Genomic DNA, 72,089 nt, shown 5'->3' with positions numbered 1-72,089 from the left:
TTCATATTGTATTTCATTTAAAGCATGGTTTATTGCTCATTATATATTCTGCAAGCTCCGAAAACAAGCTTCTAAACCAGAATTTAAGTAAATTATTTAAAAAAACTTAAAAACTGGTCTCCATCACACCCTTCTGATGACCAGATTGTAGGTAAGGGAGACGAAAAGAAAGTAGGACGAGTGGTTATTTAAAAACATGAGGCTTCAGGGTGCTTGGCAGAGGCAGTGTTGTTATGTGAAGGGAAATTTATCTTGGTACAGGGAAACCTATGAGTCATTCCATGCGAAATCAACACAGCCTTTGACCTGACCATCTCCGATTTTAATGAAATTTGGGGAATTGAAACTATGCATGGAACTTAGTAAGAATAATTTTTTTTAGTTTCGTGCGTCTTGTAATTGTTAAATTATTCTAGGTCAAAGTTTGCAGAAATTTCCCTTTTTGAGCCCGCTTAGCTATACTAAATCTGCTGTAACTCCGCTCCTATTTCGCCTAGGAAGCTCAAATAAAGCTTATTGTACAGGGAATTGAACAAGCTTTCCAGTGATATATAACAAGCCTATCTTTGGATAAAAATATAATTTTGTCACGTGACCTTGACATTTGACCTTGAATATCTCAAAACATGTCATCACCAAAATTCGTGAAAAAAATATATTTGGTCCCTCATGCCATACTCTAAAACATATCAAAAAATCATCCTGGGACTGCAATGGGATCAGAAGATACAAAATAATATGTGTAACTATGTGACTGATAAAAGCCCAATTATATGAACTATGAAGAGTCAAATGTCCCTTAACACTCCCTACAAAATGTGAAGGAGTTATCCTGGGTATAATTGGTCATGAAACAAATAGGTTAGGCACAGGGAGATCCCTAGCAGTGTGTGTCAAGCGCAGATCCGGCATATTGTTGACCGCCATACTGAATTCAACGCAAAAATATCAAAGGAAAGGGGGTGATGTGATATATCAAATGAGGCTAGAATTTCACGAGAAATGAAGTGACGAAGGATTTTCCAACGTATCTTACGCCAGCAAAAAGTTATACACATATCTTTCACTTACGATATATGCACATTATAATGTTGTCAATGTTCCTGTGAGCACACTCGTTGACGTCTCTCACACTCGCATAGAACATTTGGTAATGTAGCATGTGCAACAACATCGCAAGCAGCAACTATGCCTTCTCTCAGATGGTCAATATCAGGGACTTTTAGTGCATGCACCATTCTCTTCAAATGTTTCTGAAGGTAAAAGTCCTCCTAAGATGTTAGATCTGGGGAATGTGCAGGCCTTTTAATAGATCCCCGTGTGCCCATCAATCTACCTAGAAATTTACCATGAAGAAATTGCGAAAATGTCTATATAGTGTGGTCACACTCTGTCCTGTTTCAAAACTCTCGAAAAGTGCCATATCCCGTAAGCAAGTGTGAAAAAACCTGTTCACTTAACACATCCAAGAAGCCCTCACCATTTAAGGTTCCGTTGTTGAATATGGACCAACCATTTCCGTTCGCCATACATTATACCACATAATTAGCTTACCAGCAACAACCATTCGACTGAGCAAATCACAGGTATTGCATATTATTTTTATTAACTTCACCGTGAACATAAAAATTTGCCTTGTCACTGAAGAATTTTTCATTCCAAAGGAAGTGTCACGTAATTGTTTGAGATACTTTTCCCAATATTCTTCACTATTCAACTATTTGGTGAATGTAGCTGATTAAAATCATATGCAATGGTGCGTATACTTCTTTCTCTCCCAAGATGTCAGCGTGATCTCGATGAGTTCCTAACACATTAGGAGCATTCCAATGCTTTGTTTTTAACACCTCGAAAAGGAGAAAATGGTTACAAGCATGCAGTAATAAATTTTTGCTGGTTAAATATATGTTGGATAAACCTTCGTCACTTCATTTCTCGTGAAATTCTAGCCTCATTTGATATAGCACATAACCCCGTTTCCTTTGAAATTTTTGCTTTGAATTCAATATGGCAGTCAACAATATGCCGGATCTGCGCTTGACACACACGGCTAGGGATCTCCCTGTGCCTAACCTATTTATTTTATGACCAATTATACCCAGATAACTCCTTCACATTTTGTAGGGGGTGTTAAGGGACATTTGACTCTTCATAGTTCATGTAATCGGGTTTTTATCAGTCACATAGTTACACATATTATTTTGTATCTTCTGATCCCATTGCAGTCCCAGGATGATTTTTTGATATGTTTTAGAGTATGGTATGAGGGACCAAATATATTTTTTTCACTATTTTTGGTGATGACATGTTTTGATATATTCAAGGTCAAATGTCAAGGTCACGTGACAAAATTATATTTTTATCCAAAGGTAGGCTTGTTATATATCACTGGAAAGCTTATTCAATTCCCTGTACAATAAGCTTTATTTGAGCTTCCTAGGCGAAATAGGGGCAAAGTTACAGCACATTTAGTATAGCTAAGCGGGCTCAAAAAAGGCAATTTCTGCAAACTTTGACCTTGAATAATTTAACAATTACAAGATGCACGAGACTAAAAATTTTCATAGTTACTAAGTTCTATGCATAGTTTCAACTCCCCAAATTTCATGAAAATCGGAGATGGTCAGGTTAAAAATTGCACATGTCTGTGTTGATTTGGCATGGAATGACTCCTATGTCCAATTGTAGGCAAAATCAAAGAGGGAATTTTATGAAAAATTAAAAAAAGCAGAAAATTTAAAGTTGTTGGATTTCCATTTTCTTTTATTTACTAGCATGCCTTCATTAGTGTTTTTCTTCTATTACATATATTACATAGGCCTATATCTGGTACACCAGATCAAATTTTCAGAAACCTGTGTGTTACTGTATAAAAAGCAGGGTACCAGTTAGATATAGTGAAAACACATTTAACTCGTTTATTTCCGAATTATTTACATTTGTACTTACCTTATATGCATAGCAGAACATTTTTCAACTTGGGATTATGTTTTTTTCACTGAAAAAAGTGTAATTTTTCACATTACAAGTATTTATTGGTCGTTGCTAATTCGCTTTCGTGACACACAATATGGCGGGCAAATCTTGACTCACGTTGTCTATCGTCAACTGATATGCAGTGTTTCCAAACTTATGAAATGAAAAATGCCGCACAAACTATTCACAAAAGGTTTTTAAGCGAAAATTGATCCACAAACCATTCATGGAAGGTTAGGTTAGGTTCAGTTAGGTTAGGCAAACATAGAAAATTAAATTGGGAGAAAAACCACCCACACGTCATCTTGTAAAACTACCGTGTGGTTGCTACACTAACACTTATTAACCAAAAAAAGATAGTTTTTAGGCTAACATTGATCCACAAACCATTCACAGAAGGTTAGGTTAGGTTAGGCAAAAATAGAAAATTAAATTGGAAAAAAAAAAACTCGCTCATATGTCATCTTGTAAAACGACTGCATGGTTGCTACACTGACAGGGGGTTACATATTCGAATGCACGGAACATTTGATTCACATAGTCGACGGTAATGGTGGCACGAGCTATCGTGCAACGGAGATACATTAATGTCGAAAATGACATTATTTACCGGCCGAATAAGTTGCACGAATCGAAAGAACACTATTCCCAGCTTCCAAAAGTCCACAGGAACTCAATTTCGTAAGTACTTTCCCATCATTTCTCCTGTAAATTTGAAGAACTGTTACCAAAAGCAGAATTGGTAAATATGTGATATCGCCCGGACGGATTTCTTCAAATTTACAGGAGAAAGTACTTACTGAAATGAATTTCTTTAGCATTCTGGACGTTCTTGGAGGTATTTTCTTTCACGGCAAGTAAAAACTTCGTAGTTTAATGCTGCCTAACAAGAATTAATCACTTTTTACGTAAGAAATTGGCATTGCCTGCCACATTATGCCGTTGTTTCCATTGTGTGCGTGCAGATGGCGAGAGCGTTGAAAGTCACGCGATCTCTGCAGTGTTTCCAAACGTGCCTTCTTTTTACGAAAATTTCTATTTTTATCTATGTTCGACGTGCGTTCTTTTTTCGATGAATTTAGGGGTGAAATGAGGGCTAATGGAACCTAACCTAACAGGCCTAACCTAACCTTGTGTGAATGGTTTGTGGGGCTATCCGTGGATGTTTTTTGGGGCTAATGTCAATGGTTTGTGGGGCTACCCATGGTTGGATTTTGGGGCTAACGTCAATGGTTTGTGGGGCTACCCGTGGATGGTTTTTGGGGCTAACGTGCATGGTTTGTGAAGGTAAACATGAAAAAAAATCGAAATAGTACGTAATTTTCCGTCATGAAGGTTTGAAACACTGCTTGCGCACTGAAAATCGACAAAACACAAGCTGGCGCGTCATGACACGCAATGATCCATTACGAGTGCACGCCATATTGTCTATTACAGAAGCGGAAAAAGTAAGACAAATAATCAATCGTAATATGAAAAGTTGACAGTATTTTATGGAAAAAGGCATAACTTCACTTTAAAGAATGTTCCGCAAGGCAAAATAGGTAAGTACCAGTGGTACAATTAAGGAAATAAATGAGTGAAAAGTGTCCGGGCATTATCACATATTTAGTGCAGAATTTATACTAGCATTAACATGAACTCATTTCCTGAAGTATATATTTTGGTCCTTTTCATCATGGACATAATGGCATTTTAACTTTGTGTTCTGTAATTTATCATCAAATTCTAAACAGGGTCATTCCATGTGAAAATGCTAAAAGAACTAAACCTGACCCACTTAACTACGAAAGTATGAGTGCAAAATGTGCAATTTTTTCAACACCTTTAAATTGCAGTATTTTGGCAATCATGGCACCTGCAGAAGGGTATTGAACAAAATCTTCAAACATTTTGATACACAAATGACTGGTGTCAAGCACATGGGGCCGTTTATACCCACCATACCCCTCCAGAATTACATTGAAATTTATATTAATCGACAGATTTTGATGTTTTGCATAATATAAAATTAGTTGCAGCGTGTGGAAAACAGAAATAACTGAGATATTCGATCATAAAGTATGACCAGCAAAAGCACAAACCTGCCATTTTGGAGTGCTTCCGCCGCTTATTATTAAAACCCTTTGTATGCACACTCAAATAGCAAAAGAACAAGTCGATAATAACTATTGGTACCAAACCTAACCTAACTGTGTAAAATTATACTTGCTGTTGTAGAATGTCGTTTTTGGGTGCTAGATTCAATTGCACGAAGCTTTCAGGCTCTTATTGGTAAAGAAACACTTTATTTCACAGTGGCACATTTTCGCGAGCTAAAATCAAGGTAACAGTTTCATGCATCGGAGACACATTTCTTCAATTTTACACAAGAAACTACTTATGGAAATGAGTTTCTCCAAGGTTTATAACCTCCGTCGATATATATTCTTCCTAAAACTTCATCCTACAATGCAGCAGAACAATAAATAATCACTTTTCATGTAATAATATTGCGAATTTTGTGAAAATCGACAACATTATGCCGTTGTTTCCAAGATGTACCTGCAGATGGCTCTAGCGTCGGAAGTCACGCGATCTCGCTAGTGGAATCAGGGTTTCCAAACGTGCGATTTTTTTCGAGAAACGAGAGTTTTTTTTCTTCGAGAAACGCGCGGTTTTTTGTCGAGAAAGGAAAATGGTTTTTCGATGAATTTAGGGGTGAAATGGGTGCTAATGGAACCTAACCTAACAGGCCTAACCTAACCTCGTGTGAATGGTTCGTGGGGCTACCCGTGGATGGTTTTTGGGGCTAACGTCAATGGTTTGTGGGGCTACCCGTGGATGGTTTTTGGGGCTAACGTCAATGGTTTGTGGGGCTACCCGTGGATGGTTTGTGGGGCTACCCGTGCATGGTTTTTGGGGCTAACGTCAATGGTTTGTGGGGCTACCCGTGGATGGTTTTTGGGGCTTTTTTACAACTTTCATGCACAATAGAGTTGGAAACATTGATATTCGAAAACAAAAGAAGCGTTACAATTCGCAAAGCAAGCGATATCGCACCGTGACGTGCTTTCCGTAGCATTAAGGAAAATGGTTTATTTTAGCAGAAAAAGTGTTTGTTTTCGTGCAAAAAGCATATTGGCACCTTCCACTATGTTCCGCAATACATAATTGGTAAGTACAAACCACGAGAAAGATAAAATATCGGATTTAAATGTGTCTCCGATGCATGAAACTGTTAATAAAATCAACTGAAAACGTTCACAAACAACAAAATATTCATATACCATGCAAAACCTTTCACATTCTATAGAGGGTGTACACAGGGTCAAGGGTACCAAACTCCACAGTATGTGTTAACAGACGTAAATCGAAATCGAACCATGTAAAAATTACGTACGTAGCGTGATGAAATCGCAATAAAACAAAAGGAACTTGGGCCCCAAAATCACTCTAAATTGTGCATTTATGAAAAAATGTGGGGGTTGTACGGATATATCACTGCCTCACATAACACACTCATATCAACATATTTCAAGAAGCTTGCACTAAAATATCATTAACTATTTAATGTAAAACAAACAGTGCATTACAACCCCTCACAGAAGAGGTTTATTCGGAAATATTAATCTGGCTAGGTCTAACATTGCATTTAGAGGGGTGTAGGGGTAAATTTAGAGCCAAAATAACTGTAAATTGGACATTTGTGAAAAAATGTGGGGTTTGTGCTGATAAATCACCGCCTCGCAGTATATACCCATATCAACATGTTGCATATTGCTGGAATCGTGCACTAAACGATCATTACGCCAATGCTAAGGTTTCTCTTACAGACATTTCTTTCGTCACAGCTCCTCTTGCAGTTTTCAATATCATAATTTTATACTCCAGTTATTGCATTATCGATTCAACTGTCTACTCACTTTCGGGAGTTTGTAATAGGATTTCACCTGAAAATGATATCAATCCGACAAATTATTCACACTCTTCTTTATAATTAACATATATTCAATTAATATACCGAATAGGACAACAAACAACACGGCTTCGGTAACTGATCTTCATTTGTTTACATGACGATTGCGCGAGGCCCCTTAATCAGGATTTCATCATCACTTCCGGTGCTAGTCCTGTCCTATGTGGAAAAAGAAATTTCGCGAGCGGGCATTGGAAAAATAAATGGGTGGGGGTTTGTTTATGTTCTCCGCAGGTCAGGCGCGGCTCGTGCATAATTTTCCTGGGGGTTCACCAAAATTATGCAAAGTGGACTTATCTAAACCTTTTGAGACACTACTAGCCTACACGCTTTGGTTCGTAGAGATAGTACTGGGAAAGTTATCAAATTTTGGCCGGTAGATTACTGACAAAGTTAATTTGCTTTATGTTCAGAAAACAGTGACAGCAGCAAGGAGTGTGTGTGTAGGGGCGATCATTTTAATTTAAGATTTTCGTATGGTATTGTATTTAGGGGTATCTCAATTCAGAAAATATTCTCGCCTCAATTTTGCCTTTTCCACTCTTGCCAACTCTTTTCTGGTCCCACCACTGTCAAATAGACTATATTATTGGAACTGGATCCTGAACCTACAGTTAAAAATACAAATCTCTGCCTGCTAAAATGAGTATGTATCAGTAATCGAACCCAAGACCCCTTCATTACAAGATAATTCTTATATAACTATTCGAAAGTATATCTCTAAATCAAAGCGATTCGATTCTATTCTATGAAATATGTTAACTTCGCACACAGCAACAACTACACTCCTTCCAATACACAATCCACCTCCCTCCACTCAACGTATCACCACGCCAAATATATTTCAATCACCAGCCACGCACTTCAAAACAAACTAACAAGTATGGAGGCAATGACACGTAACAAAGTCAATCGCGCGCGTCCCCTCGAACACCCTCTCCTTACAGCTGTACTCTCGTTCTAGAGTATAACTGATCGCACGAAACCCAAAAAACTTTTTGGTCGTCTTCTGACGTAAGTGCGAAATGCCTTCATTGTTAGGTTAGGCTTGAATAAATAGTAAATACTACATTTTTGGTCAAGCACGGTAAAGAAACCGAAAATGGCAGTGTATATATTCTAAGACAACTAATAAACCTAAAAAGCCTAACATGTCAACGAAAGCATTTAGTCTGGCGTAAGAAGACCAAAAGGTTGTTTAAGTCTTGTCCGATAAGCGACCACTCGCCCACGCGCTATTTTTGCCTTTTCGGCTCCTTCCACCTGAAGTGTTTCCATCTTAACGAAGAAAACTCTGAATGTGTAGGCAAGTTGTTTTCCATCATATTTATCTTATTTGTCCCATCATCTTTACATCCAGCTTTCGTTTGGGGCCACCTCTACATTTATATTACACCCTCTTCATCAATCTATTAATAATAAGTCTTGTAAAATATAAATAATGCAAAGAGAATGCCAAATAAATTCAAATTGAAACACACAGTGCAACACTGGAAGAGAGAAGAGGGTGGTTCACTCCAGCTCGCTGGTGATCCTACGAACTGCGCATGTCCGTTTTGACGAGACGACCTTCCTGAAGTATCAGACTGCATGTATTTTCGCCATATGTACGCGTCGAGCTTCTGCTAGCCGTCCTATTGTTTTAGCATGGTAGGGATTGCCTTGCGGAGGTTCAGCGGAGACTTTGCACGAAACGGAACTAGAGGGGAGCTGCGTGGCTCTGGCCGCGGTTTCTTCTTCTCACTAAGAGAATTTGCCACTCTACGCTTATGAACATCTCAGTTATTGTTTATTTTGTATATTACTGGGGGTTCACTGCACATTTGCGCTATACAGCCAACCGCGCCTGCCGCAGGTACAATTGGGAGAAGGAGTTTGATGAATTCGTGCCAGATGCTCGTTTGTGGTCACGTGTCCCGTTCGAAGGCGTAGGATACAGGTGATCACTTCACGAGGCATTTTTAAATGATGAAACCAGGGTTGAAGAGGGAGTTTATCATAGAACCATTTGTAAGTACTGTCTGGCTGCCTTACCCGAGACCATGGACGGAAGTGCGCATGCGCCAACCGGACGCGTTCAGTGGCTAAATAGGGGTGACGGAGCTTTGGACAGGAAGCGGATTCCTTGAAAATAGTCTGCTAGAAACAGCAATCAAGTTTCAACGTAGTAACATCGCCGCCAAAATACATACAGAGATGTTTACGAATTATGTAAGGGTTAGGTAAGCCAGTCATATACTATATCAGCAAACAGAACATATCAGGAAAGTATTCATATCGTCACATTAGTAGATAAACTTGCTTGTAAAGCAGTAGCTTCATTTTGGATCATTCAATTAAATTGATCTTCTTAGTAAATATTATAATTAGCACAAATGTACACAACATTGATCAGGATAGTATTTAATAATAATAATATTGTGGTATGTAATAAGTATAAATGTAGTAACTAAATGGCTTGTGACATTTTCTAGCAAAACGAGTGTGTTTTGTAGAAGGTGCAACAGGGGCAAAAACGTCCCAATTTTCCTCATTCTACTTCGAAACGGTTTGTTGCCAATTGTAAGAGCCATCACAAATACAACACAGAAAGCGGTAATAAACACAACAAGCAAACCCACACAAGCGAAATACCATAGGGTAGTTCGGCGAGTGCTTCTCCATGCTTCCCCTCTCGCGTTTGGAATCGTCCTTTCCAGGTAGTTCCGTCTTCCTTGGCCGGAGTATAGTGGTTTTTGCCACTGCGTCATGAACCCAATTTTCCCACTGAGAGTGAATTTTTTTTTGACCCGTGGGAGGAGATCAGTATAGGCAAGTCGGATAGGAGAGGGGAAAGGAACGTCCACAGCTGTTTTGGCATAATGATCCACAAGGTCTTGATGTGGATTAAGATTGCTATGCGCTTTGACATAGGTAAACTGTACGCATTGGGCTTTGTTTTGGAGGTGAAAATACTCTTGTAAAATTAAGATGGGAAAGAGTTGCAACCGATAAGCATCCTTACCACAACGAGCAATCGTGGATAATACGCTGAGGGCATCTGTGAGGATTAAAGTTTGCGGGTATTGTGCTTCCCGAGCATGGATCAAGGCCTGATAAATAGCATAGCGCTCTGCCGAGTAAATAGATGCTTCTGACGTTAAGGAAAATTGTCGTACAACATTGTATTGGGGGACATAAAAGGCACATCCTACGCGGTCGGCATCTTTGGAACCGTCCGTGTAGATAAAAGTATAGTCGGGCCAGAGTTCTTTGTAATATTCGTGTCGACCGAAATCAGTAAAGTTAATATTAGGGAGAGGGGCAGTGAAGATTGGTAAAGTGTATATCAAAGGGGATGTAAATGTAAAGCTGAGATGGTAGGCGTCGCGATCAATATTATAACAAGATAAAAAGAAAAGCCGAGGGCGAGAGCGATCGAGAGTTAGAGTGGCATTCAGTTGGCGTTGAATAGCGAATACGGTATTGAAGGGGTGAGGGTGTCGTTCCCATGTTTTCAATATGTATTTCGTGGTAGAGTATTGGTATCGGAAGGAGAGAGGTGGTTCAGTACTTTCTCCATAAACGCTCACATTGGGGCTAGATGCCATTAATCCGAGGCAAAGGCGTAGTGCCTGACGTTGTAAGATATCCATTTTTTGGAGCCAGCGATCAGACATCCCGCCCAATACGGGCGCCGAATAGTCAAAAAGTGAGCGAAAGCAATTCTTATAGAATAATAGCATAATGGAGGGGTGGCCCCCCCATTTGGTAGTGGCAAGCCCTTTCAAAATGTTGATCAATTTTTTCCCTCTTGTGAGCAAATATGTAAGATGTGGTTGCCAAGTTAATTTACGGTCGAAATGAATACCTAGGTATTTACAGGTTTGGACCACCGGAATGTGATGTAAATGAGTTAATGTATTAGGATAGCGAGTAAGCATATACGGATTGAAAATAATAATCTGTGATTTCTCCGGGGAAAATGATAAGCCGCGGAGCGCTAATTGATCACGTAATTGAATGATAAATTTGCGTAGGTCTAAGATGCCTCGAGTGGCATCTGATGTGCTATTGTAGAAACAAAAATCGTCGGCATATTGAAGGATATGGTGATTAGAATTTAATATTTGATGCAAGTATTGTGTATATATATTGAAAAGAATTGGGCTGAGTGGGGAGCCTTGGGGGACACCACTCCGGATTAATCGTGGTCCCGTAACGTTATGGGGGAACCAGAAAACCAATATTCGTTCGTGATATAAATGCCATATTAAGTGAGCTACTACCGGATGAATGTGAAGAGTAGCAAGAATTTGGTATAGTATGGGAATTTGGACCGAATCGTAGGCGTGAGCTACATCTATGAATAAACTGAAGCAATATTGTCGCAAGAGTTGGCTGTTCTGAAGTGCCACTGGGAGGGTACATATGGCGTCTTGGCTGCCAAGCCCGGTACGGAAACCCATTTGAGAGGAAGGAAAAAATTTCGTTTCTCTAAATTCCAAGTTATGCGGTGTTGTAAAGTTTTTTCGAATAATTTAGCCATTACTGGTATAAGAACAATAGGGCGGTAAGACGTGGCTTGGGTAGCTGGTTTAGTCGGTTTTAATATTGGGATGACAACATGTTGAGTCCAACCTCGCGGGATTTTACCCCTACGATAAACGGAGTTGAAGATTGCCGTGAGGATATTAAGTCCTTGTTCTGGGAGGTGTTTGAGGGTGTCGTACGTGATGCCATCATATCCTGGGGCAGTGGAGGGGGTATTCTCTAGGATATGTTGAAGTTCCGATATTGTAACAGCAGGGAAATCTGCTGTGAATGAAATGTTTGTCTGGGCTAGGGGTGGGGGAGGTAGGGTAACCGTAGGAGGTGTGAGGAGATCCATAAATTCAACTTCCCAGGCATTATTAATCGGTTGGGAACGAGGAACATGGGGGTGTGGTAAAGAGTTGAATTTGCGCCAAATGACTCCGATGGGGAGAGTCACATCAAGGGACTGACAGAAAAGTTTCCATGCCAGTCGTTTGGCTTTGGTATATGTATTTTTTGCGAGCGTCTGAAGTTTGTGGAGCTCCAGCCATGTTTCGGGCGTGGGGTGTTTGGCATAGCGTTTTGTGAGTGCTGTTTTTTTTTTGTTTTTTTTTTTGATGGCTGCACACTGATTGGTCCACCAATAAATCTTAGGAAATCGGTCGTTGGAAAAGAATTTTTGGCGCGTACCGCTCCGATCGAGAGCTAGCGTAATCATGTGGAGGAATTTGGTATATGTCGTAGTCCGTTGGGAGGGTATATCATCCGTATAGTATAATTTAAGAAAATAAGAGCGAAAGGTATTCCAATTAATAGACTCACGTTTCCATCGACGGACAGGAATGTCAGTCACGCCTGTTTTCGAAAAGGTATTGGGTAAACTAATAAATATCGGCGTGTTGTCACTCCCTCGTAAGTCTAAATCATTGGTCCAGTTGATATGAGAAAAAAGGTTTGGAGACACTAATGTTAAATCAATAGCAGTCGGACGGGAACCGTTGTGTGGATAGTGGGTGGGGGTACCGTCATTCATTATAATAAAGTCATTCTCAAGAATCCAATTTTCAATGATGTAACCTAATTTATCGGTCAGGACATTGCCCCACAACTGGTGATGGCTATTGAAATCTCCGGTTATGAGATAGGGTCCTGGGAGTAAGGCGAGGAGGTCAGTGAGGGTGGATAAAGGAATGTTCTGCGAAATGTGATGGGGAGGTATATGAAGGGAGAGGAGTGTGAATAGGTGTTGATGAAAATGAATGCGGACAGCAGCAATTTCGACGTTGTACTGGTGGATTAAAGGAAGAGAGGAGGGGAGAGAGAGGGGGGAATGTGGAAGATTTTCATGTATGTAAATAGCAACACCTCGTTGTGTTGCGGGGAAAGGGGGACCATAAGAGATGTAATGTGGTAATCTGTAGTTCTCATATCGAGTTCCTTTCACCTCTTGTAAACTAAGGAGATGCGGTTTATAATCCGCCACAAGTTTCTGTAATTCACATTTTCTGTCCGAAAATCTGCGGACGTTCCATTGAATAAGGACAGGAAATGCCATGGAGGGGGAGGAAAATAAACAGGTAAAATAAACAAAGGAGAAAGATTCATGGGGCGGTCTATGCCGGAATAGGCGAGCTTCCGTTGTAATATCTTCATTTTGTCGAGAGGATAAGAAAACGAAAAAAAAGGGGGAGAAAAAACGAAGAGGAAAGAGAAACAAAAATGGATAGGTAATCAGCCTGCTATTATTGATAACAGTTGGGTCGTGAGGGCTTGTATTTGCTGGATGAGAATCTTTTGTTCGCGTATGTTTGATATTTGGAGCACTGATGCCCATAAGGTTGTTATGAGGTCCAAGAGTGATTTGTAGATCGTTTGTTGGTCGGAATGGTGAACTTGCAGTGGTTCCGAAGGCGGCGATGATGCCGGGTCCGGGGGGGCCCTCCGGGCCGGATGAGCGTTACGCCCGATGGGGGGAGAGGGGGTAAATTCATCTTCCGATGTCGATGAACTAGAAATTGTTCTTGTTTTTTCAACGTTGGTGCTGGATGCCTTGACTTGTAGATCTGCATGTTGTTCCTTCGAGGAGGAATGGGGCACGGGATTATTAGGCTTGCCAGTCCAGCGGCGGGGAGGAATTTTATTTTTTGAGCGAACTGTCTCCGCTGCCTGCGGCGTGGCGGTCTGTCGACCACTTGAGATGGAAGGGTCGGTAACCAAATGCTTCTGTAATGTATGAAAGGGGTTATCCCAAGCGCCGAGTTGGCGTGTTCCGTTCGAGGGGGTCGAGGTGGGTGTGGGAGACAATTTGGGAAAGTCACGCTTGTTTAGCATGGGATTCAAAATATCTTCCCGAGTTAGGGGTGGGTGGAAGGTGCCAAAAAGTTTGGCCTTTGCTTCATAATAGGAAATATTTTCTTCCGCCATACGAGTTTGTATAGTTTGTTCTCTTTGCCAGAAATCGCATTGGCGGTCGCGTGCCCCATGTGGGCCCTTGCAATTGCTACATTGAGGGGGGTTGGAGCATCCTTCCCCGTGTCGTTCTTGGCCACAGTTAGCACATTGTGGTTTAGACCGGCATTGAACCTGGGAATGATTATATCGGAAACAGCCAGAGCATTGCAAAACCGATCGAACTAGCGGTTTGACTGTGAAGATTTCCTTATTTATCAGCACTTTTTCGGGCAGGTGTTTGCCGTGGAAGGTGAGACAGATCAATTTTGTGTCCACGAGTTGGAAAGTGCCATCCTCTCGCCAGATTTTTTTCTTTAAGCGTTTAGCGCAAGTAACCCGAAAGGGAGAATCGGTGCCATCAAGGATGTCCTGTTCTGTCACGTCAAATTCTATCCCATACACTAGCCCTTCCCGTTGAATAAAGCTATGTGGTATTTTGACTCGGACCCCCAGGGAGTCCAAAAAGGTCCCGTTCCTGACGAAAGCGTTTGCTTGTTCTGCTGTTTTGAAAGTGGCCCGTACTCTGTTTTTGCCACATTGTTCCACTAGGCACACTGGAATGTTGGCCTTCCGGAATTTGTTACCTAGGCTGCCACTAGAAAGTTTACCAATGTTTTGGTTCTGTCCTTCTAAGAGGACCACAAATGGGCCGGTGGTGTCGGCCGAATACCAGAGAGTTGGGGGTCGGTGGGCCGGTTGAGTGGGGCGAAACATTTTCTCTTGATTGCGATCGGCTTCACTCACCTCGTCCAGTGTCCTTTTACCTGAGCGTTGTACAGAGTCCGTCATGGAAACGTCATCATCATGTTGTGGTAATGTAAACTCCGTTGTGGCCAGGTTGACTAGTCCTTCCGCTGCCGTCTGTTCCCTCGAGTCCAACATTTCGGCATCCTGGGTGGGAACCGGCTGCCCGCCGGAAGCCACGGTGATCTAATGGGGCGCTGTCTAGTTTGAACACCAAAGGAAAAAAATACACTGAATCGGTGCACTACACACTATGAGCAATTAACGTTGACAGTAAAGTCGACGGAATTGATCCAATCACTCGCGAATTGCTGCTCCTTCGGATATGTACCGCTTTTTGCTAGTGAACCTATCACCACGAGCGCTCGTACGCGAATCGTGTGCATTGTGTGCAACTTGTAACCTCAAATTTTGGCTTCTTTGAAGATATGCTTGACCACTGGACTGGCCAGTGTTCCCGCATCACAGAATATCAATTTCAACGAATTTCCGGGAACCAACAGAGCCAAAATCGACTAATATTTATATTTCATCTGCGTCTTGTGCGAAATTTCGCAAACTTCGGAAAGAAAGTTTTCGTTCCCAGTCTGACTTTGGGAAATGATTTCCCGACCATTTGGGGATACCTAGCAATCGGGAATATCAAATTATCATTTATGACAGTGGTTAATTCTCGATATTTTCTGCACTGTAAGGGTCTGGGTAGAGAGTATCTATGGTACTACTCGGGAATTGTTATTTTTTCTTTTTTCTTCAGAAATTCAGAAAACAATAACTTGAAGGTAAAAATGCCTCCAGAATTCGAGTATTCCACACTGTCGGGAAATTGCGAATCTTTCCCGTTCCAAACGTTGGATTTTAAAAAATTTCCGTCCCGATCAAGAAATTTCTGCCCCGCACCGCACATCCCCATTGATAGGGTCAAGAAAAAAATATGAATAACTACTTGGCAACACTGACGGCCTGGCGCGTTGGGTCCTTTGAAATTCTGTTTGTTTAGAGTTTGTCTTTGTTTTGATCACAGTTCCAATCAGAGGAAAATGGGTAATTCGTGTATGAACCGATGTGTGATATTTACTTAACATAAAAAAAGACTCCGTAGAAGGTAATTTTAACGTTACAACTATTTAGGCATATACAAATTTGTCTGTGGTTTAGGTTAGAGCAGCCTGGGTGTGCCTATGTTCAGAAAATAAGTAAACACTTTTCTAGGCATAAGTCTCGTATTATTTTATGTTAATGTTTATATATTGTCAGTAAGTGATGATAAGGGTTGAGTGCCTTCATTTTCTGTGTGTGTAAAATTGTTCCTTGTAATACTTGAGAGAGTAGCGACTTACAAACTTGGTCATGTGCACAAGCTATGGATCCTGTAGCTGGAAAGGTAACTGTTCCGATTGTTTCCTAGGAAAAATACTAGTCATCGCAGAATTGTGGTCGAAACAAAACTTTAAAATTACCCTACGCTGTTCTACTATAGTATGGGGGTGACACCTATAAATCACATATTTCGCACTTTTTTACATTGCTAACGTACTATTTTGGGTACTTATCCGATAAGGCCCGAACACCTCTCACTCGTTTATTTCCTTAATTTTACCTATTCTGCATTACGGAAGATTCTTTAAAGTGAAGTTATGCCTTTTTCATAAAATATAGTCAACTTTTCATATTACGGGTCATTATTTGTCTTCTTTTGTTATGCTTGGGTAACAGACAATGTGGCGTGCGCTGGTCATGGATCATCGCGCGTTGTGCTTGTGGTTTGTCGATTTGGAGTGCGTATGCAGTGTTTCAACCTTCTTAATCAAAAAATAGCTACTTTCGTGTTCATTATGTCATCAACTCATCATAAACCATTGACGGGTTGCCCCACGAACCATTGACGGATAGCACCAAAAACCATTCACGATAGCCCCATGGACCATTTCCGGCAAGGTTAGGTTAGGTGAGCATAGTTAAATAAAATTCTCGTAAAAAAAAAGGCACGTATGGAAACACTGCCAAGATTGCGTGACTTTCAACGCCCGCGCCATCTGCACGTACATAATGGAAACAACGGCCTAATGTTACAGAGGATGCAAGTTCCTTACGTAACAACTGATAATTTATTGCTCTGCAGCATTCTATGGTGAAGTTTTTAGTTTCCACGAAAGAAAATACCTCGACAATGATACAGAAAGTGATTTCAGTAAGTAGTTTCTCCTGTAGATTTGAAGAAATCCGTTTGGGCAATATCAGATAGTTACCCTATTTTGGAATGCGGAACATTTCCTAAAGTGGAATAATGCATTTCTAACTATGATGATGTATATTTCTTACATGAGTACTTACTGTTACTTGTTATTTCGATTCTGTAACACACATTATGGCGACAGTGTACTGGTTCTAAGCGCTTTGTGCGAGTGTTTTGTCGATTTATGCAGTGTTGCAACCTCGTTCATCGGAAAATACCTACTTTCGTGCCCAGATTTGAAATTATGCTAATGCCTCTCAAACCATTGACGTTAGCCCCAAAAACCATTTTCCATAAGGTTAGGTTAGGCAAGCATAGAAAAAAATACTCGACACGTCATGTTCTTGTGAAAACACCGCGAGTTTCAAACACTGACTACGGGGCTACGGCATCTAGCACATGGAACATTGTGCTCTCTTACAGAAAACAACATGTATTTGCATTAAAATGGATCAAAACTACGTTCACGAACTTCCACAACGCTACAGAAAATGATTTCCGCAAGTACTTTCTCCTGTAAATTTGAAGAAATCTGTCACCCCTATACTATAGTGTTACCCTAGTAGGAATGATTGTGACAGTAAATTGTTGATTTTAATGAGCATCGTTTGCTGGCCAAAAAAATGGCCCAAGGGTAACGGTTCCGATTGTTTTATGATTTCTCCTACCACAAAGGCTAATTATCGTACAATTTTGGAAATCATTGTCACACGAAATTTGAACCTTCCTGAAAGTAATGAGTCCTGTTTGGACTCGAAACAAGTTATTTATGTTGAAAAAAATAACTTGAAAATTACCTTACGCACTTCTCATGGACAAGATATTCTCCGTGACAACCGACAGTAAATATCGTAGAAGCGTTCGAATGAATGTGGAAGTAAATCGGAACCTTAGTAGAATGCATTTAGGGACTTTATTTTAATGCTAAGGGAACCAAATCTAACCTGCCTAACATAACCACGGTAGCATATATTTAACAAAATATTAAGTGATCGTTAAAACTCTGCAGTATGTGTTAACAGACATAAATCGAAATCGAACCATGTAAAAATTGCATTCATAGCATGATGAAATCGCAATAAAACAAAAGGAACTTGAGCCTATTCGGGTAAACACATACTGGAGTTTTAGCAATTACTTAAGATTTTGTTCAATATAGGATTTCGTCGTTAGGGTAGGCAGGCCAGGTTTGGTTCTCTTAGCATTAAAATAAAGCTGTGACTATATTCACCAGGTGGTGAGAATAGCATGAAGAACATTTTGACCTGGTGCTAGGAAAAGTAATTGGTACTTGTTTACTATCCTTCGGACACATTTATTTATTTTTACAGAAGAAACTACTTACCGTAATAAGTTCCTGTAGCATTGTCGAACATCGGGAAGGTGTTTTGTGTGATGTGGGAATGTTTTATAGCTGAAATTCATGTTGTTTGTTGAAATTAATTCTCCGCCGGAGAATAGCTAGCCCCACGAACCATTGACATGTGGATAGGTTAGTTCTGTTAGGTTAGGAAACATAGTTAAAATTTGGTGTCGTGTTAGTATCAGGATCTAGAAATTGGAAATAATTGCGAACCATTGGTGCTAGCCCCACGAACCATTGGTGCGTGGTTAGGTTAGGAAACATAGTTAAAATTTGGTGTCGTGTTAGTATCAGGATCTAGAAATTGGAAATAATTGCGAACCATTGGCGCTAGCCCCACGAACCATTGGCGCATGGTTAGGTTAGTTCATCTCAGGCAAGTGAAAAGGCCTATCAGAAAGATGTACTGGTAATGTGAAAAATTGCAATTAATTTCACCAAAACAACGTTGATACACCTTCAGGAATGTTCCGCGAAGCAGATACGTAAGTACGAATGTCAAAAATTGACGAAACGAAAAAATTAGAGGTGTCCGAAGGATAGTAAATTTTTACCGAAGTTATTTTAAATGAAAAGTGGCCACCAGGTGTTGAGAATAGCAGAAAGGGCTGAAGACCAGAAACTACATGATCAGGTGTTGGCAAGTATTTACAGAAGTATTGTTGATGCTAATAACATTTGTTTGTCAACGGAAAATACATTGTGCATGAGAAGTGCACATGCTCGCGTAAAGGTGTTTTTTTTTTTCAACATAAATAACTTTTTTCAAAATCCAAACAGTGCTCATTAGTTTAAGGCAGGTTCAAATTATGTGTGACAATTAATGCCAAAATTCTACAATAATTAGTCTTCCTGCTAGGAGAATTTTAAAAAGAATCATAAAACAATCGAAACCGTTACCCGAAACAGTCCAATTTATAGGCTGAAAGAAGGTGTAAGAGGTACCTTGAGCGAACATCCCTGTTTCGCACCACTGAGACTTTTCAGACCACTACCATTATTCACTCGTTCCTGGGGAGTCGCACGAAAGTCAACACCATCTTCTTCAAGCACCGTATTGTCTTGTGATGCCAGGTTAACACTGTAAGGACTGACTCATCATTTTGACTTGTGACCCCTATTTATATTATAATTTTGAAAATGTTAAATTTACTCCACAGCTTCCATGTTCTGTTACTCTTAATAAATATTAGTGCTCTAGTATCTCACCTCTGAAGGATACTACAATGGGTTACTACTATAAGTACGATCACCTATCATTTTGACGGTACAGTTTACACGTAGATACGTCTGTAAGCAATAGCAGAATCAAAGTGCAAGTGAACCTTTGTTCAACTTTGTTCATTGGTGTTCATCTAACAGACGTATTTTCAATTGGAATGTTAGTTCAGATGGGTCAATGAATTATCTATAGTAAAACATTGGTAACCTCTATTCGCTTATTGTGTTTGGCTCAGTTCAGTGTCCCATATGTTGCCTGAACATGGCTTACCGCATTGTGATGGGCAATATATCTCTGTGATTTGTCAGATGTTGAATCTGAGGGGGGAGGACAATATTTATGAACATGATGAGTTCAGAGCAGATAATGACAATATATGTGAGTGTCGGCAGATTGATGTTTTCTCCTTTCCAAGTGAATGGTCATGTATGTCTAATATTTGTGATGGAATATATTTTTCAAAAGTTCCCACCAATGAGAAAAACATACGTAATCTAAGTGGTCAGGAGAAACTGTTCTAGAAACACAAAAATAAATAAAAATACACTTTATGTAAATAAATGGAACACACCTATAAATAAATACATAATATACACATTCACACCATCATGTTGACGGGTGAATTATTTGTATGTATGTATGTTAATTATAATTTTGACAATGTTAAGTTTACAGTTTCCATTATTTAACTGAATATGAATAACTCTGTCCTTCTGCTGAGACTATTTGCTCATTACGTGCCCCTCTATTAGCCACTGTAGGAGGTACTATATGTAACAAATGGTTATAATGTTGAAAAATAAAAGAAACACAGGAGTTGTTTGAAGCTCGGGATAAAAGCAGTGAACAATATTGCAAGGAAAAACCGTAGCCGTCAAAACAACAGGTTAGTCCTGATTGGTAGTTAGGAAATCACCGTCCTCCTAGTGTTAAATGGTTTTGTTGTTGGTTAAATGTAGTGTATTTATGGTAAGAGATTTAAACCTGAGAAGCCTAAAATAACCACGAATGCATTCCGCACTTCTGTCAGAAGATGAAATATGGTGCTGTTCTGAGAAGGTGTCTGACTTGCATGCTATGAGTCATACGACAGTAAACAAATGGCTGGTGGCAAGTAAAGAATTCTATAGGAGTACATGGAAGTGAAAAATCATTCTCAAGGAAACGCACAGTAAGTAATCGCTAAAACTCCACAGTATGTGTTAGCAGGCATAAATCAAGCCATGTAAAAAAAAACATGAAATTATCAAACTTGTAAATTTGGATCGGTCCCATCTTCCGGGAGTGGTTGGCAAGTCAGGGAATACCAGGAAAGCTGTTTTTGACATTTCCGCTAAAATAAACTATCTGGGGTATTCCAAAATCTGGAGAGAAAAAAAAATACATCCTAGAATTCCTTCTAGAGCATTCACGTGAATTTTCTTATGGTTTGTTTTCAGTGTTTTCTGAATGTCTTCAAAAATGTAATAGGCTTAATAACCACAAAACTATTGCTAATATCTAGGCAACAGCAAAAGCAAAACACATGATGATTCCTGTGAATTCTCTTGAAACATATGTAATTTTTTAGTTTTTGGGATATCATAGTGGTTTTTCGAGAGAGGAAAATTCGAAAACAGCTACCCTAACATCAGCCAAAGGTTCAGCCAAGCTTATGGATGTCAGGGTAGAATGTTTGCTGCAACAGAAAATGTTGTTTTCTGTAACTTTGAATTGCTCCCTTGCATGAGACACCTGATTAAAAATTAGTGGGGAGGGAATGTTATCTGGGGGTGCAGGTGGTCATTTTTGTGCCTAATTGCTGCCATCATTACTGCCCCTTTCCAACATCTACACTCATTGACAAAATAAATTGATGACACAGATATACCAACGAGATGTTCACCAATCCCACTTAAAACAATATGTCTCCATTGCTGTCAGATTTCACAACGAGCTAGTCTTGATTGGCTGAAATATTGGCCACGGGGTAGCACATAATTTGGTTCAAAACTTCAGGCACTATGTTCACAGGTGTGTAGTTTCATTCCTCAGTCCATGTAGATCGTATACGTTTGATTTGTTTGTGGTCCTGTTTGCAGATTTCCCAGATGTAGAAAAGTGACAACTGGCAGGGTTTCCATTTACTTGAACATCCTAGAAAAGTCAGGTAGGGCTGAGCCTGTACTGATTATGTTGTCACAAAATTCAGTTTTGTTCATGCAAAACTGGTGTAAATTATTAAGAAACTTCGAATATTGCATAACTTCCAGGATAATATATATATACACAGTATGTAACATTCTTATTCGTACACACAGATTTTAAAGGAAAATGCTTTAATATCTGAAAGGAAATACACTCTTTTGAAATTATTTCTTTACAATTCAATAACTAATATCATTAGGAACATAAAATCTTACCCAAATTCTGTATAACCAATGACAATAATAAATTAAATGAAACTGAAAGAGAAACATGCCACTTTTTGTACAACTTTTCTATTCGTACACTTAATAATATAAAAGAAAAAGTATATTCAGAGCAAATTGACTGACAGTTCTAATACTTTGATGCGTATCCTTTGGCTTTAATTACTGCTTGACACCTGTTCTTCATAGAATTAACCAGTTTCAGAGCTTATTTTATTCCACTCGGCTTGCACAACAGTTTTCAACTCTTGTTTGGACTTGGCGCCTGCTTTTTGAACTCGCTTCTTCAAAATTACCCATAAATGAGCTGGTGTTTGTAGTAGTTTGGACACATTCCATATTAGCCAATTCATGTTAACTCGCGCCTTATGCTTACTGTCATTGTCTTGTTGGAATCTGTAAGCGTCATGTCCATTTTTTGGGCACTCTGCTTTACATTGTTCTTCAATATGTCCAAATAGACAAATGCATCCATGATACCATCAAGAAACTGGATGGTACCAACACTTTTGGACGACATACAGCCCCAAATCATTAATGACCCACCACCATGTTTAACTGTTGGAACTGTGTTAATGTGATCATTGTCTTTATTTGATTTTCTCCAGACCCTATTTATTCCATCTGACCCGTATATATTAATCTTGGACTCGTCTGACCATATGACACAATCCCAAAATTCCTGGTCCTTGTGGATATGCTCTTTCGCAATTGAAAGTCTATTCCTGCGATTCACCTTATTTACATACGGCCTCTTTCATGTTGTTCTGCCATGATGTCCATGCTTCCACAAGGCACGTCGGGACAGTTTGATCGGACATCATCTTGCCAGCAACATTTTCTACTAACGGTCGTAACTGGGAAACACTTAGTCGGGGGTTTTCTCGCACTCTTTTTAAAATAAAGCGTTCATCACTTTTATTCAACCGTCTCTCTTTTGGTTTTCTCGGCACATTCTGTGTTGAACCTTCCTCTCTAAATTTGTTTACTATGTATTGAACTGTGGAGTGTTATTTATTGACTGTTTGTCCAATTTTTCTTAACGAATAACCTCTAAGGGCCAAATTTATAAAAAATATCCTTCAGATCGGAACTAAGTTCCTTCACCTTGCCCATTTCGAACACGCTGATAGATAGACGATAGGCCTACAACAATAGCTACGCCAGCATTCCGCTTGACGGGGAGCGCATCTGCATGTTCAAACTTGTTACGAGGTTGCAAACTGAACGAAATCGCCCGAATAACGGTGACGCTCTATGCAAGGAAGATTGAAACTCTTGCCTGTACGAATAACACTGTTGCATGAAACAGCGTGTTTTTCTCTTTTCACACAAATTATATGCTCTGTTTATACACTTTGAACATACATTTTTATTGACATTTGTTGGTGAAACCTTCATTAACATTAATTTCCAGATACAGATGAAAATGATTATATTTGCTAGTAGATATGACATTTTTTCCTCGGAAATTCTATGTGTACGAATAACAATGTTACATACTGTATATATACACACACGCGCGCGCATATATATACTACGCATATACTACTTCAAAGGTAGTACCTATAGGTATAATGTGAAGGCATCGGAAATATTCCATTTTAGAACAGCACACGAATTTCCTGTTTTTTTAATTAAAAATTGGCATAAATAATTTTTATTTCTTTGTTTTCCTTAGTATTTATGGTCATTTTAGAAACAGATTTTTAACCAAATAACATCCCAAAAAATATAAAGCTCTGGACCTTGTTCATGGGCTCGTTTTGAATTTAACGAAACGGAATATCAGGAGTTCGAAATGTGAAAATTGCGAACAAAGATACAGCTATTGATTTTTAATGCAGTGTGAGATTAAAGGGGCTGAGGAGGATTCCCCCCTCTCCTCTATCTTCAGCCATCCCAACCAGGAATAATCGTCTCTCACCAACTGGATATAGAAACCATATTATTGAATATATCATACTTATAGAGTCCACATCAGTTCAGTTCTTTTTAATTTTAAAGTCCCATAGCTAAGCATAAAAATATCTTTAAACAATTTATGGCAGATGTGTACCACATCCAATGCATTTTAGAAGCCATGTATTCTGTATTTCCTCAGACATCAATAGGGTGTTGTATTTTTTTAAAAAAATATTGAGTTAAGATGGTTCCCGACCAACTCGTAAGAGGTCTAAGTTTGGAATGTTTGTAAAACATTTGACAAAGTATTTATTTGTAACATAATTATGTGTACCTAACGACGTTCTTCAAGCACTGAAAATACTATCATTATATATACAAAACCGAAATCCTTCAGATCTCAGAGCAAGCAAGGAAAAGCCAAACACTCGAAAGTTGTTTTATTTCTCTTTTCAATCTTCGGTGGATAATTTGAAGAGCCGGCCAAGGTTTCTTTTCGTATTTAGTAGTATTAAATGCATATACATGCATGTTTTAAGGTGACTTGTCAATCTACCAACCGATGTCATAAACCTAACCTTAACTGATTAGAGAAATAATTTAGAAGTTTTAAACATACTTTTACTTTCCTTATACCCCAGTGCATTGCTTTCATGCAGAAAAATTTGCAAGAAATTGGGTGAAGATAACACAGTGGCCTTGACAAGCCAACTGGCAAACCATAGACCTGCAGCGAGTCTCATTTATCTCGTGCATTGATTTGACTAATGTAATTTTCTTCCAGTTTGACTTTAGGGTTTAACTTCAAATGGCGTTGTGTTTGTGTTGCATTCGATAACAAAATTAGGTTTTAAGCGATTAATGTCCAATTCTAAGTACTATATCTAATACTTAGGTAAAATAAGTTGTCGTCCTCTGATAAAATCACAAACTGCACCCTGTTCTAATGTCTAGGAAAGGGTAACCCTTCCTTTGACCTAGGAATGACATCGAGATGGGACGAGAGGAGAATTGTCACAGCCTCATCTCGTCTCCTGTGTGGTGAGTTTGAGTTTGTTTGAGTTGGTGTATTAAGTCCACTTTATGCACAGTTATGTTAATCGGGATCCGAACCACTGTGCCACGTGCCTCCACCGGGTATCGAACCCGGGACCCCTTGATTACAAGGCGACGACGATACCACTGCGCCATCGGGGAGGCCCTCCGGTCTGCTGAGGTCCTTCTCGTTCTTGTTTGTGCTTTTCTTTTGTTTCGGTGTCCACTCAGAAGCAGTTAAAACTTATTCTATGTACTTTATATCCACTTCATGGGCTAATCGGGACTGAATCTGCAGTTTAAAGTGGAATCCAAAGCTCAGTGCACGTTGGACAAGGCGAGATATCTCGTCCTGACCCTCGAAAGCAACACGTACATTGTGTCACCACTCAAAGTTTCACAACGTATATGTCATTAAAGCAAAACTTTTCTTAATAGGCTAACGTTTTTCTGCTTTATATCTTGTTTCGATACTGTGAACCTTTGAAATACGGAATTATATTATAAATAGATTAAACCGGGCAGCTCGCAATTATTACTAATGCATTAACTTTGCAATTACAGTAAACAAAATACACGACATTTTGAAAAAAAGAAGTCAATAAATTTAAGCGCTTGGTGTGTGTGATAAGACACACAGTAACTTAAATTTATTTTTACCAATTTCTTCAAATATGATACCAGAGTTTCGAACGAGATCATCTCGGACATCAAGTATCGCCTCGCTTTGATTTTGCAGAGATTTATTTCAGTCTCATTTCAAAATTTGAGAGGAAACAGACTTTTCTTGTGTCACTATCATCTCTATTTTCAAAAATACCCGACCCTGTGGCCGAGTGGTTAGCACATCGCGCTGCTACGCCAAGGGTCCCGGGTTCGAATCCCGGTCGGGCTTGGTTGTTTGTGAATGTCCATTCATCAATTTCATCATTTCATCACTCATCCCCATCTTCGCAAATTAGCCAAGAGGCACAAAACGCGAAGTAAAATAAACTAATTCAATCAATCTATGTTCAAAAATCTCTTAATATATAGGTTTAAGTATAGTTTTCCCTCTTACAAAGTTATGAAGTACAGGAGTACATTCTACCCCCAATGTCTCGTCTCATTTGTGTAAGTATTTTGTTTCGGAAAATTCCATTTGAAAAATTCAAAAGAAAAGGTCAGTCATATACTCTTCTGATGAAGATTTATATATTATCTTTGAATTGACGCGACCACTTCTTTAGAAAAGTATACCCCCCCTTACGCAAAGGAGCATTCATCTGGAGCGTGATTTTCTGAGAGTAAACTTTATCTGATTCCATCGTTTCACAGAAAGTTTACACCATTTTCATCTCCTTAAAAAGGTTTCCAAGAACAGGTCAATGAACTAACTACATAGTAGCAAGCACAATGTACAGTAGTAGAATAAGTTTACAATAGTTTGAATTTCTTTGGTAGCTAAGTAAGATAAATTAGATAATGCTTGTAAGTTATAAGTCCTCCTCCGTAGCGTAGGTTAAGGCGTTCACTCGTCTTGAGATCGTTCGCTACGGGGCGACGTAGGTTCGAATCCGGCTCTGGTCGGAATTTATTCGGCCTACGTATAGGGCCGGTGGCAACCCACCATCGTGAGGAAATTGGGGAGCTCCGAGTGAGTGAGTGAACGTAATCCGGTCGCGAAGTCCTACCATGGCTGGGGGTCAGTCGGCCTGACCACCCGTCCCCCTAGTCTGGCTGCAGATCTCCACGCCCCGTTGGTGGCTCGCGTGGGAGGGATGCCAGCAGTCGGTAGGTGAGCCTTGGTCCAACATTGGGTTGTTGCGCTATTGGATTTTGTAAGTTATAAACAATATACCTAAACCTTTTTTTATTGAGCGAATTGAAAATATGTTCCTTTAACAGTTCCTTGCGTCTGTCAAATTATCTAAGGGGGGTACAGGGGGTACAACAGGATTTTCGGATTTAGGGGGTACAGTACCCCCCTTCAAAAATTTGAGGGGGTACAATGTACCCCTGTACCCCCCAGTTCCTGCGCCACTGTCGATCAGTATCAGTAAATAAATTCCAACTGATACTTTACAATATCATACCACTAATATCGGCTGAGCCCTAAAGGCAGGGAATTTTCTACTAACATTCGAAAGTAAATTTCTTCCCTCTTTTTTCATGTTTGCTTGATTGAAAGCTGAAATCATGTTTCACTCGTTCCTCTAAATTGCTTTCTTTTTCATGCTAATTTCATTTTTTAGCAGTATTGAATGAATTTGGTTTGTTGATTAACATTCAAAATTGACATAACAGTTATATCTCACTGTTTTAAATAATTATGGAATTTTCTGGAAAGTTATTTAAAATATCTGGAAAATTCAGGAAATTTCATTTTTGCAAAATTAGTGACAACCTTGACTGAGTACTGAACACATGTATTACAATGGACCTTATTACTGGTGACGTCACCAGTTAGACAACTGAGCAAGACTGAGTCCAAACAAACTTGTCACGTAGTGTTTCCCTATTTGATATCATTGAATTTTCCATAGTAAGGAGGTAACTTTTAAAATTTTGACAGCAGTTATGAAACAAATTTACAATGTGTAAAGATGAAATTTTGTAGAATATGTTTATATATTACACATACTTTACAGAGCGTAAGGCAATCATGCATTTTTAGAGAAAGTCAAGCCATTCGAGTTTCGAAGCTGCGTTAATGTGGTGGATGCTAGTTCAGCAACTACACGAGGCTGTAAGGTATGTGTAATATTTCGACATATTCTCTGAAATCTCTTCTTTACATTGATATACAAGACACATCACAATTCTAATGCTTATCCCTTTACAATGGAAAATTCAATATGAATTGGGGAACACCACGTGGGATGTTTGTTCAGGTTCAGTTTTTCTCAGTGCTGTCACACTAATATGGTCCATTGCTAACAAAGGCCATTAAAATGTTTATTATTGTACAATATTGTCACTTATATGTATATATTTTTTTACATGCAACTAATTAATCTTTATTGTCTTTTCTTGTAGATTTAATTGAATCGTGAGAAGCTCTCTCAAGAGAAAATGGTCCTCGTTGCCTTTAATAGAAAGTGATGGGTCGAGTGAAAAGGATAGCAAGTGGTCAAGAAAGGACAGGAACTGCTTCTAAAAGTGAAAAAAGTTTCAGCAGTAGGCAACAGCATACAAGATTGTATATTGAGGATGTCACCGAGAAGACAATGTTGTCTTTGAACAAAACAAATAGTAATCGACTGAGGGAGCGTAAAATCTTGAGAGATGCAACAAACGTGTGCTCACAGAAGACATCTAGTGCGAAAGATGTGCAGCTGAAGAGAGACATCAAATACCGAAAAGATATATTGGCACCTAAAACTGAAAATTGCCCACAAATGTCATCTCTTAATGACAGTATTAGCTTATCTTTGAGATCAAAAACGAGGATCTGTGCTTTGGCACCTTCAAGATTAAAAGCACCATCAATATCTAAGGCAGAAAGTTATACTTCAAGGTTGAGGAACAGCACACAAGGAAGAATACGAATTCCAAAACACTTAATAAATGCACCTAAACAAACAGTAGAGAAGGGTTCCGCCCTATTGAAGTCAAAGGCAAGAGAGGCTGTTGTCTCCTCTACAAGGACAAGGAAGGAAGTAAAGTGTTTCACACCTTCAAAAGTAAAAAAAAGTACCGTCACTCGTGCAAGTTCAAGGTCAAAACATGGAAGTGTCACACCTTCACCCTCACAGGTGAAAGGGAATGGCATACCTAAGAAAAAGTCAAAAGATCATGTGAAACCTGAAACTCAAAAAGTATATAATAGTAGGTCTTCAAACTCATTTTCATTTGTAAAGAGAAACTCTCTCAAAGAGAATGTAATTGTGGGTGAAAAAGGATGTGGCAAAATATCACCTTCGAACAAAGAACGGAAAAGCATCCCTATCTACAGAAGCCTTCAAATAGAAGAAGCTAATAAGAGGCATTCAACCAAGAAGAATGAGGCAGTATATGAATTTGAAATAGATCCATCAGAAGAACCTAAGGTGGATGTAAAAAAGAAAAAGTTAGTTAGAACAAGAAGACAGAAGGAGCCAACAGATCCTGGAAGTACTATAAAACCGAGACAAAAGCAAAGGAAAAAGGTGGCACCTGCTAAACAAACTGTTGAGGAATCATTGTCGTTAAATGTAAGCTCTGTCTGTGGCAAGTTGCAAAACAGTGTTTGTGAAGTTAATGACTTAAATAAAGAAAGTATGGAACTTCCAGCAGAAATGGCAATTTCTGTGGAGGGAGACTGCACCAGGAACGAAGAAAGTGTCTTACCTTGTCAAGCTAAAAGTCTCGAGAAAGAAATGGCTGTCTCTAATGCCGAACAGCCAGTGACAGATGACAACTGTGTGAAAGAAGCACCTGAAAAAGTGTTGAGAGAAAAGGCTTCAACAGAAAATCAGCAACCTGTACAGACTGTTCTTTCACAAAAGCAGGTGACTTTGTTGCAATTCTTCAGCCCAACTATGAGGAAAAGGCAGTTCACAAAATTCACCCGTATGTCTGAAGAGAATGGAGTTGGAAATATCGCACCCAAAATGACAATGCACAGGTACTCCAATAATTTCAGCAATCCTGCCATAGTATGTTCTACCCCGGATTCGTGTGATGATAGATTTAAGGGCCCCATAAAGAACCATTCCACTCCATGTGACACTGGTAGTGAAACTAGAACTGATGCCGAATTGGGTGTTGATAAGTGCTTTGGATTTACTGATGAAGAAGAAGAAACTAGAGAATCCTTTCTTTCACCTGTGAAAGCATCGGGATTTTGTGGTAGAATCTTCATCGACTCAAGTCCAATGAAGCAGAAGGAACTTGTAGTTCCAGCACCTTCCAGATTTTCTTTTGGTAAACTGAAACCCTCTCTGGCCAATTTAAGAGCAAGGAATGCAGCAAGTACAACAACAGCAATTCCAAAGAAACTCAAGAATTCCTGTTCCACCCTTCCACTTGTTCGACAAGAGAGAACAACAACTGCTGCTTCAGTGCTTCAAAAAACTCCAGATTCACCACCAGTAACATTTAGAAAGGTAAGTTTAGATTAAGGTTATGAGGGACAGTTTCGCACCAGGTGGGCATTTATTAAAATAAGGTCAAAATGTGAACTGATTCTAAAAAAAAAACGACAGGAGCAAAAGAAAACTTGAATTTCCACCACTTTGGAAGTTTTTATTGTACAGTTGTTATTAAGCCAGATACAATCTGCGAAAAATGTGATGAATAATTATTTACTGGATTCCATGTATTCTTTATGGAGAAATAACTTCAAGTTACGTCTCATCAAATAGAGATTTTGAATTTTCGAACTGCAGATGAAATCTTGAGCCTGTTTTCTTTCCATTCATGTTTTTCTACACCATCAGAAGTTTGATATTCCCAAGAGAACGAATAAAATAATACTCCCATAAGCGTAATGTAAAATTGTCTGTCCCCTACAGTCATCTTGGAAAGGTTTGCTGGGGGGAAGGGGGAAAAGAGGTCTATCTGCTGGTGATTTGATGAGAAACTCATGTTCCGACCAGAGAATTCTTGTGTATCCAATCAGGGTCTCTAGTCCCTGCTATAATAAAGGTGAGATTTGCAAGTCCAGCTATATTAGCCAAGGGAACCTAGGAAACTCTGGAAAATCAAAAGCAGACAGCGTGGAATAGATTTGTGGTAGCAAAAAAATACTTCCTGCATAGGAAGAATTCACACCGAAAAGACATGTGTCGCTTGAAAGTGAACCCTCAGTAATCAATGCAACCTTTCGAACCGAAGAGACACGGCAAAATGCACGTTTCACATATCGCTTACGTGTCTCTCGGACTCCCATTTTCTCAATATCATGCATCGTGTCGCTTCAGTTTGTTGTTCGTGTTTGCACAGTGAAAGCTTCACTCCAACTGGCTATATTTAGACTAGAATATAGCCCAACCGGAGGCCTTACAACGTATTTGAAGCTCAAATTTGTTGATATAATAAAGTATCGATATGTACAATGTTCATAATTCACGACATGTGCGATTTACTCACTTTATATATATTAATTCGTATTTTCAATAAATTAAAAATACAAAACTTTGTAACTTACGTGAAATTAGTATATATTTTGTGCAACGACGTTTCGGGAACAACTGTTCCCTTCTTCAGGTTTTTTCCTCGGCTATCAGAAATATGCCATAGCCTCGTCAAATCGTAAAATTTGGAAAACACTTCTAAAATCTTTGCTTCCCCCATGTTCTCTATCATTTGTTAAAACTATTACTATAAAACCTTTGCACTAGAAATCCTATGTACTATTAAAACTTTAAAAAAAGAAGTTATTCAACTTTTCATCGTTTGCAGCAGCCTACGGGTTGAAGGTGAGTGAGCAAGGAGGTGAAAATAGAACTTTCGGTTTTACTTTGGTGGCAGTTTACCTGAAACCCTTCAGCATGTTGGAAAGGCTGCTGAGTAGCTCCTTCCAGTGTGCCAGCTTCTCGTAGTGGAGGGTGAGAAGCCCATGAAAAAGAGTGTCGCTTATGAAATCTTCCTTCGACAAGACAATAAATACTGCAATTAGAAATGTGAGAGCAATTGATCTATCACTGGTAGACTCAGTATACCTTAGTGAACATCACCAATTGTTTAATGCAATCTTCAGTCAGTTGTCGTTTGTGAAATGCTCAGTGAAGTAACTGTGTTTTATACTCTCAAAGTGATGCTTTTAATGTGAATTAATTGAAATGAATTGTTATTAAACTAATGCATGGTTGTTTAGTTTATTATGAATATTAAGTAGATATATATATATTTTTTCGATAAATTTTCATATTGTTTGTAGTTCAAAAACTATAAAATAGATTAATATGAAGACTTGAACATCAACCAGTCAGCTAATAGTTATGGTTTTAACATGGAAGTTACAAATTTGGCAAATTTCACACACATTACAAGACAAAAAATTTACTTTCCGTATGAACCCATTACCGTCCCATTATGAAATTTTGCTCGCAAATAGTCAATTGATGTCTTCAAAACATTTTTTCTTTTTTAAAAAATGAAGGGGTGTTTTTGAGATTAAAAAAAAAACATTTTCGAGTTTGTTCGCGCCCGTCATCCAACAAGAAGACTCTTTTCTTGTTTCGGCCGCTGTTTGTAGCATTTCCAGGAAGGTAATGGTGCTGTAGGTAGACTAATACACATAAATGAAACACTCAATTACATCGACATGATGTATTCGTCGCAAAATATACATTATTTGCAGACAACCTGCAATACGTCTCACATCACGTCGCTTCTCTAAGAAAAATTACAAAATTCAAGTAACACAGTCATGTTGCATTTCAAATTAAAGCTCATTAAAAGCAGAAGAGAATGACACCAATTTTGGCTCTCTAGGTCAACTAGGTTTTGATCTAGATGTTTAAAGATTTCAAAATGTCGTCAAATTTTGGGATTTTTGCTTTTTTGAAAGTCAATAAGTGAAAAACTATGAGCCCACAAAATCTGAAATTTGGCAGTTTTCGTCAACTTTACTATTATGACTTTCTGAGATGTCAAGGTTCAGACCATTGGTTGATTTGACATGGAATGACCCTTGTGCATCAAATTGGATGCTTCCTTGACAAACATTCTTTACAGTTGTTTACTTCCTAACTGCTGCCATTATAACAAAAGTTACCCCCTTTCGATATACATCATCAATGACAAAGGTTAGGAGCAAGCGTGGTTTGGAAACATCCAAGTATTATAGTAACGTCACAGCTTAGCGAGTCCATTGAAAACCATTTGTTTCCAAGAGTAAAGAGAGAGGTGTCATGGTAGTCTACGAAGGGTGTGACTTCACGGGACTTACAGGTACGAAGTCAGGCCCTCACTCTTATTTTGATACGGCCAATTCTTCACTTATATTTGAGTTTCGTTTTAAGTCCACTTTTATGCACAGATAGGCTGATTGTGACGACCTACAGTTTAAAGTGGCATCCAAATCACTATGTGCCTCTACCGGGTATCAAACAAGGGACCCCTTGATTACAAGGTGATGGTGTTAGCATTACACCACTGGGGTGGCCGACTCTTCACTTTTGTTTGTCTTATGTTAGCACGCATTTGGTAATGTCTTATACATGTGGCACTTCCTTCGTTTCCGTTCCTTATACTTAGTTTCAAGTTTTCTAGATCCCTCCCCCCTTTCTTTACGTGAGCACAATGTACTTCATCTCACTTGATTTTTTATTTGTAGTATTTAGTGTGACTTTTCTGCCACTTTTGACTAATCACGGCAATGAGGGTGAGTGATGAAATTGATGAAGGAATTTTTACAAAGAACACCCATGCCCAGGCTGGGGTTGGAACTTTAAGACCCCTGGCATCACAGCTTACTGTGCCAACCACTCCACCATGGAGTTCGGCCATCTTGCATTACTGAATGTGGATATTTTTTCACTTTTGGTTTTCTTTTAGGTATTTTACAAGAGACAAGTGAAAATGTTCCTCTGAAAAATGACGGTGTCTGTTATTAGTTTCAGTTTTTAGATATATTGTCTTGAGAAAATTGAGCCAATTTCCTTTTGTATGTTAAGAGAGTTTATTGTTTAATTTTAATTTGAATGTAGTCTAAACTCTCCCCCATTGACTGAAAAGATATTAATTTCAAACTTAATTCTTGTACAAATTGTATTTGAACTTTTTGTTAGATGGAAATTTTAAAATGTTTAATAGGCTGCATTACACGAGTTTGTTGGCACTGCTTACTATATAGAGTAGTCTTATTTTTTGTTAATCACTTGAGATTGGTAAAAGAAATTAACTCAAACTCTGCTACATGACGTGGCACACAGCATACCCTACTTGTTTTTGGTTGTTTCCTAATTTCTCCTCCAACATTATATGCTGTACAATAAACAAGGTAAATTACTTGTGAAAAAATTGTGGACACACATCTCTAACGGCGACCGAGCAATGTCTAACAATGTTGGCTCCTTGTGTCACAGAACAGTGGTAACCCATGAAAAATGTAATAATATGAACTCTTGCCTAATATATTGTTTTGTGTCAAAATTGATGTATATTATTTATGACTTGATTAAGTTTAGTTTTATAAAACACTGAAGCAATTTTAGTTGTAACATTAGAGAAATAATTTGATGTGGCGCTAAAGTTAATGTCTTTCCTTTCAGCCTGCAAGACGATCATATGAGAGAAGAAACTTTCACATTATAAAAAGAAAAATCATGGAAGAGGAGCAAGAGAATGACGAGAACAGTGATGAGGAAAAAGCACCTGCAAGGAAGAAAAAGACTGATAAGAGGAAAGAGGTAATTCGAACTTTTTCAAGTAGTTACATAAAATATTAACCCAGAATAGCTTGTTCTATTAGATAAAAATCTAACAATCCTGAATTAATTGTTAAACCTTGATTGTGTTGGTGTTATGAAAGTGATGTGCTATAGCTTGACAAGTTTAAAAACAAGATGCTGCAATCCATTGAAAATAGCTGTTGCGCACCTCACACCACATTCCCCCCACTCCCTTCTCCACGGCGACGTTGGTTCGCAGTGTTGCATCCTGGAGGGAGCGGGATGGTTTGAGGATTTTCAATTAAATTTGAATGTGAAAGGCATGAAATTAGTATCCCCTCGCCTAAGCTACCTATTGATTATGCTAAATTCTAAATACATTTTGATATTTTCCCTTTAAACCTTAAATGAATTAAGTTATATTAGGGATATTTCTTACCAGCATAAGAAATGTATGAAATAAAACGTAGAAAAATGAAAAATATATAAACAATAGAACTAAGCTCACCTTCTAAATGTTTTCCAGTTCTCCTTCTTCAGTTTCCAGAGCAGATTGTGGATTTCATTGGACCCGGCATAATTTGATTTTCAGAGACAACAGTCACATAATTCGCCTCACACTCTCACCATTGTTCTCACGCGCAAACACACACACACACATGAAACACACCACTTCAACAGCAGAGAAACGCCTCCGAAAACAAGAACCTCTTCCACACGAATGATGGAGGTCAGACAGGGGTGAAAATAGTGCCTGCAGTTGTGACGTCAGATAAAGAAAGTTTGGGTTAAACAACAGTGAAATATTGTTCACATACTGATATCGATAAGATATAAAAGAGGAGCTTGTATTTCAAAAATATGCAGCCAATAGGAAAGAGCAAGAACATTTCAATGCTTTAAAAAAGAACACAGGCAAGCGTGTTATCAGATTGCCTTCTCGTAGTGATTGTTGTACGATAAACACCCCACTCAAAAAAAAACAGGCCACTGCTCAATGTCGCATTCAGAAAATGAAGTCATTCGCCATGTAGTTTCTCTTCGTCATAAACCTTAATCAGGGTTGCTACACGACTGGAAAACCTGGAAAACAGGGAAAAGTCAGGGAATTTGGTTGGTCAGGGAAAAGTCAGGGAATTTTGCATATTTTCTGGAATTTACGAGCATTTTGGAGTTGCAGGAGAACCAGTTACAAAATGAACGAACGGTTCATTTGCAGTTCCGAATTCGGTTGTTGTGATTCCAGTCCCCCCCAAAAGATTCAGTTCAGAAACTTGTTCCTCTCGTCATTATAACTTCCAGTCTGTTACGTACAAAATTATGGTTCCTTCGCATTTCAATTCTATATTTATTCACTCTCGGATCTTGGATCCGTTTATTTTGCGACTCGTTCTTCTGAAACTGTTCAAGACCGGAATTTGGAGAGGCGTGAGATTTTTCCTTAGAGAACAAGCTACTCAAGACGAAACCTACGCACCAGCCATCCTCAGAATTTCTTAAGGAAAAATGTTGCTTTAGCTTTGTGTGTGGTGAGGAAATTTTCTTTCTTCAAGAACACACCCGTTCGGAACCCGTTCTCTTTTGATACGTGAAGCGGAGCAGGTTGGTGTTCGTACAGGTCATTGGTTTTGGATCTGCAAGAAAGCTTGAAGAGCAGAATTTCACGTAACTGGCTATGGTTGACATCACACTGGACGGGTGCGGACGCTGAGTAAAAACAAAGGGACTCAGTACTTCGTTCCCCCCATGAACCCGTTCTGTGAATTTGAGACCGTCGTTTGCGACCCGTTCAGTGGTTGACGTCACACTGGACGGGTACGGATGCCGAGTAAAAACAAAGGGACTCTCAGTGACTTTCCGATGATCACTGGTGAAATCATACTGCTGTTTACGTGGAAACCCTCCTTACAGAAGTCCCCAAATTGGTTCTATGTCCTTGCGTGTACCAAATGAAGTCAGACAAGACATCAACATTTGCAGAACATGTAAAGGAAGAGTGCTCTCAAAGAACATGTGAACACTGCCACAAGAGGACACGGATAATATGTATGAGGTGCGGTGTAGCATTACACATACAATGTTGGTACGAATTTCATGCACATACATGAACAGGAAAAAGTGTAAAGTGTTATGTCAAGTTCTGACATTGTTAATATCATCTGTGTTACATAAAAATGAAAAGGGAGGTATAAAACAGAGATGTTCACGTTATGTTCATTTTGGTACCTTGAATGCCCAATGTCACCTACAGGTGACACCCCTGTATTTTCGAGCAGGATAATAAAATCTTTATTTTTTCTTCATTTTATTCCATTTTGATGCAAAACCAATCAACCCTATTAATATGATCACAAAATTCACAGAAATAAAGTCATGGGCTTTCTCGGGTTAAGGATGGTTCAAATTTCGTGTCACAATGAATGCCAAAATTCTATGATAATTAGTCTTCCTGCTAGGAAACTTTGAAAAAAAAAACCAACATAAAACATTCGGAACTGTTACCTTTTAGTAGACAGATTTCGATATTTTCCCGTAATATAAAATTGGTTCCAGCATGTGGAAAACTCAAATAATGGAGATATTTGATTCCAAAGTATGGCCTGCATATATATTTCTTTTAGGTGTATGGTTGGTCACCGGCCCCATTCACGTTCTGAATTTCCGAAATATGTACTACTTTCAATAAATTAAAAAATATAATCATTAAACTTATTTCATATTTTCTAAAGGTACATGACCTAATTTTGTGTTGGTTCTCATTTGTATTGATATAATTAAGCTTGTATACAAGTTACATTGTAAAGCTTTGATATATGCCGCATTTTTTATTGATTTTTTACACCACCTTAATTGTAATGACTTAGTAAATGGGGAAGTACAATAGTTATTTATTTTTTCATTGAATAGCATTATATAAATCACTTGGTAAATTTTCAGCTAGTAACTGTGTATATTCATATTCATAATAATTAACGTGCCTGCATATTTAATTGAAAAACATGAGGTTAAAAAGCAAAAATCATGACGACAAATATGCTTGGAAAAATTTCATTTCTGGTCTGGAAAACCTGGAAAAGTCAGGGAATTTCATAATCAAAAATCGTAGCTACCCTGCTTAATGCACATGCGCAAAAATACTACAGTTTACGATCCGCGCACTGCACTCATTTTCAAAGGCCGGATTAAATAAAATGAACCACTGATATAATATGAGCCGGCACCATCTCGCACACAGTGAAAATCATTTGTCATAATTGTTTTAGCTTAATTTTGCTGATTTGGCACCACTGGTACTCTCAAGGCCAGACCAGTGCGTGGAAAAGTGGTGGGGAGGATGACGTAATAGGAAGTGCTCCACAGCGATCTGCGCATATTGGGACTTAACTTGACAGGTTATAGCATTGTTTCATACCAACTAACTAACTAACTCCCTAGCCTTCTTAAACCCGAAGGTTCATGGCTGCAGCAACACAGGCCTTCCATCTTTCCCTATCTTGAGCAAGTTCTATATACTCTTTTCCATCCCTACCGATTTCCCTTAGGTCCAATTGTTTCATACCACGTTTCTTTTTATTATTTATAATCAAAACAGGCATGTTGATAGCAATTTAGAAGGGGGAGTAGGATAATGTAATACACATCATATTGAATAATCCACCATAGAATTGTTGTCACTCAGTAGGGTGAGAAATAGGATGATAGGCAATGGACAGTGAAATAATTTTCATTGTCTCAATCATCCTAAGATTTTACTAAAATGTTTTTTAAAGACTGCATTATTTGTTTTCGGTTTATGTAGCCCCTTTTACTTTGGCAAAAATTCAGAAAATATTCCACTTTATGTATGTGCATTCAACCACAAATATATCAGTAGGAACAACAACTGATGAACGTCATAGTGAGTTAGTAACCCTGTGTGCTCAAGGTCAACTTTGATAAGGCACCTGAATTGTCTCGAGTTGAACCCGGAAATGTGCAATCATTAGTTCCCAAGGCCATTCTGTGAAACGAGGCTTGTGTGTGGATTTGGTCAGCATGAAATTGCTGGATAATGATAACCCTGTTATTCGTTTTGAAACTTTATTTTTGCTTCATGAATGAAAATACCTGATCTTTGTGCTAATTCGAATGTGCTAAACTCAGATCTGCCATCCATTACTCTGTCATGTCAGGTTTTTATGTAATGGACAAAAATAAAATTACATACATAACATGTGAATTGTAAATTTTAATATATGTGTATCAAGCCAAACAACAAGACATACTTACATGATTGCATGACTGAACATGTATGTGTTCATGATAAAGGGAATAAAAAAATGTGGTAGATAATTAGAATACGTACGCGAGTACTAAAATGGTTTCCGCGAAACTTTCCGCACGAGCTGAATATTGACAGTAGTCAGGCACATCATGTTTCGCTCCCGCTTTTGCAACAACTGAAACCTATCACACGCAGCAGACGAACTGGTTACACCAGCACCCCTAGCGGTAAGCGAGGAAACAACTGGGACCGGAAGTCAACCCAAGTGGATGGTGGCAGAGACCACTGAAATTATTCAAACATTTACAAGTAAGTTTCGCGGAAATCATTTTAGTACTCACGTACGTATTCTAATGTATGTGTTATATTGGCATATGATAAACTGAAAGAGTAGGGTTGCTACGCATCTGGAAAACAGGGAAATGTTAGGGCATTTGGCTTGTCGGAAAAATCAGGTAATTTTGCAGATCGTCTGGAATTTACGTGCATTTTGGAGTCTGCAAGAGAAAAAGTTGCAAAATGAACAACCAGTTCACTTCCACTTCTGGATTCGGTTCTTGTGATTCCACTCTCAAAAAAGATTCAGTTTAGAAGCTTGTTTCTTTCGTTCTTATGATTCTCAGTCTTGTGCAAAATTATGGTTCCTTCGAATTTCTGTAATAAATTTTCGCTTTTATAATACTAGATATTAGAAAGAATATCAAAGTAAAACTTGCAGTCCAGATATCTGATTGATAACTAAAGTATATTGACAATATGATCATAATTATCAGAAAGGTTGGTGAAGATGAGGTCTAATATCGTCTATTATTTCATAAATGTTAGTCTTGTTGGGATTTCCTGTAGAATTCCTATATGCAACAAAAGTTTCTCAGATGTTGTGTACTTATAAATGGAAGCAAAAAAGCAGCATTTTCTACGACATTATAATTCTGCCAGAAAATGAAAAATTGTGTATGGTTTCTGAACTTTTTCTGTTGTTTTTATATTGTGGAAATCTGTTATGGTGAAATAATGTACCTCTGTTACCTTAGCCTGTAGGCTAGATGCATGTGGTGCTACAAACACCCAATACATTTGATGCTGATTGTAATTTTACATTTTACTCTTTGAATATTCACATGTTCTTGTGTGTAGAAAGAAATTTACTAAAAAAAAAAAAAAAGTTGTTAAAGTGAATATTCATAATAATTAACAGATTAGGCTACATATTTAATTGAAAAACATGATTCAAAAGCAAAAATCATGATGGTAAACATGTCTGGAACAATTTCATTTTTAGACTGGAAAACCTGGAAATTTCAGGGAATTTCATAATCAAAAAATCGTAGCAACCCTGAAGGGGGTTGAATTTACATAGCTCATCCTCTGGTGGCAAAAATATAAAATAATGTTATTTGAATGTAATGGAAGTCACCAATGCCTTCACACCTGGTTTTCATCACATGACATAGGAACGTTTCAATGTTTGTGGTGTTCATCCGATGATTCTCACTTTAAACACTATTAGTATTCTGCTAGCATTTCTGCAATCCAGTACCCTTAGCATCTGGATTCCATTGTTTTTATATCTCCATGAAAATGTTCACCTTGATCCTCATTAACTTTGCTAAAATTGTCGAGAAAGTGATCGTTATAGCTGTGAAGGAAATGAATTTTTACACTCATTCTGCATCCCAACGTTATGAATGATTCCAGTATTTCATTCAGTTTCCTCGTAATTTAGAGCCTTTTTGTTGCCTAGGAAAAGCAACCTACTCTGTTTTTTTGCTGTTTGTTCATTGCCGTAATGAAATTTGTTGTCTTCCATCATAGCTCACATGTGAGGACCTTCAAACACAACAGCTCTTAATTTAGCCTCACCCTTCTTGTTGAGTATGATCTTCAAGTAAATAAATGAGCCACTGTCGGCGGGAAGGGACACAACAAAGTGCTTGATCAAACCTAGATTCATATGGAGAGCCCAACTGTTCCATAAGAAACATGCATATTTAGTGAACTCAGACTAAAGTCCAATAAGAATGCCCAATATTTTCAGGTTATCATGTTTCTTTCAGATTCTCACTGATGATTTGTTCTTCCTGTTTATGGTACTAATACATATATAAGAGTCTGTTGAATGGCCTTGTGCTTCCAACCAATACATTGGAATTCTGAAATTTGACCTTTTCCATTTTCTTTTTAAGCACTGACTTGGATTGACAGTACATGTGATGCAAACAATGTGTGGTGCCCCACAGCTTATGTTGGTCACTGACTTGAACACTGAAATATGCCCGATAAGCTCTTTGTAAAAGACAGTAATGTTTCTTCTTCGTTTATTAAGAGTGTACTGTTCACATGCGGAGCAGAAAAAATCAAGGTTATTTACACATCCACATCACACATTGTAACTCATCACTAATCACAGAATACCTCAACTGTTAATGACAACACAGTTTGTGAACACCAAGTCATAGTGTATGACCACAACAGAACATAACCTTACGCGATCTCACTTCCGTTCTCGTTGGGTGGGCAGAATAGGGGTCAAATTTTCGAAAAATCTCTATTGCTCAAAATTGATGGGTGACACATAAATGTATGTGATTTTCCTTCATACCTGAAGGCAAGGTATAAGAATATATGCATATTTTCCTTGAAGCAAAATGGTAGCATACCAGTTGTAATGTAAGATGTAAAGTGGATGTGGAATTTTTTTCTGTTTTCGGTATTTTATGTCACTTTGCTACCTCTAGAAGTTGAACGAAGAATAGATTAATTTGATGAGCAAACGCAAAAAAGCTTTGATGAGAATGAAAATCTCCAGCAAACTGTAACTGCATTTCTCAATGGACTGATAGCAGAAGGATACACAAAAAGCTTGTCTCCCAGTACAATAAGTGCCTCAATGCCGTAAGTGCCTATGTATAAAAAATAGCTCACGGTATGTACAGGGAGGTTATTGCAGCATGCCACCGCAAGAGCTTCGGCCGCTTGCCGGCCCAGTCATGCAACAGGTGCCGGCAAATTGCGTAACAGATAGCCCTTTACACAAACCGCTTGTTTTGTAATGTTTCCACTTTTCACAATTATAGTTACAATTACAACTTAAATAAGCACGTACCTTGTCGTAAGGATGCTGGAAAAGGTGTCCTCTAAAATACAAATATTTCTGGCACTTTATTTTTGACATGTAATCTTTCTTAGACACCGCGAGAGCTTCGGCCGCTTACCGGCCTTGTCATGCATCAGGTGCCGCCAAATTGCGTAACAGATAGTCCGTAACAGAAACCGCTTGTTTTGTAATGTTTCCACTTTTCACAATTACAGTTACAATTACAACCTTATTTCAGACATCTAATCTTTCTTAGACATCTCTACTTTATCCTCGGTTGACAGAAAGGGAAGACAGCATCGCGGCGCATAAAGCAAACCGAAAGTGTAAAATTATATTTAAAACTAATAATAATGATGATCACTAACCTTCTGTGTTATAAATGATGTTGAAAATGACCTCCTTCAACACCAATACATTTCCGGCATCTGCGTATGAAATTCCTCTGAACATCCATAAGCTCCTCAGGTGTGATTCTGGCAATTTCTCTTCTTATATTTTCTTTTAAATCCTCTATTGTACGCGGGTTATTCTGATACACTTTGTTTTTTAATGTTCCCCATAAATAATAATCACAAGGAGTAAGATCGGGGCTACGAGAGGGCCACAACTCAGTACTGATAATTCTGTCCTCAAAAATCTCGGCAATAAAATTAAGTGATTCATAAGCAGTGTGAGCAGTAGCAGAGTCCTGCTGAAAAAATGACTGCTGGCATTCAATGTCCGTTAATTGTTCAAAAAAAGGTTGTAGTATGTCTCTTCGATACCTTTCACCATTGATAGTACCTTCATAAAAAATAGGCCCTATTATTCTGTGCGCATTCAAACCACACCACACACCAATTTTTGCAGGATGGAGCGGAACTTCATGCACAAGGTCAGGTTTTTCTGCGCTCCAATAGCGATTGTTTTGTGAAATAACTCGGCCATTCAATTCGAACCAAGCTTCGTCTGAAAATATGATTAATTCTGGATTTACTCTGCCAGCAACAATATTATCCAGCATCCAGTTACAGAATCGAACTCTAGTCGCGTGATCGCGCGGTTGCAATTCATGAACCACTGTAATTTTGTAGGGTTTTAATCTAAGTAATTTAGTGGCATTTCGTGCTGAGGATTTTGAAATGCCTGTTTCCTGAGCAAGCCGACGGAGGGATTTTTTTGGAGTATGTTCAAGTCGTTCACCAATTTCGTCTAGCTTTTCTTCCGTAAGAACACGTCGTCTGGAAACACGTTTCTTAGGTTCAAGAGATCCTGTCTCTCGTAATCTTTTAACGAGGTTGTAAACAGTATGTCTGTCCGGAACAGGATTGCCAGGAAATTTTCTTGCGAATCGCCTGACTACTTTTCTGCAAGAGTTCGTTTTCACGTAAGTATCGTACATAAAAACTCTTTGTTCAAGACTATATTTGTTTGGCGGCATAACTAATGAATGAATAACAAATAACACGATAAAGTACTAGCACTTTAGCACACCAACTCAATAACACAGTATAAACAACACGAGTACTGATAAACGCAAACCGAAGTGAACACGTCTAAACAACTGGTAGCCGACAGCTGTCGCATTCGCGTAGTATCGAGAGGCTTCTCGCGGCTTACCACTACTCCGATAAGCCGCTGACGCTCTTGCGACATCTGAGGAATTTCGCTTCTAGCGTCGGCTCTATAGACACTGGATGGACCAAATTTTGAGGGAAGCACAACAAAAGACTACTCTATGAGGATATGTAATGCTCCTGCCGCAACTTTGAAAAAAAAAAATATGGAAATTACGACGTTCAGAAATTTTGCGTAATTACGGGGAAAATAGAACTTTAGGATTTGGCCCCCGTTTCCCCCTGGACTCACAATTGTCGGAATTTACATAAAATGTTGCTTTTTGTTCATTCTTACATTTAGAATTTAAATTTCTTAAAAAGATGCAGTTGTTGAGCAGTTATAGCCTTTTATATTCAGTTTATCCCATAGTAGCAAAAGGGGAAAAGTGCTTATTTCAAATGGCGCTCTCAGAAAGAAAAACGCACACAGTGTATGATCGCTACTTTACTTCAAAAATATTCACACGTTAAAATTAAGTGACACTGTTAAATAATTCGTTTATCTGCGCTTTCGTTTTGCATAATAATGTATACGTAACCTCCCCCCTTGAAAATCTTGGGCACGCCACTGACTCTAGTGTTCAAAAGGATTAATCTTGTGTTATCTGCAAAATAAGAGTCACGGTTTTGTTTATTCGAAGGCAAGACAAGAATGAAAAATTGAATCCTTTATGTTGGATGAGTCATTGCTGTCAGAAGCGATATGGGCAGAAATAAAGTGCCAGAAATATTTGTATTTTAGAGGACACCTTTTCCAGCATCCTTGCGGCAAGGTACGTGCTTATTTAAGTTGTAATTGTAACTATAATTGTGAAAAGTGGAAACATTACAAAACAAGCGGTTTGTGTAACGGGCTATCTGTTACGCAATTTGCCGGCACCTGTTGCATGACTGGGCCGGCAAGCGGCCGAAGCTCTTGCGGTGGCATGCTGCAATAACCTCCCTGTACTTCCAGAATAAAAAGGTTTTTTGTTCAACTAACTTCTTTCATTCGTACGAAGTGGTACTACTTTCTGGATTGGCTTGTATGTTATATGCAGGTTTTCTCTTTCCAACATTTGTAGACTTTTTACTATAAATTCTTTTTCTCTAAACGGAGGAGTGCTAATCATAAGTAGATACCGCATTATACTTTTGAACATTTTTATGATGTTTGGACAGAAATCGGGTGCAAGTAAATGAAAATAAATGGAAAAAATATGTATAAATAGGAGCATACTATACTAAAGTGCAAGCTATCTTGACAGTGACATCAGCTGTGACCGCACTACAGGTTGATGCGAAACCATTGTATCACTCCGCGCAAAGCATGAAAGATTCTCTCCGTCACAGTTGTATCTCAGAGTCCGCAGAGAAAACACACAGGAGGAACGGAACCACAGTTTTTGTGTACAGCTGATCGAGGGTTGGGTCGGGTGGGAGGTGGGGGGTAGTAAACTTCTCGACTTCTGACACCCTTTCAATGTTGCCTAACTTACATGGACGAAAGGTCATTGAGTTCGAGTGCGTCTGTTGTGTATGTTGTTTGTACCGAAATGAAGGGCAAAACCGTACATAGTGAGAGCCGAGAGGTGATTTCCAATGTTGTTAATTTTTTTGACAACGAAGCAAGAGAAGGATGTTACACGTTTCCGGTCAATCAAGCTACAAAGCGTGCGGCGGCTGCAGTTCAAATGTCGGACACTTTCATTAAGAAAATTAGAAAGGAAGGAAATTCGGGGGGAAATTTACACCAGGTAATCACAGGTCTGCCGAAAAGAGTAGAATTGTTCTAGACGACTTTGACAAGTGTTTGATTAGAAGAACTATTGGTAATTTTTATACGGTTGAACATGAAGTGCTTTCGAAATTAAAGAAAGAAATTAATTTTCGGGGTAGTCGTGAAACTCTTCGCAACGTTATTTGCAATGACTTAGGATTATATAGTATTATAAATTATATAGTATATATATATATATATATATATATATATATATATATATATATATATATATAGATATAGATGTATAGATATATATTAGTTATATCAGCTAATCAAACCCAACAAAAAGCCCCCGCAATATCGGGTCGACACTCTTGCAGCAGAAAATGGCCACACCGTATTTCGTCTTCCACCTTATCATTGCGATCTAAACCCTATTGAGTATGTTTGGGGTATCATAAAGGGTCATATTGCATCACAAAATGTGGATCGTAATTTAGGCAGAGTACTGCAAGTTGCAAGAGAAGAATTTCACAACTTTCCCAAATAAGACTGGAATCACAACCATGACAATAGATTTTATTGTCATTAATTATTTAAATCGGGAATCGTCACGAACGCTATCCATACTTCTTCAACCACTGACCGCGCCACCCTGAACGTCGCGTTTTGCGGCAGGTCCACCAGAATTTCATCTGTCAGAGAACAGCTGTGAGGCATCGTGGCAACAGCGTGCCATTTGAGAGCAAAGAAAAAGAAAAATTTCCCCCATATTCTCGTCTGCTGCCGTTCACCGCGACAGAAACAGGTGGGGGTGGATTTTAGTTCGCATATTTTCCGGGTGTTTTCTCTTCTTTGCTGAGCAGTATATATAATTTTAACTTTGACTTGTAACAAAATAATCGTGCCGAATACTCTACATTTCAACAAGTTTTTAAGTATCTAATATTTTTAACACATTTGTATGCTCTGTATACGCTGTAACGTGTTTTCATTAAGGAACTATATTTTTGTGCTCAAGCCTCGCGAACTTTCCGTTCAAAGGCGCGTTGCCATCTCGTATTCATTATCCGATTCCGTTCATTTTCTTGTATTTATACATCGTGCTCTTTATTTTACATGATTCCATTCTAAAAGAAACCTCGCATTGCGACATGTTGGACTTCCTTCCCTTGCATTTCAAACTATTGAAATTCTTTCCCTTGTTTGTCTTTTTTCTTAGTGCAGACAGTGAAAGTATCAACGATGGAAGTTTGCAATGCTGTTACTACGTCACTGTCAAGATAGGTTGCACCAGAGTTTAGTACTGTGTGTAATACTTAGGCATATTGTTGGTAAAGCTATGTGTAATCTATCACTTCTTGCAATTGCAGTGTATGTGAATGAATGTGTTTGCGTTCCCTTCTAAGATGCAAATTTCTGTTTCAGAAAAAGCAAGATAAGGAAGTTGAAAAATGGGCATCTTTAGTGAATTCTGAACTGGCTGAAGTAGAGAGCTTTGAACTATGTGTGGAATGAACTGTGCAGCATAATGAAGACATGTTATCAGTGTTGTTATAATATATCAAGTAAGCTTATGTATCATTAAGGGACTTCATGAGCTGCTGAAAGTAGTTCTGTGATTTATATTAGGACTGACTGTGCTTAGGTCATATTTGTGCGTATTTTTTTATAAAGACTATTTATAGGTGCATGTATAGAGTAATTAATAGCTTTTTTTGGAAGCCATGTAGAAGGAAAGATAGTTTTGGTGTTACAGGTGGCGATAAATGAGCTCAGTGGCACTTCAAAAAATATGTACTTACCTCAAGTACCATCATAATTATTGTTTTATATCCATACATCATTTTTATTTATTTTTATAACTATTGTTTTAATTTGGAATCGATGGTGTGTGATTATACATTGTTGTTGTCACTGGCTGTGATCCTTTGACAAGAAAATGTAACCCAGTGGGTTTGTTACATGTGGGAAGAAGTCATATGAATAGTACGAACTTTGAATATATACCGGTATATACATATATAATGTAAAATATTACAGTTCACATGTAAAAATATCAGGAATAGACATTAGGTATAATGGACATCTATAATACAAAGAAAGGCATAGGAAGAATAGGCCAATTTAAACCACTGACTCGATACGTACCCTATTGATCAGATACACGAAACTTTTCAGACTTTATTAGCCAATTACAAATTGTACTAACATTACTAAAAAATGTACATTGTAATGCAGGTTTATGCACTGAGAAGCACATATAAAGCCCCCAGCTAGGTTGATAGTCCCAAGTTTAACCAAATACATTAACTGGCCACCAATGTTTTGACAGATCTGTATCTGAAAAAATAACTTATTTTATAGGTGTTCTTCTTCCCTTAAGCGGAATCTTTTTATATATTAGTAATCACTACATTCACAAATTCCCTTATAGTATGTTATTTGACTCTACTTGGTCTTTCCTTGACAGCAGCAATCGTGGTTAAAGCTCCGTGATATATTTCAGACAGGTTTGTGGGGATTATTTTCCTTCTTTTAAGTCCTGAATCCACACTTCACCTACTTGTCTAAAAATGGAATCTACGAATTTTCAATTAGTTTGTGATATATTGAAGCAGAAATGTATGTAATATATTATCAAAATAGAAAATGACAAGTTTTATTATCTGTTAGTACTGCAGAGCTGTAAACAGTGTACACGTTGGATTACGCTAACAGGTAATAAATGCCACATACATTTCTGCCTCAACATATCAAAATAAATTCAATTGAAGAACCACCAGTCCTTTTTTGGTCATCCGGTATGTGAGTTTGTGATAGGCTAATTGGGACTGGAGCTACAAAGAGAGGGATCCGAACCACAGTGCAATGTGCCTCCACTGAGTATTGAACCCAGGACCCCTACGTCCTATCTGTATATACACAAAGGTTTTTTTTTTTTTATGGGAAGAAAGGTTTTGGTATTCTTTAAGTTAGTTTTGTTATTTCTTATTGTGTTCATCATAAGATATATTCTAAATATTGTGTGGTTGCTCATACATGATCATGCATCCATGTAAACACACACACACATTTCTTTCGTTAAAATAAAATGAGTTCGTATACAATAAAGTATATACTTAAAGGTACTTACAATAGTGAGTATTTATTTTAACGAAAACTGCGTTTCAGGATTCCACTGATCCCTTCATCAGGTTACCAAACTAGGCCAGTGTAACTACACCTTAGCCACGTCAGATATGACAAGGACTTAGGAATATATGGTGAGGCTGGGTAGAAAAGAATAAAAGGGAACATTTGGTCATCGGACCCCACGCACATAAAACTGCTCAGTTCCCAACAAGTAAAACACTGATCTAAAAGGCCCACAAGGCTTAACACACAAACAGGTTAAAAGTCACTCGTTTCTTAATTTCAATAATATGTTCCGATAACTCATATTATTGAAGAACACAAAATTAAGAAATGAGATATTATCAGGATTGATAACAAACCGATAAGTCGGAATGTTTACGAAGCTTATGTTTATCTTCTGCAAAGATAGAAGTAATAAGCTAAACAGAGAAGATGGGAACGTCGACGAACTATGGATCAAGGTGTTTAAGCGATGGGATCAACTAAAGAAAAGATCGGTTTCCGGGTCACTCCGACCGTGATTAGCGTGGCCCAAGAGATTAAAGAATTCGAACTTGATATGACGTAGTTCACTGAATACAGAAGAGGGAAGGTAGGGGGCAGGGACATCACCCAAATGTCTTCTGTCATTTTACGGGAGGCCACGTCAGTTTGTTGCACAACTCACCAACGTGCGCATCTAAGTGGGACTTTTAACTTGTTTGTGTGTTAAGCCTTGTGCTCAAATGGCTTTTTAGATCAGTGTTTTACTTGTTGGGAACAGCAGTTTTACGTGCGTGGGGTCAGATGACCAAATGTTCCCTTTTATTCTTTTCTACCCAGCCTCACCATAAATTCCTAAGTCCTTGTCATATCTGACGCAGCTAAGGTGTAGTTACACTGGCCTAGTTTGGTAACCTGATGAAGGGATCAGTGGAATCCTGAAACATAGTTTTCGTTAAAATCAATACTCACTATCACCTTTAAGTATATATATTTTATTGTATACTAACTTATTCAACGTGAGTAGTTGCACGAGCACTAAATATGAATAAAATAAAATGTTAGTACGGCATATCGTTGTCTACTGCCAGAAAAAAACACTTGAGTATATATATGCCATCTATGGATTTATTGAGATTGTAGCACATATAAACAAAAACGATCTGCAAATTACAATGTCCACTGAAGGGATTGAGTTTCATGGAAAATAACAAAACTTCCAAAAGTAACAAGCAGACAAGTGTAAAAGTTATTAAGATGCACATACTGAAGATATGTATGAAGTATTTCTCATATATAATGCACACTGTGGTGCATGCAGGGACACGCGAAGGGGTGCTTGCACACCCCTTAATTTTCTTCAGCACCCCCTATCTAAATCCTATATTCTACTGAAAACATTACCTCTCACAGTATCATATTATGTCATGTTGTTGTCATATTCAGGGCCGAATGTTAGGTACCGACATGAGACTGCTGTTATTATTTACATGTACAGGCAAGCATTGATCCTACTCTCAAAGGCATTCTGCATTTATTTTCCTCTACTGTCGGCAGTATATAAAGATCATTCATCAATTTCATCATATCATCACTCATCCCCATCTTCGTAAATTATCCAAAAGTAAAATAAATCAAATCAATGATACACACTTGTGTTGTCCGCCTACTTGTTCTTCCCCTTTTCTCCAAGTTGCATTGGAACAAAAATTTCAGTTGCTTTCAAGTTATCATCAGGGCGTGCTCGGTAAATTATTTAACACAAGTTGTATCGTGAATGTTGTTTCCTTGTTAATTCATTCTATTTGTTCTAGTAAACATACCACTTTACACTTTTTCAAAGACTGTTATGAAGAAGCCAAAAATTCATGCAGAAATGTTATATGGGACAGTGCGACTCAGTGCAGTTAGCATCTTGTCCTGACGCCACAGCATCTGGGCAGATGGAAGGTAGGCTATGCATTATGTAAAACGAACACACATGAAAAGAGGGGTGACATAGCAATGGAACATTTTCACAAAAGTGAAGCAGTCAAAAAAAAAAAAAAAAAAAAAAAAAAAAAAATAATTGCCTGAAAGTGACTACATGATTTCTTATTTATTGTGTTATTTTCTTTTTCAAATTGCAGAACTTTAGGTTGCATAGTAGCAATTTCTTTCTTTTACCGAATGCACACAAACTGAACACTCGGCATTTGTTGTCACCTGTACAACATATTTCACATTTGGTCAATAACTGAATTTTGTACCTCAATTGGTTGTGCCTTGTAATCAAGGGATCCCGAGTTAGATACCCGGTGGAGGCACATACTGGTTCGTATCCCATTAAACTGTAGGTCCAGTCCCGATTATCCTATATGTGCATAAAGTGAACTTAAAACAATGGATGTCAATCTAAAAGTGTACATTTCAGTCACAGTCAGTTATGTTAATTATTATAAGTGTGTTGCAGGAATATGGTAACTTTAAACTAAAGGATTTTTTTAGAGAGAGTGAGCAACACTATTTGGTGGGGAAATATACCTCCACCCCTCTCTGTGGAAAAATGCCTTGCCTTGCTTGCCACTCAATGGAAAGATCCTCGTCATCCATATCTGTCATTGGCCTCCCTTGAACAAGTTGTTCTTTTCAAATTTCCAAACGTCGTTATTGTGCTAAAAATCAGGTAAAAATGAAGCAAGTCGCTAGTATTCTTCAGTTTCATTAGCATATTACCATAGATGCCTACTAATAGTTGATTGATATTTGATTTAGGAATTAAAACATGCCTTTTTTATTCAACGTCGCACCCCCTCAGCATCCCTATATGATTAATCCTGGCACTGCCGCTGGGTGTGTGTTATGCACGGAATAATTAAAATGTATTACTGGCCAAATAATATGACATATATTGCTTGTATATTTGCCTTATTGAAAAAAATTGTGTGCTGGTAACTGCTAGTTTGAGGGTCCTGAATGTACCTCGTATAAATGTTACATTATTCATGGAAAAGGTATATATTTTTTTTATATTTAATTATATATGCTTTTTGCTAGTCGAGGTTTTTTTAAGAGCTTATATTTTAGCAAGAACAATCAAATATGAAATCAAGAATAGATTTTTAAAATATGAATGTATCTACTCATGTATATTCAAAGAAGCTGTAAATAAATCATGTGCATGTACATATGTTGTATTTTTAAAAATAATTTTGATAGTTATAATACAATGAATTTGTTATAGGAGTTTTTTCTGACTCTACAAAATTTCTGCAAAGCTACAACACACTACATCCACTGAGAATGTAAATGTTGTATGTCAAATTTTTCATATTTTTTTTTTCAGGAGAGCCCTTTAAAGTGTGACATGATATATTTCTTGGATCTTTGTCACCATTGCGCTGAAAGTTTGTATCATTGCAAAGGCTGATATATTGAAATTTCAGATAGAACAATTACATGTAACACTAGCTTTGATTTGAGTGTGTCAATGTTCTATCTACCAGATAGAACACTACATTCTGGAAACATGATGGAGATTAAACAATTTAATTATAAATTTGTAATTCGGTAGCAAAGTAAAATAAATAATATTTTTTTTGTCTATTAACAACAAAAGTAATAACCAAAGACCAAGGGATCAAATACTATAAAATGTCCATGAGACTCAGGATTCAAACCTAGCAAATCTGGCTTTGTAGCATGATACACTGACCATTCCACCATAGTGGCTGTCAAAACATTGCTTCATAAGTAAATATAGTGACTTCTTTCATACACTAGGCATAGAAAGATAGAAAAGTAATTCTGGTAGCCATCACCCACTCATAATTTGGCTTTTTTTTTTAAGAGCTGTCCTAATACGTTTAGCACAAAATGACGTGTTCAATTCAACTTTGTACATTTTTTGTTAATTTGCCATGAAATAATAAATAAATTTGACATATTTAAAAGTGTAAATGTGTAGACATTGAGAAATACATAAATTGAGAATTTAATGAATATTGTGCACATCATACTGTCAAAATATTAAAATTATTATGTTGGCCTACAGACAAGTTACATGATTGAAAATGAGGAAATGCAAAAACCTAACATTTACTAGCTAAAATCTTTCATCCCTGTCTTCTCTCAAAACCTTTAGACATGAGACTGACTGGATTCACAATCAGTGGACCCTTTATTATCACAAAGTGTGAGTTCTAGCTAAACAGTCAAGCAGGGGGTGTGTAGGGGTGCAGGGGTTGTGTGTCCTTGTTCCAAACCTATTTCAACCAAAAACACTTCAACTTTTGCAGTGTTCATTACATTATAACTTATTAAATCCATGTTGTTTTTAGTGCAGAATGTTATTTATTACATGAGATCGCTATTATTGTATAGGGACTATCCACTGGAAGAAAGTGCCTTCTCACGGACACCATAGTTCCGTTTTCCGCGAAGCTGTTTTACATTATTTTCTATTAATTTCGGTAGCCACTGCCACCATCCTCGTTGGAATTCGTTGTGTTGTTGCTTGGCGCATTTGTTGTTTTTTCCTAAATTGCCACTAGGTGTGCTGCTGTTAGTTGTTAGGAAAGTGGTTAAAAGCTTTGTAAACATTTCTTGAATTTATTTAAATCCAACTTTTATGTCTGCTGTTCACCGGTGTTAATTGCTGCAGTAACGGAAGCCAGGCATGGTGCACCTGACCACTATCTATGTTCAGTTCATGGTTGTAGTGCATGATGGCGTGTGTTTCTGTTGTTTATGTCTATGAGAGTGTGTGCTTTGTATTTGACATGTACTTTCTCAATTTTATGATTGTGGAATTTGATATGCTTGGCAAGTCCGGTGGTGGGTTGGGAAGTTTTTGCATTTGATAGGTGCTGCTGAATTCTCTCACTGATGGCCCTGATGGATCTGCCGATGTAATGAGCCTTGCACTCGCATTCAGCATCATAGACACCTGGATTGTTGAGGGGGGAGAGGAAGTACCGTTTATGTTTGTTTAGTTGGTCAGCTATTTTGGAGGTTGGTTTGTATGCTATTTGGATGTTGTAGGGGCAGAGGGCTTTGGTAAGGTGGTAAGATGGTAGGGAAAGGCAAACCACTTGGTTTTGCTACTGGGATCTGTTTGCGATTGTGGAGTGGATTGTGTTGGTGGTGCAGGTTGTCTGACTTGGTTTTCAGCTTTGCTGCACCATGTGGAGAGTTGACATTCAGTATATCCATGTTTTAGTGCCAATCCGTGATGGTTGCTATCTCGTCCCTCATCATGGAACAGGCACTAAAACATGGATATATACTGAATGTCAACTCTTCACATGGTGCAGCAAAGCTGAAATCCAAATCAGGCAACCTGCACCATCAACACAACCCGCTCCACCATCGCAAACAGATCCCAAAACCAAGTGGTTTGCCTTTCCCTACCATCCTACCACCTTACCAAAGCCCTCCACCCCTACAACATCCAAATAGCACACAAACCAACCTCCAAAATAGCTGACCAACTAAACAAACATAAACGGTACTTCCTCTCCCCCCTCAACAATCCAGGTGTCTATGATGCTGAATGCGAGTGCAAGGCTCATTACATTGGCAGATCCATCAGGCCCATCAGTGAGAGAATTCAGCAGCACCTATCAAATGCAAAAACTGCCCAACCCACCACCGGACTTGCCAAGCATATCAAATTCCATAACCATAAAATTGAGAAAGTACATGTCAAATACAAAGAAACACATGCCATCATGCACTACAACCACGAACTGAACATAGTTAGTGGTCAGGCACACCACACCTGGCTTGCAGCAATTAACACCGGTGAACAGCAGACAACATATACACAGACATACAGGTGACAGCAGCACACCTAGCAGCAATCTAGGAAAAAACAACAGAAATGCACCAAGCAACAACACAACGAATTCCAACGAGGATGGTGGCAGTGGCTACCGAAATTAATAGAAAATAATGTAAAACAGCTTCGCGGAAAACGTGAGTACCTTAATTATCTATTACCGCGTCTCTCATTCCCATAGTATGAAACAACTTCCGGTTCGAAGGCCCAAAATGTGCAGCTAAAGGGAGTTGAGATTGTGTAATGTATGAAAGGAATAAATGGATGTGTAGCAGTAGAATGTAAACTACAGTCAGGGCTAAATAATCTTTCACAGATCTCTCTTCATCTGTTTCCTTGAGATCTAAGATGCCAAAATTATTGCATTCAAGCTGTCAGGCGTGAAAATTGGAAGCTCGTTAGCAGCAGTAGACTCTGCAGTAATCACAACGGATTGTGCAGAAAAAGTCGGGACCTGGAAAAAAAATCCATCGCAATCCCAACTTCGTTAAAATCTAAATAATAGAGTGTAAAAGTAGTTTATTCTCTACATATTTTTTTGTACTACAAGTGTCCAAAATTTATTGAAATTAGCAGTTTTTATTCCAGAAATGCAAAATAAATCATCACACGAGGGTGAAACTGTGTTTATAATTAACATTTTTCAGTGTCAGGTAATTTTGAATATTTTCCACCCCTATCATCTCCCAATTTAGTCGGGGAAATAACATTATTTCTTTCAGTCTTGAACGTCAGGATTTTAAAAATACCGCATTCTGATTCCGTCCCAATCAAAAATTTTGTATCCTACACCCCCTAATAACCACTTCATTGAAGGTAAAAGTGAAATCATTCAAATCTCGATTTTCTCTTTCTATTTTAGTGATATGAGCAAGAATATTACTTTTCACTTCAAAAAAATGCTCGGTCATAGTCAGTTAGGTTACACGTTACGTTCTTGAAGAACACATGACCTGTAGCCGGTCTCAATGGTGGAATTGTTGGCATATCGTGCTATAACGCCAGGGGACCCAGGCTCAAATCCCAGCCTGGGCATGGATGTTTGTGAGTGTCCATTCTCATCATATCATCACCATCTTCGCAATTAGTCAAAAGTGGCAGAAAAGCAAAGTATCAATCACATAAACTGTATTAAATTTTTGTGTGACCAGAAAACTAAGTGGGGGTATTATTATTAATTTTTGTCTTTTGCATGTGATAATCTCTGCAACATTGATAGAGGAGTCCTAGGTTGGAACACTGTGTTTGTCCCATCATTAATTTTTCCAGTTTATTATTCATCCACATCATTGTGATTAACACAAATAGTATAAAATTGACTTAAAATAAGAATGTGGGTTTTGTATTTCTGTGTTGAAACAGGAACGAAACCAGCAAGTGTGCACTACCGAATCATGCTGACTTGTCCTGATTGAAGAAAGAAGAAAAATGCTCCGTACATCTCACACTTTTTCACCTAAAACCTAAAGTATCCATCCAAAGATATATATGCTTTAAGCGCTTGCGCTGTATAGGAAAAATTACGAGTGTCGTTCAATAAATAAGTTTCCTTTTGCCAAAAAATTTGTTACAAAAATAATTGAGTAACAAACACAATGCACATGGTTGGCGAGCCCTATCTGTCGCCTACAAGGAACGATAGGCATTTCTCCTGCAGTCAAAAAGACACATGCGCAGAGGGGAAGGAATCGACAGAACATCATCAAACGCACCATTAGGGGGGGGTGAGACTGTCTGAATTCTCAATATTTACGTTCAATGTTAATGCTATTTACATTAATGTTAATTTAACTTATGCATGTTTGGTATTATATATATATATTGTTATAATCCACTTATGCATGTTTGTTTTTATATATATATTGTTATAATCCTCTTATCACGCTGTATAAAATACAAGAAAATAAATTGCTGTACCCATAGTAACAGAAATAATAAGTACTAAAAAAAAATGGTGATGGAAGTGGTGAGATTTCTTGCGCCTGTATTGTATTTATTTTAAATGTAACGATTATCGTTAATTATGCAATTTTATTTGCATTGGTAATCGTTCTGCAAGTTTAAGCGCAGAGGCAGTTACCAAGAGTGGCGACCCAGAAGCCAGGATTATTCAAAGAGTGTGCAATCTTCTGACAGTGGTAAGAATGTCTGTGGAATGGAACAGAATTTTTGTCATTTGCTGAAGTAAGACTTACGTCACAATCTTCAGTGTGCCTTGTATAACGTAACTTCTTACGTAAATCGTCATATGTGTGAAGTTCACAATGGCTGATAAGTTAAAACAAAGTAAATCTAAATCTTCGCATAAAGAAACAAACATTCAGGCTAATACAATGACTACTTATTTTGATGCTGGTAATCCCGTAGTCTCTTCCAGTAATGTGAATACTACGGAACATTATGTTTGTTTTTCAAAACCGTACAAATTAGCTTGTAATGATGCTGACAATGATTTGAGGTATGTTCAGTGTACGCAGTGCTCGTCATGGCATCATATATCTCGTCTCAAACTTACAGTCACTCACTGGACAATTTATTCAACTACACTAGAAAATTATTATTGTAAAGATTGCAAACCAGATTATGATCCTTTTAGTTTGCCAGCTTATCTAGAAACTCTTAACCTAAGTTTTCATGATTTGTTAAGTACTGTTAAGAGTATTCAGTAACTTATGGTCGCTTCTAATGAAGACCTCAAAACAAAACTGGAACAGTCTAATGCTGAAATGAAATCACACCTAGAACAGTCTAATGCTGAAATGAAATTGCAGTTAGAACAGTGTAATGCTGAAATGAAATTACAGTTAGAGCAATCTAATCAAGAATTTGCAGAGTTTAATAAGAATATTAAGTCTCAGTTTGAACAATTTGAATTGGATATTAATAGTAACCTAATTTCGAAATTTGAATTGGTTCATCAAGAAATTAGTACTGTTAATCAAAGATTAGACAACTTGACTTCCGATGTTAAAACACAACTTAATTCAATAACTTCTGAATGTGTCAAGAGAAATGAACATTTGGGAAGTATTTTAAATTGCAATATTTCCCAAATTCGAGCAGAACAAGACTTTCAAGGGCAACAAATCTTAACAAATAAAGATTTAGTTATGAACACAACAGATAAGGTTAATGAACATGATAAATCTATTACAGTATATTCATCCCAAATAACTGATATTAATAATAGATTAATATCGTTCGAAGTTGCTGCTAGTGAAAATGTACATTTTGGAACGTATATGACTGATTGTAATAACAGGTTGCAATATATAGAATCTCGTGTTGAATTTTTAGAAACTAACTATGCAAATTCTCAACGCAATACAAAAGGAAAGATGGAACCTCCCCTTGCACAAAATAGTTCTCAAACTAAGACATCACGTGAAAGGGCTAGAAATGCAGTTCACTCGGTTGTGACTAATTCATCTAGTTATTCATCTGATGAATCTTCAACAACCCATGTGAAAACAATGTTCGATGAACCGCATGTTCGAAATCGTATTCGCTGGAAGCGAAACAAAAGGTTTATTTCAACCTGAAATGAGGAACATTATCGAAATAATGTGTCACCTAATAGTGTACAGTTTAAGGACAATGTTGTTCTGCTGATCGTGAAAATAGTTACATAAATCAAATGTTTACATGCCCTCGAGAACCTAACCTTCCTGTCGTTCATCGTAATAATGTCCCTGGTGAAATGTGTGGGTTTTGTCATATTTCTTCCTAGCAGAATGAAGCTTGCAGACCATGGTTTCAAGGTGAATGGCTTGATACAAATTGTCCAAATGCTGAAATTGGTTTTAATGAGCCAAATACAAATAACAATTACTGTGATAATCCACAAAGTCAGTTTGGTCGTCGTGCTTCTCCAACGTCTTCACCTATGATTACTGTTGGGATAGAGGAAACAGATATTTGAAGATAAATGAACTGTCTCATTTACCCAAATTTTCTGGGAAAATAGAAGATCAATCGGCTCGAGAATATCTAGAACATCTTAATTCTATGCTTGATCTTATGGGCATCCCAATTAACAAAAGGCTATAGAGTATTCAACAGTGTTTCACCAACAGAGCTGCGTACTGGTATAGAACTCACAAGCGTATGTTTTCTTCATATGATCATTTTCAACGGGAATTCATGAAACAATTTGCAAGTCCGGAAATAATACAGTCTCAGTTGTCAGTATTAAGGAACAGGAAGTATGATCCTGCAGTACATGGTGAATTAGAAAGTTTTGCCTTGAAAACATATTCTAATTATTGAAATTTAGTTGAGAACCCAAACGAATTGGATGTTATTCAATTAGTTATTAGCCAGTTACCAAATAATATAGCTTGTCATGAGATACATTCAATGGACCAGTTAACAACTATGTTAAGGAAAGTAGATGTCTGAACTAGTAGAAGAGGACTTATTTTCCTACCAGAAGAAACAGATAATAGTAGTAAGGTTAAACCCAACAAGAATCCTGATAGTATGAAATCAAAATTTAGTGTCAAGCAAATTAATGTTCAACACACCAAAAACAATTGCTCGTCTTCTACTCAGACTTCGTCGATGGATGCTCAAGTACCCTTTACTAATGAATTTGGTAATGCTAATTCAAGATATGGGCGGTTTGGAGGTAGCAATGGTAGTTTTAGAGGACGTAGAAATAATAGAGGCTATTCAGGATTTTCATATAATAACGGAAATAATTTCAGATTCCAAAGAAATAATGCATACTCTGGTATTTCCGGTGACATTACAAATAGGAAACAAACAGGATGCTAACTTCTGTTACCTAACAGTATTCAGAATGGAAGGATTTTCTATAATAGGCAAGCACAGTATTCAAGTGAGCCTGCTCTCGCTTCTACAGGGAGGTTATTGCAGCATGACACCGCAACAGCGTCGGCCGCTTGCCGGCCCAGTCATGCAACAGGTGCCGGCAAATTGCGTAACAGATAGCCCGTTACACAAACCGCTTGTTTTGTAATGTTTCCACTTTTCACAATTATAGTTACAATTACAACTTAAATAAGCACGTACCTTGCCGCAAGGATGCTGGAAAAGGTGTCCTCTAAAATACAAATATTTCTGGCACTTTATTTTTGACATGTAATCTTTCTTAGACACCGCGAGAGCGTCGGCCGCTTACCGGCCTTGTCATGCATCAGGTGCCGCCAAATTGCGTAACAGATAGTCCGTAACAGAAACCGCTTGTTTTGTAATGTTTCCACTTTTCACAATTACAGTTACAATTACAACCTTATTTCAGACATCTAATCTTTCTTAGACATCTCTACTTTATCCTCGGTTGACAGAAAGGGAAGACAGCATCGCGGCGCATAAAGCAAACCGAAAGTGTAAAATTATATTTAAAACTAATAATAATGATGATCACTAACCTTCTGTGTTATAAATGATGTTGAAAATGACCTCCTTCAACACCAATACATTTCCGGCATCTGCGTATGAAATTCCTCTGAACATCCATAAGCTCCTCAGGTGTGATTCTGGCAATTTCTCTTCTTATATTTTCTTTTAAATCCTCTATTGTACGCGGGTTATTCTGATACACTTTGTTTTTTAATGTTCCCCATAAATAATAATCACAAGGAGTAAGATCGGGGCTACGAGAGGGCCACAACTCAGTACTGATAATTCTGTCCTCAAAAATCTCGGCAATAAAATTAAGTGATTCATAAGCAGTGTGAGCAGTAGCAGAGTCCTGCTGAAAAAATGACTGCTGGCATTCAATGTCCGTTAATTGTTCAAAAAAAAGGTTGTAGTATGTCTCTTCGATACCTTTCACCATTGATAGTACCTTCATAAAAAATAGGCCCTATTATTCTGTGCGCATTCAAACCACACCACACACCAATTTTTGCAGGATGGAGCGAAACTTCATGCACAAGGTCAGGTTTTTCTGCGCTCCAATAGCGATTGTTTTGTGAAATAACTCGGCCATTCAATTCGAACCAAGCTTCGTCTGAAAATATGATTAATTCTGGATTTACTCTGCCAGCAACAATATTATCCAGCATCCAGTTACAGAATCGAACTCTAGTCGCGTGATCGCGCGGTTGCAATTCATGAACCACTGTAATTTTGTAGGGTTTTAATCTAAGTAATTTAGTGGCATTTCGTGCTGAGGATTTTGAAATGCCTGTTTCCTGAGCAAGCCGACGGAGGGATTTTTTTGGAGTATGTTCAAGTCGTTCACCAATTTCGTCTAGCTTTTCTTCCGTAAGAACACGTCGTCTGGAAACACGTTTCTTAGGTTCAAGAGATCCTGTCTCTCGTAATCTTTTAACGAGGTTGTAAACAGTATGTCTGTCCGGAACAGGATTGCCAGGAAATTTTCTTGCGAATCGCCTGACTACTTTTCTGCAAGAGTTCGTTTTCACGTAAGTATCGTACATAAAAACTCTTTGTTCAAGACTATATTTGTTTGGCGGCATAACTAATGAATGAATAACAATTAACACACGATAAAGCACTAGCACTGAACAACACGAGTACTGATAAACGCAAACCGAAGTGAACACGTCTAAACAACTGGTAGCCGACAGCTGTCGCATTCGCGTAGTATCGAGAGGCTTCTAAGCGGCTTACCACTACTCCGATAAGCCGCTGACGCTCTTGCGACATCTGAGGAATTTCGCTTCTAGCGTCGGCTCTATAGACACTGGATGGACCAAATTTTGAGGGAAGCACAACAAAAGACTACTCTATGAGGATATGTAATGCTCCTGCCGCAACTTCGGAAAAAAAAAAAAATATGGAAATTACGACGTTCAGAAATTTTGCGTAATTACGGGGAAAATAGAACTTTGGGATTTGGCCCCCGTTTCCCCCTGGACTCACAATTGTCGGAATTTACATAAAATGTTGCTTTTTGTTCATTCTTACATTTAGAATTTAAATTTCTTAAAAAGATGCAGTTGTTGAGCAGTTATAGCCTTTTATATTCAGTTTATCCCATAGTAGCAAAAGGGGAAAAGTGCTTATTTCTAATGGCGCTCTCAGAAAGAAACACGCACACAGTGTATGATCGCTACTTTACTTCAAAAATATTCACACGTTAAAATTAAGTGACACTGTTAAATAATTCGTTTATCTGCGCTTTCGTTTTGCATAATAATGTATACGTAACCTCCCCCCTCGAAAATCTTGGGCACGCCACTGACTCTAGTGTTCAAAAGGATTAATCTTGTGTTATCTGCAAAATAAGAGTCACGGTTTTGTTTATTCGAAGGCAAGACAAGAATGAAAAATTGAATCCTTTATGTTGGATGAGTCATTGCTGTCAGAAGCGATATGGGCAGAAATAAAGTGCCAGAAATATTTGTATTTTAGAGGACACCTTTTCCAGCATCCTTGCGGCAAGGTACGTGCTTATTTAAGTTGTAATTGTAACTATAATTGTGAAAAGTGGAAACATTACAAAACAAGCGGTTTGTGTAACGGGCTATCTGTTACGCAATTTGCCGGCACCTGTTGCATGACTGGGCCGGCAAGCGGCCGACGCTGTTGCGGTGTCATGCTGCAATAACCTCCCTGTACTTATAGTCAACCTGTTAATGTGACTTTATTACAACCACAAATTGGATCTACAACTTCGGGAAAATCAAATTCTCCTTCTGGAAATGTATCAAGGACCTTTACAAGACAATCTGGTATTGGAACATCTTCCCAATCAACAACAAATTTAAATTAAAGGAGCTGATGGAAGTGCCTCGTTCACTCGGCTTTCTTTCAGAGAGGCCAAATTTGAACAAACAAAATTCATTTCAAACACAGGAAATTATGAATGTATGTGATGATGAAGACTTAATATCGGAACCACTACAAGTGCATTTTTTTATTGGAATGGTTTGAAGAACCTAAGTGGACTTAGTGATTATGATATTCCGGTTCCATTAACTGAAGTTCCAGTTATTCATGGAATCATTTGTCAAATACCTGTAGTTTGTATTATAGATTCTGGAAGCCAGGCAAACATTGTTAAGTTTTGACGTTTGGTGTAAACTATCGTCTTTGATTGGAAACATTAAACTGGATAATGTGGAAGATGTAAAACTAACCGGTTTCGCTAGATCCAAGAAGTGTAAAGTTGTTGGTAGTAAAATTATTAATCTGCAGATAAAGCACAAATATTTTTCTATTGAATTCTTTGTTTTCAAAGAGTTAAATGCCGATGTCATTTTAGGAGTTCCATTTTTGAGGAAATATAAAGCTATAATTAATTGATTTTAAAGAATGAAATGTAAGTTTGTTAAATGATGAAGGAAACAAAATTCCCATTGCTTTAGCTCACCAATATTCTTCTACAGAAGGTTTGAAGTATTGTACAAAGTCAAACTTTTGTTCCGAAGATACATTAAATGATAACAAAAGTTATTCATGTGGATTTTTACAAGATGCATCAACTTTGAATGATGACATTGAATATATGCCATCTCAGAAATCCATTTGAGTCTGTTTTTAGAAATGGTAATTTAGACAATTCGCAGAAAGCTGATTTGTTCAAACTTCCGTCGTATTATCAAGTACAATTTTAGGATAAACCGAGAAAAGCAATTGTTGAACCTTACAAGATTCAATTAGATACTGTAACACCTATTACAAGCACACCTTATCCCATACCAATATCAAGGAGACAACCTTTAGAAATAGAATTTTCCAAGTGGGAGAAATGGGGAATTATATACCAGGATTCTTCACCATATCTTAACCCTCTACATATAGTGCCAAAGCAAGGAGGTCTTTTGGAGACCTGTGATCGATTTTAGGAAACTTAATCATGAATATAGTAGTGCAATTAACAAGAAGATTCATAAGTTTATGGCTTGGACCCTATATAGTTGATGCTGTGAAGAACAATTATGCAATTTTGATGTCCATGGATGGAAAGAAGATAATAACAAGACAGAACTTGTCAAATATCAAGAAATTTAATTGTTCTGATGACAAAAGGGAGGAACTATTTAAATTAATGTTATTGTTATGAAGTGATGCATAAATAACACTAAGATGACATTTTCATAACTTTAGTAAAAAAAAAAAAAAAGGTAAGTTTGTGAATTAATTCATTATTTTAAATGAACTTCTTATTATATTTTCAAAGGATTCAATACTTATGTATTATAAAAAAACGTTATGTTTATATTTTTTTCCAGGAGAAGGGGAGAGATTGAGACTGTCCGAATTCTCAAACTTTGTGTTCAATGTTAATGCTATTTATATTAATGTTGATTTAACTTATGCATGTTTGTTTTTATATATACATTGTTATAATCCTCTTATCACGCTGTATAAAACACAAGAAAACAAATTGCTGTAACCATAGTAACAGAAATAATAAGTACTAAAAAATGGTGATGGAAGTGGTGAGATTTCCTGCGCCTGTATTGTATTTTTTTTACCATAAATATAATGATTATCATTAATTACGCAAGTTTAAGCACAGAGGCGGGTTAGGGCAACATGGCAGGTGCACATGTATTGGACAGCAGATGTATTGGAAGTTTGTGCCATGATTCGGTATGAATGGGCAAATGTCTGTGCACATGATCAGAGGGTGGTGCAAGATGTTCATTGAAGGCGGAGTAGGGATTTTTGATTAAGTTCGATCCGGTTGTTCCTCAACTGGCTCCACATCGCGAAAGTGGATGAACTGATCTGGGGGAACAGAAGAATCTAGTTTCGTGAGGTGGTCAACTCATTAAACATTTCCCTTGGGACCGCTCACAGCATCATCCATGAGAACTTGTGATACCACAAGGTTTGTGCATGTTGGGTTCCTCGACAATTCACTTCTGAACATCTTCAGGCGAGAGTGGGCTGTAGCTTTGATGCTCTAATGTGATACCAGGAAGAAGGAAATGCCTTCATCATGCACACTGTGATAGGTGAGAGCTTTGTTCATCACTTCACTCCCAAATTCAAGAGAACATCGTTGGAGTGTAAGCATCCGAGTTCTCCCGTACGAAAGAAATTCAAGAAGACTCCATCAGCAGGGAAGGTGCTTGTGACCGTTTTCTGGGATGCAAGGGGTATTCTGCTCACTGACTTTCTGGAATGAGGAGGCGTGATTACTGCTGCCCGATATTGTCAGACCTTGGAGCGGCTGAAATCGGCAATTCAACACAAGTTCCCTGGCCTGCTCGACGACAATGCCTGCCCCCACTCGGCCGCACAAACACAGGCCAAGATTGCACAATTGGGGTGGGAACAGCTACAGCATCCACCTTACAGCCCTGATTTAGCACCTAGCTATTTCCATCTTTTTCCACACATGAAGAATGAGTTGCAAGGTTGTCATTTTCGAACTGATGCGGAAGTCCAGGCTGCAGTAAAACAAGTGTTGCAAGGCCTGAGCCCAGACTTTTTTTGCACAGTGCTTCGATTGATTATGTTGAAAAGTAGTACAAGTATGTACTTATCTAGACATGTAGAGTTTGCATGTATATATTACCAAATAAAAATATTACAACATAGGGAAACTTATTTTTTGAATGACCCTCGTACTTTCTATTAAATATGTAGGCTACAAATATCGCCAAATGTAACGACGGTCAGCAAACTGATCTCATCCTGGAATAATCCCATATTACTTCCTAGTTGCTCATCCAATTGATATGGAAAAACCCTCTACATCTGTTTACCTTGGTACTGTCTTGGCTTGTTTATGTTTATATTTTGTTTATTTTATTTTATCATGTTTCGTGTGTTCTTTTTAACACCAGGGTACTATTTTACTGTTGTGTCTTTCCGGTTTAAAATGGCTTCTGCCGTACTGGAAATTGCAATAAAAAATAAATAAATATATCTTCTTCTACTCATCATCAAATGCTTTTACGTGATCCATTTCATCTGATATACAAAAAGAGAAGAAAGGCCACAAGTATACGCTTGAATTATGCACCAGCAGTGAACCGGAAGTTGGTGTGCCACAGTACCACAATTGATTGTGCCGTATGATACGATGTTTTTGTTTACTCGTGGATAGCCCCTATATAACAAGACATGCCATATTGCTCTTAACCTTACTTTCCTCTAATGGCGGCAGTCCTTCAAAGTCAGCAACTGTTGTCTTTCATCAGTTTTTTCTTAAACATTGTTCCTCCCCTTGTTTATTCATGTAGTCCTTTTGTGGTTTCCAATAATTCGCTACAGCTTAGTGTGAGCTGTTTTGTTTTCATCCTTGAGCATTGAAGATAAGAGCAAAAATTTCATTTCATTACATAGTTCAGTACGATTGTAATTTGTGTTTTGTACGTATTCACTGTATGACCACTTTCTTGGATCATAAGATGTGCGTCATTTGCATGTGTGTGTATTCCAGTACAGCAAAGCCAGCATTGCTGATCCAGCGAGATACAACAGCAGCAGCAAGGCCTGTTGCTGTATCTACTGTACGATTAAATATCCACATACAGTTTTTGTGTGTGTGTGTGTGCGTGTGCGTGCGTGCGTGCATGCGTGTGCGCACGCATGCATGCCATTGGTAGCATTGCAACAGATCAACGAAGCATTTTTTAAAAATATAACTAATTTTTGGAAGCACGGTAGAAACAAAGATATGATTATTGACAAGAATAACTTATAAAGATAATCGATTGACAACAAACTTTGCAAACATTAAAAGCAAATGAGAATGACTTCTTTTATCAACAAGATTTGACAGATGATCTTGCAAAACCAAAGAGAAATAGATAGATTTTTACCTTCAATGGCTACTGATTAAATATCATTTTGAAGGAAGAGAGACCTTAAGGAATATAAGGTAAATGTTATTGGTGACGACTTTAATTTTTCTGGAGCTGCTTCCCCAATGTCACCACATGTCACTGGTCATTCGCCTATCTTGAAAAGCTTTGTTCATTTCAAATATCAAAACTTGTGGTTATTGTGGTTTCAAGCAAAAATGTCACTAGTGGTCCTTAGTTTCATTAGCTTATTTTCATTTAATTAAGAAATACCAAGGTAATTGGTATTTGATGTAGTGGCTAAAGCATGCATACCCCAACTGGATTTTTTTCCAATTGGTTCCGATAGCCAATATGAGTTTTTATAGAGACACTATCGGAACCGATTAGTCAATTGGAAAGTATTTTAATATATTGCTTATGAAAAATTATTGTCTATACAACTGTAAACGCAATGGAGAAATCATATAAAACAATTAATAAAAAAAATCTCTGGTAAAGCATGTGGAATTTGTAACTTATAAAAACTTTAACATACAATTTTTTTTCAAATGTATGAACAAGTTTTTAACTCTGTAGCTTCATTGTGTTTAACACACTTATACAACCTTGGTGACAATGAAGTTCGACCAGAAAGGAATACGTGATTAAATGCAAAGAGGCATAGGCGGTGGAATGGGTGACCCGCAGAAGTGACGCATGTGTGTAAGAGGAGGCGTGTGAGCAGGCAAGAATCGTGATCCCAGCATGTTGCACCCAAGGTAACGTAAAGAACGAAAACGGGGAACTATACGCGTGACATTGAACTTCGACCAGGCACCAGACCAATACGGAAAATTCCATATAGTGCCGCATTCGACGGAAACATGACGTCACGGACACGATAAGGGAGTCCGCCGTATATAAGCGCGTGCTGTGCACCGAGGAACCGCAGTGCATCATAACCATGGCCAGGGGCAAACCTATTGACAACACCGTGAGGAGAAGAGTGGTGGAGTTGCAACGGGATGGACTCAGTGAATGGAAAATAGGGCACCAACTGAACTTACCCAAGTCAACCGTCCACTGCATCATCAAACACCACCAAAATACGGGTACTACAGAGCCAGGTAAGGCCCCCAGTCGAAAACGCCTGCTGAGCGTGCGTGACCTACGGATATTTAGGCGCTATATCCAGACCAACAATCATGTTTCTGTGGCCGAATTACGACTGTGGACTCGAGAACGCTTTCACATTGAAGTGTCAACCAGAACCATTCGCCGTTACCTACAGCGATGCGGTTACCGAGTGTACAAGGCGAAACGTAAACCCTTCCTTTCCATGTTGAACAAAGGCAATCGACTACGGTGGGCACGAATGTACCTAGGATGGACATTTCGGCAGTGGAACAGGGTTTTGTGGACGGACGAATCCATTTTCAATGTTGTGTACGGGAAAATACGGAAAACAGTCATTTGTCGGAAGGAGGAACAGAATGAAGCAAAATTTTATGCACGTCGGGTACAGAAACCTGCGTCAGTGATGGTATGGGGATGCATGACGGCATCTGGGGTTGGCCCACTACACGCCTGTGAGGGCATTGTGAATGCACACGCCTATACACGCATACTGGAGGAGCATTTTCCCACAGTGCCAAGGCACCTGTTCCACAGGCGGCGTCTCATCTTTCAACACAACAATGCCAGGCCTCATACAGCGCGGCTGACAAGAGAATGGTTGACTCGCCATCACGTGCGAACTCTGACATGGCCACCATCGAGTCCCGACCTCTCGCCCATTGAGAATGTGTGGCGTGTTCTTAAGCGACGTGTGCAACAGAGGGGACCCACGACAGTGGCTGCTCTTATCGCCTGCCTGCAGGAGGAATGGCACCGCATCGATGTGGAATACCTTGAACGACTCGTCCGCAGCATGCCCCGACGCATTGCCACAGTTATTCGCCGACGGGGCGGCGTCACACCATGGTAAACAGGATCCCCTCTAACAGTGGTCGAACTTCAATGTCACGTGTAGATGAACGAAAATGTTTTATTTTGTGTGGACACCATACATTGCTGCGTTGCAGCGGAAATTTATGTTTTCCTTTGTTCCATGTAGGCTGCTGAATAAAATATGTTCAGCATATGCATGTGTTCTCCTTCTTTCACAACGCACTCCTATATTTGTGACTGGTCGAACTTTATTGTCACTAAGGTTGTAGAAAATCGAAAAACATGTTGCTTCAGTCATAAATTGACATGTTCTTCCTTTATACATGCGAAAAAAGCAACAAATGAAGTTAAACAAAGAATCTGACCCACAACACTTGAGAAAGTGATAAACAAACAAAACACTTTCGAGATCGACTTAGTTGATCAAAATATTGCTCATTTTTTCAATAGCATTATATACACAAGATTATCCATGGAAATTCCACATTGCAAAAAACAAGAACTAATATGAACGTTTATTCCAATACTAGCTGCTTTAAGGTTGAGTTGGTTCTTAAAAAAGAGTTCTTCTTAGGTATTTATTAAGATAAATCTGACTTCAGTAGTATGCATTAGAATTCAGAAGAAATTTAGTTCAAGTGTGCTGTTTTTCCTATGAACTTCTAAATCACAGGAAATGTGGTGTCAAGAATTAAACTATCTGTGCTTTGAGTTAATAAATGAATTTATAACATATTGATTCTACAATATATACAAACTTACTATTCACCAATTGGTTTCAGTTGAGATTCCGATAGAATCCGGTTCATTCCAATTCAATCAAATTGGAATTTAAATTGGAACAAATAGAAAATTCCAGGTGGGACATGTTTTATGTTTTCTTTATTTTTAACATAGAACCCCTTAAATTTCATTCAGCACCAGGCCCTGTAACCAGAATTTTATTTCGGGGGGGGGGGGTGCTCATTCCTCAGCATGGGCATGGCCAGAAGTATTTATATAGGGGGTCAGGCCATAGATATAGAACTTCACATAATGACAATAATAACTACTATAAGTTATTAAAAATATACCAATTTCAATCCAAATTTATTGTTGTTATTACATAAATGGAGAGACTTTGCAACTCGATCCACCTTTTCAATTATATTTTATAGTTAGTGCACTGAAAATCATAGTTATTGTATTTTGTTATTAACTTTTACACAATCGTTAAAATAAGGCTTTAACACTTAGTGATAAATTTTACTCAAAGTTTATATTATGTGACCTCTCACCAAGAAAACTAAAGTTTTGAAAGCTGTGGATCCATTTATTCTTTGGATTAAATGGTAGAATATAAAAATATATGACGTAGTTCCTCTATTATATACTAAACTTTTTTCGATGTAATACTGTGGTTATAACTTTATATCTGTTGTTAACAATAAGAATAACATTGAAATTAGATATTTGTAGGATTTCAGAATGGCTCAGCCCCCGTAGCCCTCCCCCTGGCTACCTGCCTGTTCAACACCCTTGGAGGATTAATCCTGGGGTCACCACTGCACAGCCTCAGCAAGAAAGGAAGGGAAGTGAAATACAATTATTTTTTTTTACAAAATTAGCTTTCCTTTACAGTGAAACACGGGCATGAGTTTCCTATTTTGTTCCCCATTAGCGGATATGCCCTGGCGCCTTTAGGAAGCAGTTATCAAGCTGCGGTTTCCTCTGGCGTCCAATGGGAAAAAAAGAGGACCGCGCGGTTATTTTGTTATCTCCGGAAAGGAGTGCTTCCGCAAACATCATACGTATTATAAAACCTCAAACCTGTTTACATATTAGAACTTTTCTTGTGCAACGCATTTTCAATGTGTATGCAGTCATTCACTACTAAATTAACGTCACTTTAAAAAGATTTACCGTCTTTGCAAATCAATTGGTTCCTTTTTTAGCTGCGAAAACAAATCAAAGCATCGGAAAAGAATTTTTTATCAATTCTGTTTAGATACGCTTCGTTATGGCGATTGTTGTTATAGAATAGCAATTTCCCCCACTGATAAGCACCATAATAAATGGGGTTGGCGTTGGGTATATAACTCTTCTTCCCGTCACTCCCGTGCTAAGTGACATCACGTGGACTCTGTTGCCGAAGAGCTCGTACCACAGTCTGCTGCATAGCAGGCAGAAGCAAGAAAGCTCTGAATGGCCAGAAGGAAAAAGCCTCAACATACAGAGGCCATTGACCCTATCAACGGTGGTGCGACAAACTTTGTCAACGGTGGCCGGTTCGCAAACTTGTTCGTTTTTCGCAGACACCCCATATTATTTTCCGCAGTTGTGGCGGGAAAACAACAGTTGTATCACTTACTCTATCAGTCCAGTCGGAAACTGGTACCCCGAGTGTAATTGAAAGGGAACCTTTTTTACGTCTGAAACTGAAAATTTGGATCCTGAGGACGAGTCATTTTCTAATAGTGGCTTTTAGCCGTCACCTTGAAAAAATGGGGGGGGGGGGGGTTAAGGAGGAAAGACGACTATTTTGTGACCATGATGAGCGCCGTAAATCTAAAGATTTTTATTTAAGAATTCAATTCCTGCTAGATGCCTTTGAGGAATGCTTCGATACTGCATTTTTAGGAAAATCGGTCAACGTCTTTTAAGATGGCGGATGGAAAACCATTTTTCACGATGTTGCAAGGTTCTGTTGTTTTCAAAATTGGCAAGTTTTGATTAACTGGATTGTTCTCTGTCCAAAAAATAGTAGAAGATCGTTTGGCAAACGTAGAATTCGAACTTAGAACACAATACCAAAATGTAATCGGCCTATATTAACTATTAGTATAGTTTTCATTAAAATAAAATCTTAGTAATAAATGGATTTGTATAATTAGAATTAGAAACCTCGATGAGCATGTTTCATTTAATATGTTACGCAAGTGTAATATGTTATACACTTTGTGAGTTCAAACATTAAGTTCTGGACGTCCTCAACAATATATCTCTGTGTACACCTCCCCATGCGTACAGCCAACGGCAAAGAAAATAGGCAAATAATTGCCCATTGCTTTTTCAGTCTTTTTTTTTTTTATCTACATCTTGTTATGTTTTAGGGAATGGAATTCTGTTGACAAGAAGCAGATGTTGTCGGCTGCTTATTGACGTTTTTTGTTTCAATTCATGATCGTCACATTGTGGAAAAGAGACTGAATGAGAATGAAAATGCTGATGGACAATTCGCCTACTATATATCATTCTACGTGATAAATTATGTTCGTCGGTTACATTCTTTGATTGGAGAAGTTCGTGGACACATTGCATACAAGAGTGCTACAGAATTTAAAATAATGATGATTTCGCACTTTTTTACCCTCCGACAGCTCATTCCGCCAAAATATCACCGAGGAAGAACGAAGGAAGTGGGATCTGGATGACGTCACTCCACAAGTTGGCTAACCAAATTGTCCTTGATTAATAAACGGCGCCTGCCTCCGCCGCCAGGAGACCGATTTCTCCGAAGCCGCACTTGGCGCTGGCGGATTTGTCATGTCGCGTCCCACGCAGAGAGGATGTTCACGACCGCAGTGGTGTTCGATTGTTTCCGTAACATTTGTGACTGTTCTGCATTTGCAGCTTAAGAGCGAGTTACTGCTCGCAAAGCCACCAATCGGCAAGCGTAGAACCTAGTGAATCTTTGACGTCATGTCTATCATAGAGGAGTTAGGGAGTAGAGGATTACCCCACATTTAAACCTCGCTGCGCTTTGAAATTGCATTTCCATCGGTGGCCAGTAGATGGCGCGGCCGTCTTCTTTTGCTGCTCGCAGTAAATAGGGGGGGGAGATTCATTGTCCCACTGGAGTGTCCTTCACTACAGAAAGGACAGGGGTGGGTGGGTTGTAAAACAGGTTTTCTCAAAACGAGGGGGGAATATATGTCTTTTTCTGATTTCATGCAGTTCGTGAATTTACGGAATGAGGACTTTGCCAGGCAACTACATACCCTACCAGGGCGCGAAATCATTGAAGATTGATTTTTTTTTGGGGGGGAAGAAGATTGTGGTCTACACAGACATACACAAACTATACATATATATTATGTATGTGCATGAAACTTTTCAAATTTTCTACCAAGCAACTGACAAGAAAGAGCCTATATGATTAATATTTATAATGTTATTAAATATAAAAGTAAATTACTAAACATGTAAAAATACATTAGTATTTAATACATATAAGGGAATTTATTTGATATTTTTTATGTATCAGATATTTATAACTGCCTTCTCGATTGCGCCGTGAATAAGTTTTCGCCTTGCAATCAAGGAGTCCCGGGTTCGATACCTGGTGGAGGCACATAGTGGTTCGGATCCCACTTTAAACTATCGTTTGATTGACTTGTTATTGATTTTTAGTTTTGGTTATTATGTATAGGTTTTCTACCTACCTGTGGGTGATCGCGGCGATAGGGTTGAAGTAAAACATTATCTCTTATGCCTTTAGAATCGGTTTGGATGGAAGGGGGAAGGGTGCGTGGTATTCGCATTAACACAAGGTTAGTCGAGCAACTGTGCAGATTAAGGTTGACTAACAATGGCAGTGAGCCTAAAGTATCCAAAGTAAACATATATTGCTTAAATACAGGGTGCTCGGAAATTCCCCTTACAAACTCCTAGGGCTAGTAGAGGGGACTGAGTAGACAATATTTGGAATAGGAACCCAGGTCCGGAAACGTACAGTTTCTGTGCTACA

General features: G+C 38.3%; 1 protein-coding gene across 1 annotated transcript; it reads left to right on the top strand.

The window, feature by feature from the left end:
- The first annotated feature begins 15,625 nt into the window (after positions 1-15,625).
- Positions 15,626-51,057, top strand: LOC145985085 (uncharacterized). The gene is made up of 4 exons (XM_083118667.1): positions 15,626-15,749; positions 27,835-29,885; positions 33,999-34,136; positions 46,211-51,057. Exons 2-4 carry the CDS (start codon positions 27,900-27,902, stop codon positions 46,298-46,300), a joined length of 2,214 nt encoding a protein of 737 aa, XP_082974793.1. The 5' UTR covers positions 15,626-15,749; positions 27,835-27,899; the 3' UTR covers positions 46,301-51,057.
- The last annotated feature ends 21,032 nt before the right edge of the window (positions 51,058-72,089 follow it).

This window comes from Lepisma saccharinum, chromosome 3 (assembly GCF_977018435.1).
Source record: "Lepisma saccharinum chromosome 3, izLepSacc3.1, whole genome shotgun sequence".
Taxonomy (NCBI): Eukaryota; Metazoa; Arthropoda; class Insecta; order Zygentoma; family Lepismatidae; genus Lepisma; species Lepisma saccharinum.
The sequence above is the reverse complement of the archived record's forward strand: the minus strand, read 5'-3'. Positions and strand labels throughout refer to the sequence as shown.

Coding starts and splice junctions, on each gene's coding strand:
- LOC145985085 (XM_083118667.1), top strand. CDS start 27,900: ATGGGTCGAGTGAAAAGGATAGCAAGTGGTCAAGAAAGGACAGGAACT. Junction 29,886..33,998: donor CACCAGTAACATTTAGAAAG/GTAAGTTTAGAT, acceptor CTTTCCTTTCAG/CCTGCAAGACGATCATATGA. Junction 34,137..46,210: donor AGACTGATAAGAGGAAAGAG/GTAATTCGAACT, acceptor TTTCTGTTTCAG/AAAAAGCAAGATAAGGAAGT.